Below are 72,089 nucleotides of genomic sequence, written 5' to 3'. Positions count from 1 at the left end.
CTATTTCCCAGTTCTTACATAAGGTTCCATGCATTCTGCCCAACAGTTGGCCATTAGTCTCAGCGTCTGCTTTGATAGTCTGCAGGACAGAGCCTTTCAGAGGCCCTCTGTGGCAGGTTCCTAACTTATTTCCTGTTTTCTTCTTCTTCTGATGTCCATCCTCTTTGCCTTTTGAGATGGGGATTCAGCGTTTCTTAAAACTGGACAATATCTCAACTTTCTTGGGCCCCCAAAAGAAAACTGTTCCAAATCAACAGGAAACAATTTAAGAAAACTATGCTCCATTCCTAAAAGGGGATAAATGGTTTTTCGTCATTTAATGGGCAATTGATGTTTGTTGTCATTTTTAACGTGTTAATTATAGAAATAATAAGTAAAAGGGTAGGTTATTGAATCTTCTTTGAGACCAAAGAACATTAATGAGCCAAAAATGTTACACTGATATAAATCCATACACATTAATACAGATTTAAAATTATATTCGGTTACAACATGCTAAAGTACTGTACCTATGTAATTCTTAGAACTACAATCTTAAATTCTAGTCATTTTGAAAGCTGTTACTGAAAACTATTTAGGATAATTGAAAAATGCATATTAACAGGCAATCAAACTCATGGTCATATTAGAATAGTGGTTTAGTTAATTACAAAAGTATGTTTTCTAGACTGACAAATAAAAATACCTAGAAACAATTCATATTAGATAGAGAGATGTATAGGTGATTTTCAAAAACCTAAGAGATTTACAGAATATGGTATTTAAAGATTTTTATTAACTTAAGGCTTTTTTGACAATGAGACAGGTCTGTTCCTGTAACACCCCCGTACTACTTCAAAGAGCATCAAAAGCTTCATATGTGGCTAGCTAGCCAGTGGACGAGAAAAGGCTCTTGTGTCAATTATAGAAAATATGCTCTCCAAAACTGGACAAATGATACAGGAAAGTCGACTGCTGAGCTTTGCAAGGACAAGACAAGCAAGTCCTTTATAACTCCTGCCTCACAGAAAAATCTGTCAAATGTTCTGAGACAAAAGGCTGAAGACGATGCCCCAATGTTAGAAAAATTTTGGGGGACTGTCCAGGAAGCCAAATATCTCTGTCATTTTTATCCGTTTGGAAGCTGCTTGCCTGCACTTCCTACATATTTATGTAATATGTATTCTTTCTTAAGTCTCTGATTGGGTTGAAGACTAGATAGTTATAGTCTCACAGTTAAATTGTTTAGGATGATAAAAAAATTGATAGATAGCAAAATGCTTTATTTAAGGGTGCTAAAGACACAAATGTAAATTTTACCTAATAATTTTCATAATTGTTTTTATGACATATAGTTACTTATTATAAGAGAAAAAATATTTTATTAGACTAATAGGAGGAGATGTAGGCATAAGATTGTTGTGTAATTCAAATGCTGATTTCTGTAGCCCCCCTAACTGACTGTAAATATTGTTCTGAGAATCTCCTATCTCAATGCTGTGTAAATACTGCTCTCAGATTGTCCCCTGGTATGCCAACAGAGCAGCTTATGGCCAATTGCTAAGCAAGAGAGAGAATAGGGCTGGACTTCCCTAGGAAGGGAGGAGGAGTTAGAAGAGGAAGTAAGGGATTCAGCCATGGAAAAGTTTCGAGAGACATCAGAACAGACGCTTCAGCAAAGAAGCTACAAAGTACTGAGATGTTCAAAAACTTAGAGTTAATTCCTGGGACTGGGGCAAAATCACAGTCCTTTCAGAGCAGATTCCAGCAGCAGTCCCCTACCCACATTAACCTTAGATTGTGACTAAGGTCATGTAGGCCCTAAGAAAGCCCATGGAATGTGTTAACTTCCTCTCCCCCTTGCTACAGCCTAACCTGCACGTACAGGGGGCGGGGTGTGTGTGTGGTCAGGTGTCACTCAGGTAGCCACACCTAACCATTTGCAGTTTTGGCGCCTAAAAACAAACCAATCATTTTAAAGGTCAGCTCCCCTAGAAACCCTTTCACCCAGTCCTGTAACGCCAAGACCTACACTTCCCTGCTTCTATTTTGACCCCTTAAACACCCTCTTCCCCTGGAGTTGGGGTTCGCTTGCCCCTTTGTTTTTGTAAAGGACAGCCATCCAGCTCGAGTTTGTAATAAAGGACCATCGTGTGTTTTACATCGGACTCAAAGTCTGTCGGTCATTTGGGGACTCGAGATCTGGGTATTTCAGTACAAGTATCTCTGTGATGTATGCTGGGAGGAAACCAAATTAACTTAGAGAGTTAAGAACGTTAAGAATATAGTTAAAACTGCTCAGTTCTTGTGCTGTGAAGATTGTTAAAACAGTATACTAGAGTCTCAATTATTTGTGTGATAGCCAGGTTCAGAGAGAAACTGAGAAACAGTTTGTAAAATAATGGTAACAGTGCTTGCTAGTGAATGTCAGAGGAATTCTAAGGAAATCTTCTTAGGGGAATCCTAGCATTTTTAAAGCTTTACAGACACTCACTGACAGCTTTCTGATCATTATGAGTCTATATAGACTTCAATAACAAAGTCACCATCTACCTTTGTGATCTGGTAAAAGGTGACCCTATTCCAAATTTGTTCCTCTCCTGAGTACTCTTCTGCTGCCATAGTAGTCATGACTTGTCATATGTGTGTTATATGCATATTACATCCATAATCCTTAAGTGCCTGAAGTATCATTTAGTAATTATTTATATTATGTTTTAGGGCTTGTCCTGTATGTACCTCCTCTGACTGAAACATTCCTACCTGGAAGGAAGACAGTGACTCACAACAGTTGAGAATACCAAAAAGATGCAAGAATCTCAGTGCTCCTCCTCAAGGTTACATAGACATGTTGTTGGGACATGAGGCCCTCTCTAGTGGAGTTAGAGGAATGTGAGAGTTGAGGGGGGTGTCTACAGAATTGTAGCTTTTGTGCAATGTCAGTCATACTGAGGTGGGTCTTTCAGTGATTCGTCATGGGTATTCTTATAAATAACTCTTCACCAATACTCCTACAAATAAGCCCAATAATAAGTACACCAAGCAGGCTTATAAAGGATCACTTTGGTCTGATGTCAGAGTTCTGTTTAGGGTAAATAGACATTTATTCATAGCTCCCCAGGAAAAATCAAGCAACAGTTTTCACTCTGCTCTATGATTATATCTTCTGATAGATCCCAATGTAGTCTAAGATCCAGGTGGTTATGAAAAGAGGTCTCACCAAAGTAAAGACAGTCATAATTTTATGTCATCAAGAAGAAAAGGAAAAATAAAAGTTTGTTTTATGGTTTTAGTATAATTAACACTCTCAAACTACCTTAGGATAATATATAAGAATACAGGTCCATGTCTTTCAACACATATAACACATATAAACACACTAAGGCTTATAAATAAAACAGGATATTCAACAATAATCAAAATACCTATTTGGAGAAAGAAATGTGATATGCAGAGGCCAAGTATATGGAGTTCTTAAAAAGGCAGAACCATTCTGTATGATTCTACAGTAGTGGCCATATATCAGTGTACATTCAGGAAAACACACACACAAAAAATATTACATCAAGCATGAATCCTAAAATAAACTGTGAGCATCAGTCTTGTCTTTTTAACCTAATACACTAGTCAGGCTGAAGAGAGGCAATAAAAACAAGGGAAACTAGGCTGGACCAGAAGATACAGGAACTCCCTGAGTCCTTAATTTAATTTTTATAAATCTTAAAATTGCTTTTGAGAAAGTCCATTAAACACATAATTCTATGAGCTGAAAGTATGCCACAGACGATAAAGTGCTTGCTGCACAACCATGAGGATGGTGTCAGGTTCCCAATACTCTGGTATAAAGCCAACTGTGACAGCATAGGCTTCTACTCACAGTCCTAGGGGGAGGAAGAGTCAAGTGACTCCCTGGAGTTCACGAGTCAGCCAGTCTGCCTGAATTAGTGTGCTACAAATCTCAGGGAGACATTATCTCCTAAAAATAGGACTGACGACCTGTGAAGGAAGACACCTGATACATGACTACTGGTTTCCATGCACTTGCACATACATGTAATTCCACATTCATGTACACCTATAAACGTGTGTACTCAATATACTACATATCCATACGAATCATAATCCTGGCCCAATTTCTCTTATTAGTATAAATTCTAATATGCAAAAACGAATATTAGATAAATGAATGCAGTATTATTTAAATATTAATGACCAAAGACAAAGTAGGATGATGGATGCAAAATATAATGTATATACAAAATAAATATAATTTATTATACTAATAATTAAAAGGAAAAGTGATCTGGTCTTATTAACAGATTTATAAATATAACAGGTGAGTCTCAGCACCATTTATGACAAACTGTTAGAAACTAGATAAGGACAAAATTTCTAAATGTGATAATGATATTTCCTGAAAACTGACAGTAGATAGAACTAAAACCAGTAATATAAAAATAAAGAGATGTCAAAATTGTCATCATCAAGAAAGATCTTATACTTTATGCTGAGTATGCTACAAAATTAACAAACTATGAGGATGAAAGGCTACAATTTTCTGATTATAAAAGGCTACTTTTTATTTAAGAAATAAGCAATTAAAGGAGATGTTAAAAAATAAGATCATTTTTTAAAACATAAAGTATATAAAAATTAACCTTAGAAAATGTGAAAGATATTTACAGAAGCATTTTACCTTATTAAGGCTACAAAACAGGTCTAAATAAACAGAGAGATTATACATCTACTAGGATTTGACTTAAAAAATGTCATTTTTATTTTTGGAAAATTATTCTTTAAATTTTATTATCACTAACTATCAGATCCTTCTACCAAGTTCCAATCTGGTTGGATTATAAGAAAGACAGGAAAACATGGACTTTAAGATTTTATGGATGTTGGTGTTCTATGTATCTGTCAGTTGTACAGAATCATGGTTGTCACTGTGACATCTTTTACATATATGTAAATATATATATATATATATATATATATATATAGAGAGAGAGAGAGAGAGAGAGAGAGAGAGAGCTCTTATAAAAAGGCAGAACCACCCTATATGACCCTTCAGTAATGGCCACATATCAGTGTACATTTAGGAAAACACACACACAAAAATACTACATCAAGCATGAAGCCCAAAATAAACTGTGAGTTTTAGACTATGCATCAGTCTTGCCTTCTTAACCTAATACACTAGTCAGGCTGAGGAGAAGTAATCAAAACAAGGGAAACTGGGCTGGACCAGAAGATACAAGAACTCCCTGAGTCCTTAACCATACATGTAGATACATATATAAAATTTACTCTGAATCCAAGGATTTTACATCTAGAATAAAAACAAACAGATAACTGAGAAATACGCTGAGACATAAAGATGATTCATGCTTTAATGTGGGTGGAACTGGCAGCATAGGCTAAGTGAATGCCTGTATCAAAGCCAGGGAATGAGATAAAGGGAAAGTATGTGATTTTTCAGTATTTGACTGTATAGAGAACAATATAAATGATTGCAAAAACAGCAACCCTTTATCTGTGATGTTTTAATTTTCAAATTCAATCATCTTAGAATCATCTGGGAAGAGAGTCCAGTAAGGGACTGTTTACATTTGGTAATCCTGGGGGATTGTCTGTGGGGGTAATCTTACTTAAGTTAATTGATGTGGGAGGGCCCACTCTGGAGGCACTACTACCAAGGCAATCTAGCTGAGCATAGGAAAGTAGGCAAGCATTTATGCACTCATTTCTCTGTGCTCTTGTAGGTGTGATGTGATTAGCTGCCATGGTCATCTGCTGTCATGGCTCCACTGCAGTGAGGGACTGTTTCCTGGAATTCTGAGCCAAAAAACACCCTCTCTTCAGTTAGCTGTGTTTTTTTTTTTTATTTCTACAATTTATTCATTTTATATACCGATTGTAGCCTCCTCTCTCATCTCCTCCAATTCCCACTCCTCCTCCCTGTCCCCCCATCACCGTCCACTAGTCCACTGAAAGGAGGCAATCTCCTCCCCTGTCATCTGACCCTAGCTTATCAAGTCTGATCAGGACTGCCTGGATCCTCTTCCACCGTGGCCTGAGAAGGCCACATCCTCAGAGGGAAGTGATCAAAGAGCAGACAATGAAGTTCATGACAGAGGCAGCCCCTGTTCCCCTTGATTGGGTATCCACATGGAGACTCAACTGCCTATGGGCTACGTCTGAGCAGGGGGGTCTAGTTCCTCTCCATTCATGGTCCTTGGTTGGTGCATTCAGGGACCCCTGGGGTCAGTTTTTTGTTGTTGTTGTTAGTTTTTTTGTTTGTTTGTTTGTTTGTTTGTTTGTTTAGCTTTGTTGGTCTCCTTGTGGGGTTTCTGTCTTCTCTGGATCCTTCTATTCCCCTTCCCCTTCTTTCATAAGACTCCCTGTGCTCTGCCCAAAGTTTGGCTGTGAGTCTCAGCATCTGCTTCGATCCCCTATTGAGGGGAGCCTTTCAGAGAACCTGTATGGTAGGCTCCAGTCCTGTTCCCTCTCTTCCACCACTTCTGGTGTTCATCCTGTTTGCAATTCTGAATGATCCTCCCTGTCTTAGCTTCTTTAGGTCTGTATATTTTAGTATGGTTATCCTATATTATATGGCTAATATCCACTTGTAAGTGAGTATATACCATGCATGTCTTTTAGGTTATGGGTTACCTCACTCAGAATAATCTTTTCTAGTTCCATCCATTTGCCTGCAAATTTCATTATTTCCTTGTTTTTAATACCTGAGTAGTACCCCTTTATGTAAATGATCCACAATTTCTGTATCCATTCTTTGGTTGAGGGACATCTAGGTTGTTTCCAGATTCTGGCTGCTACCAATAAATTTGCTATGAACATAGTTAAGTAAATGTCTTTGATGATGGTGGAAATCTTTCAGGTATATGCCCAGGAGTGGTATAGCTGGATCTTGAGGTAGCACTATTCCGAATTTTCTGAGAAAGTGACAGATTAATTTCCAAAGTGGTTGCACAAATTTGCCCTTCTACCATCAACCGAGGAGTGTTCTTTCTCCTCATCCTCTCCAGCATGTGTTGTCACTTGACTTTTTTGTCTTAGCCATTCTGATAGGTGTAAGATGGAATCTCAGAGTCCTTTTGATTTGAATTCCCCTGATGACTAAGAATGTTGAACATTTCTTTAAGTGTTTCTCCACCATTCAATATTCCTTTGTTGAGAATTCTCTGTACCCTATTTTTAATTGGATTATATTGTTGGTGTGCAATTTCTTGAGTTCTTTATATATTTTGGATATTAGCCCTCTGTTGTATATAGGGTTGGTGAAAATCTTTTCTCAGTCTGTAGGCTGTCATTTTGTTCTGTTGACAATGTCCTTTGCTTTACATTATACTTCATCAGTTTTCAACTTTTGAAAAAGATGTTTCTTAATATCCTCCCACCCTACATCCTCATATCTGGATACTATTACCCAACTAATTTCAAAGCACTACTGTCACATTAATTTTTAAGCAGTGACTGAACAATGTAAGGAAATCATGATTATAGCTGGGTATATAGGTCAATTATAGAACTACGCCTGATGTGTATAAAACATTGAATTTGAGTTTCTGCACTGAGAAAAATATGGTTATACTTCATAAAAAATTAAATAAAATGTTATCAAATTTCATGATTATTTTGTAAGATTAGAGAATGCTAAATATTTTAATGAGACATGTCACTGTCAGCAACACAGAGTGGTGATAATCTTCATCTTTATTTTCTTATTTTGAACAAAATCATGCCATTTTCTCCCAGTCTAAATGGGCTGGAATTGTTTTGACTACTTGATTCTTAGAAGGAAACTTGGCAAAGTCTTTTGTCATCAGACTTCTCAGTCTTAATTCACTTCTTAGTTAAACTTCCTAGGGATTGAAAAGTTAGCCCTCATCCCTGCATCAGAGCCACCTCTGCACCCCAGCAAACATTTGTTCCATATTCTCACCAGCACTTGATGGTCATATTTGGAATTTTGCCATTATAATCAGCATGTGTTTGTATGTCATCATGTGTTTGATTTTCAGACCCTCTCATGATATATGATAGTGAAGAGCTTGTATGCTTTTGTGGCTATTTTGCCCATTTTTAGGTCACATTCTTATAAGATGTTTGCTTTTCGTCCATCCATTTCTAGTTCTACAGACAAAATGCAGGATTGTGTTTGCTAGGAAAGTATTCTACCATTGATTAAACCTCCATGCCCAGCCCTTCTGTGGTAGAGCTTAATTATGTAGCTAAGCCAATATTATTTTTGTTTTATTATTGTAAACCAAGATAGCCTAGAATTCTCTAGTGCTGGGATAATAGATAGGCGCCATTAAACTCTGCACACTCTCTGTTTGGTTATTGTTGAAGTGGATGGAGAGTTTTAAAGTAAATATTTCTTCATTTTATTCCTATTTTCAAAATAAGAACAATTAATATTTACTACTATTGAAGACTGATCTAAGTGATATCTATGTCATTCTTTTTTAAATGAATATACTTTCTTTTTATATCTTTTGAATTGGATGCATATTAGTTACTTCTCTACTGATGTGATAAAGCGCCTTGAGAAAGGCAACCTATAAAAGACACAGTTTATTTTGGCTGTGTAGCTCCAAGTAGATAACAATGCATGACCATCACAGGAGAGAAGCATGAGAGCAGGTAGGCATGGTGACTGGAGCATCTGAGAGCTCACATCTGAAACTACAAGCAAAAAAAATAAAAAGAAAACTGAGAAACACATGAGCCTTAGAACTCTCAAAGCCAGTGAGGCTATACTTTCTAACTTCCTAAGCATTGCCATCAATAATGGACTACTTATTCAAATGCCAAAGAGTATAAGGGGCATCTCATTCAAATCACCCATAGAGTGCACCATATTACTTACTTACTGTAGTAGTTACCATATTACTGTTAGTCATGATTTATGCAAATCAAAAATGTCTAAAGCTGTTAGTGTATTAGAATATACAAAGACATACCAAAGACATTATCATAACACTCTTTTAAGATTATGATATCACCATGATCTTACTGAAAGCAAGAATGGTATTGGATGGAAAAAAAATAGCCATAGGCAGAAAACCTAGATGCTATTAATCTTTTAAAATGTTTTAATCAATTCATGTAACCTTTTAATAAGACACTGAAAAGTGACAATGTATACCCAGCTGTCACTCATGTTGACATCCAGTACTGAATTAACTCAGTAACTCAGTATATGTTTACATCATGTTGATCTGTCCCCACTCAGTCAGACTGCCACAACAAACTATAACTCTCCTCTCGAGAATGGCAATGACGTTCACAATCTTATTTGCATACAGTCTCTACGATAGAATAAAATACAACCAGGCTTGATAATAGGATGAAGCAAATGACAGAAAATTCTGGAGTGATGAGTATTGTAGTAATCAAATAAGATTGTTGAGACTCTGTGGTAAAGATTATTAAGAAGAAAATGGAGTAAGAGATGAAGATTGTCCACTGAGATAAAAGGTTCAGATGGAAATAATTCTAGAGGGAGAAAGAACAATAAGGGAATGAATATTTATATAGCTTGTAACAAATTAAAAACAGGATGATGAGGTAACTGCACATTGAGGTCATTAAAAAGACATCTTAGAACAATCTTCTGTTTTAACAGTAAATGAAACAGGTTTGCAGACCTGAAATTACTGTCTCAGAATCATATGGCTGTCTACACCATGGCTAAGCCTGGGCAGAATTCCCCAATTACAAGCCATGCATTCAGTCCCTTGTCTCACACTTCAAAACCTATTTATTGCCACCCATTAAGCCAGAATGTCTAACCCCCTACATAACAGCATACTCAGAGCAATCAAGAGAAACCATATGGAAGAGAAAAGGAAAAAAAGTTGTGGTCCACTGGGAGGTCTGGTTCTTTGGAAGACAGGTAAAGTAGCAAGAAACATTCTCCACAGTATCCTATTGATTCCTGGGATTGTCACATTTGGAATAAGTGTTGGAGGTTGACCAAGACCCTTCTTTTTCTCCATTCATTGTAACCAGTGAGAAACGGGTACCCCCCAGTGCTTGATTTTGAATAGTCTTCACACTAATTCAAACTGATGAAAAAAGAAAATAGAAGGAGTACCTGGTATCTTTGGGCTGGGGAAGAGAGGACATTGTTGCTCAATGGGCACAAAGTTTGAAGTGTACAGGATGAGTGAGTTCGAGATAATTATTGTATACTATGAAACCTATAGTTATTAATACTATATTCCCACCCAATTTGTTAGGAAGATCCATGTTAACTATTTAGACAGCAACAACAAGAAAAAAAATCCAACCAACAAACACCCACACAGAACAGAAATGAAGAAACTTAGAGACAGTGGATATGAGTATTGCCTTGCATACAGTTTCCTGGCTCTATCCCTGTGTCCAAATACATCAAATGGATACATTAAATGTGTATAGAGGCTAGAGAAAGAACTAAGTGGTTAAAAGCACTTGCAGCTCTTTTCGAAGACCTGAGTTTAAGTTCCAGTATGTGCATGGTGACTCACAACCATTTGTAACTCCAGTTCTAGGGTGTTTGACTCCCTCTCCTATTTTTGTTCTTTTTTTTTTATTCTCGTTACCAGGCACATACTTAGTACACAGGCATACATTCAGGCAATACACCCATATAGATAAAATTAAAATTAGAAAACAAAGGAAAAGCATGTATAGTTTTTAAAATATCAGTTACATTTAAACAAATCTACTTTATAAAAATCAGATAACTATTGAATACTTGAACATCATGTTTAGTGAACTTGATCAACTGACAGATATAGATCTCTTCTCTAGGCCAGAATTCAGACTACTACTAGCTCCAAATGAAATAATTTCCAAAATTAATTTTGTAGCAGGCCTTGAAGCAAATATAACCCTGTTTGAAAAACGTGCTATGCATTCAATTTTTGTATTTGTTTATTTTTAATTTTGTTTAAAAACGTATAGATGACCAGGTGCTTATGACATAAAGCAAGCAAAAAGGAACAATTTATGAGTAGAAAAGAAACTAACAGGGTGGGAGAGACCAACCAAAAAAGGTAATGGGAACAAATAGGAGGAAAGCACAATGTACGTTTATATGAAACGTATCATAATGACACCATCATTCCACATAGGGATTTTTTTATTTAATAAAAGACCAATATAAGATCAACCTTGTTAACACTTTTTAATGTACAGCATAATACTGTTAGCTGTCTTCACACTCTTCTGTAATGTCTTCACAATTTGTTCACCTTGTACCATGAAGCACCATATTTATGGCACGATTTTCTGTTTCTCCTCCCAATCCATGAACAATCCTCTTACAGACAGAGCCACACAACTGCTACTCAGAGGCCATAGAATCTAAATATTTAGGTTACCATTATCTCACATCAGTGAAGCAACTAGCCATATGCCTATGACCAAGGTCAAGTTCCTATCTGTTGGACATATAAAATGTACACTGGGTAAAACAATTACAGAAATAATAATAATAATAATAATAATAATAAATAGTGATAATAATAATTATCAGTTACATAGTTTCAAATGTTTTATATATTATATTAGTTTTAATTCTAAATACTTTTTTAAAAAAATCATTTTTATCTGCTATTTATATTTGTAATATGTCCACCAGTCCATTTTAATTACATGTGGCCCAGAAAGCATCTATATTAGGTATGGCTGCCTCACAACATAAATGGCTATAAAAAGGTATTGGACACCTAATAAGGACCTAAGTATTCTGCTTTTGTTGGTTTAAAAAGATAGGAGAAATCTGTGCCATGTTGCAACATGGGTGATACTGAATAAAAATAAGCCACTTGCAAAATGACAAATATGATTCCATTTGTATGAGATGCCAACAGTAGTAAAATTAGGAAATCAGAGAGAATTGCAGGGTTTTTTTTGTTGTTGTTTGCTTGTTTTATTTTGTTTTTCATTTTATTTTGTTTAACCTGGGTCTAAGTTAAACTGTACTCTTTATCTCTATTCTTGGCCTTTGCTTTTTCTTTTTCTGCCTTTTATAGTAGTTCTTTGACTTTTTATCAAATTTAGTCCTCTCCCCTGGAACTACCCCCACTTCTCTGCACACCTACCTTTATGACCTTTAATTTGAACCTCAATAAGACTAATTCTTTTAAATGGGGTTTTTGAGGTAAATGATTAGAATGGGTCTCAGACATATAATTTCACAAAAATGGTATTTATCCATCTTTCTCCACACAAATCATAAGCTGTGGCTCCCTTACAACCACAGGCAATAAGCTTTATACACAAGTAGAGACTGAAAGAAATCAATGAATATCAGGACTGTGTAAATACATTAGGAATGGAGTATATATTGAACCTGGTACCTCTTCATATGTTCAAGACAGTTTTCAACACCTGAGTATTCCAAATCTCACCCCTCAGTGGAGCAAGGTCTTTACACCAGCGTTTGTTAAAGAAGGCTATTTGGTTCTGTCCATTTCACATAAGGACTACAAACTGAACTAAATAAAACACAATAGGTCACAGTGTAAAAAAACACTGTAAAAAAACTGACAAAATCAGTGTGATCAGGAAGAATTGGACAGTAGCAATGGCATTTTCTAACAGTTTTATTTGGGACACCCACACAAGTCTCATCTTTTTCAGCCTATTTTTCCAAAAAGCCACAATTATACTTCAACAACATATGCTATTTTATATTCTCTTACAAAGCACAGAAAAGCGAGAAGGAAAGAAACTCACTCAAAGACATTTCTCACTGGAGCCCCACCCCTTCAAGTGGGAAGGATTTGGGGAACCAAAGTCTTCTATCATTCTTCACTTTGCAATATTCTCAGAAAGAATTTCCTCTAAGTATCCCAGCCCCTTCTCCCCTACCTCTGCTGCCTCCTCTAAGTACACTTTTTTTCCATCTAAGTCTCATCCAGAACAATGCTGGTCCAGTCCGCATGACACAACTTACTTATATTCCTACTATAGTAAATGAAGGAAAAAACAAAAACAAAAACCATGTTGAACCTTTCCTCTAAATGCTTCTGATCTGAGTACTTTGCAGCAACTGTAACAAAATAACACAGGATAATTAACTTAGAAATGAGAGTTTATTTCTTCCAGTGCTGGAGGATGGGAACTCACAGATCAGGGTGTTAGCAGTTTTGGTGTCTGGAAGAAGCTCATTCTCACCATTTTATAAAGTGCTGTGTAACAAGACCTCATGGTGCTAAGGAGGGAGACAGGTAATGGGTCCTCCCATGTTGGCAAAGATGGAGGGACAAAAGGCACTAGTGAGGTTCCTTTGACTTCTTTGAAGAGAACACTAATCCCAAATATCTCTGCCTTTTAATATGATCACACGATCACACTGAGGTTTAAGTTTCAACATACAATTTTCAGAGGAACATATGCATTTAAACTGTGGCTTTCAACAATGTGTGATGTTTCAGTGCTCCAATGTTTCAATGATAGATGAAATAGATATTAATAGATGGATCCTTTTACTGAGAATTTCTATGACTTGCTGGCAATGTAATTGAAGGGTTTAGAATTTTAGACTACTGCCTCAACTCCGCGGAGGATAGAGGGACTAAATTTCCTAATAGCCAGTGACTTAATCAACTATCCCTCTATGATTAATTGCCCCCTAACCATCAAAAGACGGATTTTGGAGAGCTTCTGAGAGTGATATGCCTGGAAAACGCTTCATATCCTTTTTCATACATTCTATTCTATGGGCCCTTGCGTCTGGCTGCTCATCTGTAACCTCTACAGCCTTCATTACAACCCAATAAACAAAAGTCAGTACTGCCCTGAAACCCATGTGAGACATGCCAATAAGACCAAGCCCAAAGAGTGTGGATGACATGGGTACCTCTGATTTACATCTGATTGGTCTAAAGCACAGTTTACTACCTGAACTCTGATTGGTGTTGGGAAAACAAAAACATTCTCCAGGAACTGGGCCCTTCTCCATGAAAATAGTCTCAGAACCAGGCTAAATTGTAGGACGTCAGTTGATTTGATGTTTGATGTGGAGAAAATTTCATGTATCTGCTGTCAGGAGTGAAATACAGAGGATGGAGCGAGAGTAGGAGAAAAGTAGTTGGTCTTTCCCATTAATCGGAAAGCGCGTTAAAACAGGCTGCTTCAGGAGAAAAATGCCACAGCTGAGTACACATGAGTACTTATGCGTACTCATGAGTTTGTTAATAGAACATGTTTTGACTTCTAATATTCTCAGTGTCCACTATATTATTTGAGGAGTCAGAGCTTCTGCCTTTATCAGAGATGTAGTTTTCATAAAATAGGTACCTATGTGTTATGCATAACGGTGACACAATGTCATGCTGATGCCTGTGCAGGACAGCAGGACAGAATCACATTCTCAGGGAGCTCAGTCCACTGAACTCTTCAAATGAAGTGCCCTAAAAATAGAAAAATTCTGCGGCTGACTGAAGCAAAATATTCACTCTCATCCCGTTTGCCTTTCCATCCTCCAGAGTCTATGCCTGCATATGAACTAGTGTTACAGAATATCAATGGAATTAAGTATAAATTTAAAGCTTTCTAATTCTACAATCAATAATAATTAAAGGACAAAATCCAACCCTTTCCCTAAACTTTCTTAAGCACTAGCAAAGTTTAACAATTTTGGTGAAGTTCTAAAGACTCTTTCACTCACCTTCTCTCTAGGGAAGTCATTTCAGGAATTTTTATTATCACTTTAAAGAGATTCTAGCAAGTAGTTAGCATTCAACTGGAATTTCCGGGCTGTGGGCCCCAGGCCTTTAGAGACTTGGGATATAGGCAGTTTCTGAAGTGATTCTATTGACTTTAAAAAACATTACTGAACAAATGCTATCAAAAGGCCCAGAGCCTGGTGGATGGTTCTCTGTCTTTTTATCTGTCCACAGGGTACCTTCTGAGTAGAATCCTCAGTGACAGAATCAAACACCAAAGTGCCAACTTGTTCAGAAATGGGCAGAAATGGGAAGCAAGGATAATACCCTTTTGTTTCTTTTCATATGAAACAAGATTGTGAGTAGGGACTGAAGACAGAAGGGCCAAACTCCACAGTGTCCTGTTCCATTGTGTGGAAGGAAGGCTTTGAGTTGCATTTCTTTGTATCACTGTGATTTTCACTTAAAATTGGGCAAGTTTTTTAATGTCTTAAAACACTGGAGTAACCCTGTAGGGAGAAGCAGCGGATTTTTCTTGTGGGAAAGACAGAAACTGCAGCAAGTTTGTTACCACTTAGGACAAAGGGTGTTGTTTTTTAACACTCATCACTTTCTTGTCTTCATTAAGTATGATTTCTAAAGAAAAAAAAATGTTTAAAAGTTTTTAAATTTTGTTACCTATCTTTTCCACTAAAAGTAAATCCCACCAATACCCAACCATAAATTCTTTATTTGTATGTATTTCCTAGGATTCACTAATGACCAATTCATATGTTGACATAAAAATTAACTGTGTCTGGCACACACTGCCAAGAAGAAGCTGAACCACACTAAATACATGTATTTTTATTGAAATATCCATATTCAAGGCAATTTATGCATTAGTTTCAAATGTTTTGATTCATTGAATTATTTTTGAGATAAGTTATCACTCTTTAGCTCTGTTTATGTGGACCAGGCTGGCCTCAAACTCACAGAGATCTGCCTATGTTGGCTTCCAGAGTGCTAGAACCACCATCCCCAGCTTTATACCTTTCATCTTAATTTAAATGGGAACTTGGGTACTGCTCTCAAGTTTTCACCTCCCATATTATAAATATGTTTTAATGTCTGGTATTCAAAAATATAAAACTAAATTTGGTGTAGGTTTGTGGTAGAGGGAAAGAAATAGAAATGGGCAATAGGGAGAAGAGACTAGCTATGGGAGAGTGCAGAATCCGGCAGAAGTAACAACATGTCCAAAAGTGCCAGCCAGAGGGGCCACAGACGGTGTAGGGAGTACAGGAGTACTAGGAAGGAGAAGCTGCTGTGTTAGGTCTGGTGAGCCTCCACGGGGCTCTGATGGTTGTATCAGTTACTCCCAGAAGCAGTGAGGAAAGGAGAGTAACACGGAACCTTCATCAAAAAAAAAAAAAAAAAAAAAAAAAAAAAAAACAATATGATATACCTATGATTGAGGGCTTTTTTTTTTCCACATAAAATATTTGACACTCATCAGAGCCTTACAAAACACCCATAGTATCTACAAATCATTTTATCATTTCTACTAAAGTGTGTGAAGTGTCCTAAAAAATATGGTTCATTTGGGTATAAGGGAAGGGATGATGCAGTAGAACCCAGCAGCATACACAAACCAGGGAACAAGCAGTACTAAAGAGTGACATCTCAAAAGTGGATAACAGCCTAGAACTCATTGGCACAGGAGACAACTTCCTGAACAGAACACCAACAGCACAGGCTCTAAGAGCAACAATCAATAAATGGAACCTCATGAAACTGAAAAGCTTCTGTAAAGCAAAGGACTCCATCATCAAAACAAAACAACTGCCTACAGTTTGGGAAAGAATCTTCACTAACCCTTTATCTGACAGAGGACTAATATCCAGTATATACAAAGAACTAAAAAAGCTGAAAAGCAGCAAACCAGGTAATCCAATTAAAAAATGGGAACAGAGCTAAACAGAGAATTCTCGACAGAGGAATATCGAATGGCAGAGAAACACTTAAAGAAATGTTCAACCTCATTAGCCATCAGGGAAATGCAAATCAAAACGACCCTGAGATATCACCTTACACCCATCAGAATGGCCAAGATGAAAAACTCAAGCGACAACACATGCTGGAGAGGTTGTGGAGAAAGGGGAACCCTCCTCCACTGCTGGTGGGAATGTAAACTGGTACAACCACTCTGGAAATCTATCTGGCGCTTTCTAAGACAATTAGGAGTAGTGCTTCCTCAAGACCCAGCTATACCACTGCTAGGTATATACCCAAAGTTTGCTCAAGTACACAAAAGGGATACTTGCTCAACCATGTTTATAGCAGCTTTATTTATAATAGCCAGAACCAGGAAACAACCCAGATGTCCAACAACGGAGGAATGGGTACAGAAATTGTGGTATTTTTACACAATGGAATACTACTCAGCAATCAAAAAGGAGAAAATCATGAAATTTGCAGGCAAATGGTGGGATCAGGAAAAGATCATTCTGAGTGAAATATCCCAGGAGGAGAAAGACAAACACAGTATATACTCACTTATATAGACATATAAGATATGATCAACATAATGAAATTTATACATCTAAAAAAGATAATCAAGAGAGTGTACATGGGGTAAGATGATCAATCTTCGTTTAGAAAGACAGATGGGATGTGCATTGAACGTATGACAGGAGTCTACTGAGCGCATCTGAAAGACTCTAACTAGCAGGGTTTTCAAAGCAAAGACTCATGACCAAACCTTTGGCAGAGTACAGGGAATCATAAGAAAGAAGGGGAGTTAGTCTGATGGGGAAAGGATAGGAGCTCCACAAGGACCAAATATATCTGGGCACAGGGTCTTTTCTGAGACTGACATTCAACCAAGGACCATGTATGGATATAACCTAGAACCTCTGCTCAGATGTAGCCTGTGGTAGCTCAGTAACCAATTGGTTTCCCAAAGTGAGGGGAACAAGGACTATTTCTAACAGGAATTCAAAGACTGGCTCTTTGGCCTCCCCATCCCTGAAGGGAGGAGCAGTCCTGTTAGGCCACAGAGGAGGGCTTTGCAGCCAGTCCTGAAGATACCTGATAAAACAGGATCAGATGAATGGGGAGGAGGTCCCCCCTATCAGTGGACTTGGAAAGGGGCACGGTGGAGATGAGGGAGGGAGGGAGGGACTGGGAGGGAATGAGGGAGTGGGACATGGCTGGGATACAGAGTTAATAAAATGTAACTGATAAGAAAAAAATAAAATAAAATAAAATAAAGAGTGACATCTCCAGGACAATTGATGTGTGAGCCAGCTGTAGGGGATAATAAAGCTACATGTTTCAAAGGAGAGCAGTGAATGTAAACATCACTAGCCCATTGACTTTTTTTAGAAAAGTTTTAGTAATAATTCTTAAAGAAAGGGAGAAGTAAAAGAGAATTTAAAAAAGAGGAAGAGGAAGAGAGACAGAAGACTTGACAAATAAATGTATATGTATGTATGTATGTATGTATAAATATTGCCACCTCCCTATTGTCAACAAGCCCTTTTTATTCTCAGCAGATCTCTTCCAAGATCCACTGACTCTCTGAAACCACAATCCATTTGTAATCTGTAGACTGTTTCTTTTTTATTTAAGACTTATTAACTCTACATATGAATGTTTTGCCTGTATGTATATCTTAGCACCATGTACAAAAGAGACCATCCGATCCTCTGGAATTGAAGTTACGGATGTTTGTGAACCATCATGTTGATGCTAAGAATAAAACCTGGTTTTATGCAAGAACAACTGCTCCTAACCCTTGAGTCATCTTTCAAGCAACCTCATCTATGTGTTTCTTATACATACACACTTAAGGTAAACTTTAATTGATAAAATAGGTATAGTGAAAATTTAGAAACAATAACTGATATTAAAATTAGAATATTCATAACAATGTCATATAATCACAGTTGGGTGAAATGCCATCACCCTTCTCTCTTCTCTCTGTCCCTTGAAATATCTGTTGCACTTTACTGTTTCACTTAAAGAATTTTCTTGGCATTTTAGAAATGTCAACACTTTATGATTTAAGCAAAATACTAGTGCACAGCGCTGTGGCCCTGGCGTAGTGGCTCTGATCATTGGGTCCTTTCCTAAGTGACGACTGGGCAAGTAGTGTACACAGCGGGAATTTGCTGAGCAAAGAAATGAGCTGTCTTACCAGCAGGAAAGAGTGCAGTTTAAAACTGAGAAATGCATGCAATTTTAAGTCTTTGAGGAGTTTTCACTTAGTCTTTTGATGCCTCAGTTGACCCAGAGGAACGCAAACCTGAAGGTAATGTGGAGTTTTGATAAAAAAATTATTTGGAAAAACAAAATGTTCATATTGAAGGTATAACCCGACAGATGACTTATTAATAGAAATGGAAAAGATGCCTTAATAGGGTATGGAAATCTTTACCAAGTGATCAAGTTGAATATCATCAATACTCAGAAAACTAACAAACACCTTCAGGCAAAGGTGAGTGCCATAGTGTGCAAAGGGAATCAGAGCTGCTTTTGCCAAGCAAGAAGAGAAAGCAACCAACCTATTAAACCTCTACACCAAGGGACTAAATCAGCATGTCTCTAAGTGAAACTAGATGTGTTCCCTCCAGAGGCTTGTGGCACGGCTTGCATTAAATCAATGGCAAAACCCTGAGAGATTCCTCTAGACTCATCGTTATCTAATGAAGCACAACATTTTCACTGGATCTAATATAAAATGTACATTAATTATAAAACATTTTAGCTAAAAATATTTTGTCTGGACTTAATCACATGAAACTAATATATAGCACAATTCATAAAGCGTATAGCTGGTTCCCTTTGGAAAAGTTTGTATCTCAACCCAGGCATGGTAAAATGGAGTTAGAGACAGGCCAGCATGGGGAGAACTGCATAGCAAGTTCCAAGCCAGTCTGGGATACATGGTAGGATCTTGCTTCAAAAACTCAAAATTTTAAAAACAAAACAAAAATTTTGTATCTTTTATAGTAAAATGGGAATCTTTTATAAGGGGACAAGTGTAAATAAACTATAAGGAGAAATGATGAAATGTAGTGTACAATCTATGACTAGATCCTAGATTTGACAGGTTGTAAAAGATACTCTGCATTACCATAAAAACTAATATGTATAAAACATAGTGGTCATGATTATGAAATCAACAGTAATCTTCTTAGCTCCGATAATGGATCTATGGTTTTATGACTAATGGAAGGATTTTTTTTTCTCTCTCAGCAACCAATGCTGAAGTATCTAGTGTTGCAAATGCAATCGTGTCTACTTACATGACAAAGTTCCTTGTAAGGATTATATGCACAGAGAAAACAATTTGCTCAAAATATTTCTGTCAGCATTTTATCACAGAAACAGAAATGTAGCTAAGACCATGAGTAAACATGAACCTGAGTTTCTTCTTCTCCTCACTTCGTATTTAAACTGCAACATTTGACGAGCTTATATATCTACTGTTATTTCATTACCTTGCTGTTGCCATTTGAGAACTGGAGTGGTTATTCATCAAAATCTTTGGATTTTTGGACTGAAAAGCGTTTTTGTGACCTTTAGTAGGTCATTCAGTTTCATCATCTACAGAAGACCTGCCTTAGTGATAACAGTCAAATGAAACAGCATGCCTCTGAAGGTCTCCGTAATGCTGAAATGACACACCTGCAAGAGACAGTCACTCTGTCAACAAAGCCAAGACAGGCTGGAGACCAAACAATATAGCGTACTCAAATAATCTTCAAAGTAATACTTCTAAAATTGTACTATTTTAAGGTTGGAAGAAATACTAGGTGCTTGGTAAGTCCTTGTTGTGGTTAGTTTTAACTTTCAACTACACCAGGCCTAGAATAATGTAAGAAAAGAGTCTCAGTGAGAGATTACCTATGTTCAGTTGCCTGTGAGTGTCTGTCTGTGAGGTGTCCTTAATTAGGTTAACTGATGTAGGAAGACCCAAGTTACTGTGGATGGAGTCCTTCCATAGGCATGGCGTCCTGTACTTTTAAGAGCAGAGAAATTAAGCTGAGCACAAACAAGCCAGCAAGTGAACATGTGTTCATTCATTTCCCTCTTCTTTGACAGTGGAAGAAATGTGACTAGCTGTACTTCTTGCCCTGATTTCTCCTCAGTGATGAACAATAATATGGGATTGTAAATTGAAGTAAACTCCTTTCTCCCTCAAATTCTTTTTACTGTGCTATTTTATCACAGGAACAAAAATGAACCTAGGACAGTCCCCAGAAAATGTTTTTAAATTTTTTATATTTACTCCAACAAAACAGAGCAAAACAATATTTTACTTGAAATTTTCCAAATTCAAACAGAAAAGTATACTATAACATTTTTAGTTAGTAATACTATGTTATTGTCATTTTATAACGTACGTTCTACTCTTGTTTGAAAATTAAATATCTTGGAGGAGAATTAAGAGAGTAATGGAGTATTACCACCAAAGCATATCATATGAATATACAAAAATGTCAAGATGGGCCCTCTCTGTTTGTGTGTACATGTGCCTGAATATCCATGTGACTGCAAATGCATACACACACCTGGGAATGAATGTGTGTAAGTCAGAGGTCAGTCCTTGCTAGCACTCCTTAAGTGACATCCACCTTGGTTTTTTTATATGAGTTTGCCCATTGGCTGAGTAGGCCTTTTAGTAGTGAGATTAAAAACACATGCCATTGGGCAAGGCTTCTTCTTACGGATTCTGGAGACAGAATTCAAGTCTTCATGCTTGTGTGGTAACCTGGGAGATATAACTAACCTATTATAAATGCTGTCAGCCTATGTGTTATCAAAATGAAAGTTACACATTATAACCAGGAGCAGGAAGAAACTACTTGTTCACTTCTCTCCATGAGAGAGGATATTGCATTTCAGATTCCCTGGTGTGACAGATACTTTAATTTATGACTATCCCCCAGAGAGTATCCATCAAGACCCCATCAGCCTGTATGTGTGTTTCCTCCCATCAGTCAAATGTCAGTAGCCCATTTGGTCAATGAGAATGTAGGTTTCTGATTAAAGGAACTGCTGAGAACGTCAAAGAACTGGAACCGGTTCTTGCTAAAATCCTTCATCTGCACCAGCAATTCAGAAACACGGAAAATTCAGCTTTCTTAAGAAACAAACTCTCAAGCCACAAACATTACACAAGGAAGATTAGTTTCAGTCATAAACTACAGTGCCACTGTCTCCTTGAAGGAAATGAGAGGTGATTGCATTTCAATTTTGTAGCATCTCTTAGAGGTCCAAGTCACTTATGGTGATGCTGTAGAATGTGACACTAACTGCCAGGCCATCAGTAACGCACATTGTTGTTCTGAACTACTGAAGTATCCCAGAGAGGCATGGATGAGTCCATTTGCCTTCCTGAAAGCTTAATTTACTACTGGCAGGTATTGGCCTGGGCTCACAGAGGAATGGAATTTATATCCGCTGGGCACCTATTGTCATTCAGTGCTTGGAGTGTGAGCACTTGACACCTGTGTTTACTATCTTATTTGGTTCCTACTAAATCTAGAAACAGATTCTAACCCTGTAGTTTGGCTGTCCCTCAAAACACCACTGTTGGAAACTTAGTGAGAAGACCTTTAAGAGGTAAAGGGGGCTTTTCCCTCAAGAATGAAATAATATTTTGGTTGTCAAAGTGGGCTCATTTCTGAGAAAATAGATTTCCATTTATTTATTTATTTATTTATTTATTTATTGGTCGTTATATTTATTTATTGGTTTGTTTGCTTGCTTGAGACAGGGTTTGTCTGCACATCCTTGGCTGTCTTGGAATTCACTTTGTAGATCAGGCTGACCTCAGAATGAGAGGTCTACCTTCCTCTGCGTCCTGAGTGCTGGGATTAAAGCTGCATTTACTCCATTGTTCCTTCCCTTTGTTTCCTTTCTGGGTTTCACCATGGAATAACACAGCTTGCAGGACCTTCCCAGATACAAGTGGGCTTCTCAGACTGCCAAACCAGGAGCCAAATAAATCTCTATTCGTTATAAATTACCTAATCTCAAGTATTGTGTTTTAGCATCAGACAAAGAAATAAGATAGGTACCTTCACTTTAGAGATAAAGAAATGAAGGAGAGAGAGATAATGTAATGAGATCAAGGTCAGAAACACATGTCTCAGCAGAGCTAATGAAGAATGAGCCTGCCTCCTGTTTAGGCTTACAAGCCATCTTATATAAAGACAAACTAGGCTCAGTTGTACTTATGATTAAGCCTCTGTTTCTCAAGGATCAGCTATGGCCTACATGTAACCTTAATTACAAATGCCTGTTCCAGTAATAGAGATCATGTCATTTCAAAAAAGTTGTTTATACCATCTTGAGTCTCTACTTTTGTTTCAAAAGAGTATATGACCACCTATGACTACCTTGTTATGACTACCTGTTGTTATGCTACCCTGTTGTGCCCATCTTGCAATCATGCCTTTGTTCAAGAAGGTCCTTTGTTAGGAATAACTTGTTATGATTTTTCTGCTCCTGTAACCCAGTCTATTTTGCCTGTCAAATCACCCATTTGGAAACCCTGTGTAAGAAGGAACCAAACTGAAGCCATTTTGGATAAAACATATTTTTTTAAATAGGGGTCAACGTTTAAGTTCCTGGGACCTCTGTGATTGAATGACATCTTCGTTAGCAAGTTGAGACATGAATACTGGGAAAGTCACCATGTCACAACTGAGCAAACTAACCAATGAGAACAGGATAAGTGTACCACAAAGAAATGTACCTAGGAAAGTCTTCTCTCCCTGGATCCTGATTGGTGGAAAATGTAACTGTAACTTGGCACAGATGATTATAGATTTTGTAAAAAAAATTTGTGCTTATACCAGGCCACAAAAGAAGACAATGTAGCCACTCCTGATGAGATCTAATAGACTAGGATCAGAAGGAAGGAAAAGAAGACCTCTCTTATCAGTAGACTTGGGGAGGGGCATGCATGGAGAAGGGGGAGGGAGGGATTGGAAGGCGAGGAGGGAGGGAGGTACAGGGGGGGAAACAAAGTGAGTAAAGTGTAATTAATAAAGAATTAAAAAAAAAAAGCTCGTAGCATCCGGGCTCAGGGTCGCAGTTCAGCTTCCAAGCTTGTTCTTCAACCCTGATTGATCAGTAGTGGATGATCAAAATAAACTTTTCTTTTCTGCATTTACTTTGTGTTTGAATTGGATCCAAGCAGACCTCTTAGCTCTTGTATGCCTGAGCTATATAAAGCCTTGTCTTTCTCACATCTAATGATGATCTCTTTAACCTGCCTTAGGGGAGGCCAAAAACTTGCTTTAATTAATTGCTTACTTTAATTATTTTGACTATGATGATTCGGGTCAGTTTTCTTTTTCCTCACATATATGGAATTAAAGCTACATCGAAAGATAGACTTTTTTGTTACCACATCCAATAATATCTTTATTATACAGGATCACCAGTGACAGAACAAAGAAAGCAAATTCCATCCTTCCATAGTCTTACACTCAACCATTCTTTTGCTAATGTGTATTTCATAATAGTTTGTTTTGTTTGGGGCTTAGTTTATTTGTTTGTGTTTTGTTTTAAGACATGGTCTCATTCTTTCTTCCAGGTTAGCAGAGAACTCACCCTATAGCCAACACTGACTTTACCTTTATGGTAATTCTCCTGCCTCACTTTGCCAAATGATGACAGGTGTGAGGTACAGTGGCTGGCTTTACTACCATCCTAAACATAGCTTCAGTTAGATACAGATGGCAACTACAGTTTACCTGACTGGAAATGTGACAATGCCGGCGTTCTATATCTTTCTTCAGCCCAGACTTCTTTGGAAAAAAATTAAAAAATTATTTTTTTTACTTTATGTAAATGAATGTTTTTCTACAAGCATATTGCTCCATGTGTATGCCTAGTACCCACATTTCCTGTAGCTAAAGTTATAGTTGGCTGTGAACTACCATGTAGGTGCTGGGAGTTGATCCTGGGCCTTCTGTAAGACACAGTGATTCTCAACCTTCCTAATACTATAATCCTTAAATGCAGTCCCTTATGTTGTGGTGACCCCCAATCATAACATTGTTTTTGTTGCTGAGTCATCTCTCCAGCCTAAGTCTGAACTTGAACAGAGAAGATGCTTACATTAGTCATCTAGTTATCCACCTACTACTCAAGTTATTGGAGAAAAAAAAGATTAAAAATTGTTTCTACTCTACACAGGAAGAGAGAAGTGATATCTAGTCAAAATCTAAGAAGACAAGAGTATCATATACACATTAAAGAATGAGCAGAACTTTCAATTTGTAAAGGTAACATCAGAAACATGTTTAAGGGTGGAACATGACACTAAGAAAAGTCAGATGGAGACAATTTAGGAAAAGGATGATTAGAGAAGATTTGAACATAGCTCTGCCATTTCAGGTTAATAAGAAATGCCAGTAATGTTCACTAGTATCGAGAGTGGTGAGGAGTGAGTTGAAGGAGGTGACAAGCAAAGTTGTAAGACATAAAATCAGCTGTGTTGGCAATGCATATAAATGAGGAGATGCGTGAAATACTCACTGGTTCATTCATTTGCTCATATTGTGTGTGCCTCTGATGCAAAGGATAGAGTTCAATGAAGAACCTGAGGTCGACTGATTTTTTTAAACTTCCTAAACTATTTGCTCTAATAGTTTGTCAGTTGCTAACATTTCTATTAAGTGATCCTATGTTTGGGGAAGGGTAATGCTTTTATTGTTGTCCTTTTAGTCTTAAATCCTCTGGTTTTCTTTTGTTAGAGTGCTATGAAAGGCCTCTAATACATAGGGAATGGAGGAAGCCTTCAATGAATGTGTAAGGAGTAGATGAAATTTTTAGGGAACATGTATATTTGACAAGGACCAACACTTCAGAGCATGGGAACTGGCAAAGCCTTTCCTGAATGAGGCCCAGACATGGCCAAGCCTTCCTCTGATGTGTAAGCAAATGTTGACAGAAAGCACAGAGAGCATCATCAACAGCTTCCTCCTCCTGTATGCCTACAGCTTTCTGCATTTGTCTCTCTTGTCTGTTCAGGAAGGAATGAAAGGATAGTCAAGCAAGCACACATCCAGAAAGTCTGTGGATGTGGGCTGTGCACACTCTGATGAAACCGCACCAACTACAGAACAACATAGAACCTTAAACTGATTATTATGCTCATCAGGAGAAAGAGGAGTTAGTTAGTCTTAGTGTGTGTGGGTCTCTGTAGAAGGCCAGTCTCAGTCTGTTTCTTCTTTCCCTCCTTTCCTTCCTTCCTTTCTTCCTCCCATCTCTCCTTCTTTCTTTCTGTTTCTTTCTTTCTTTCTTTCTTTCTTTCTTTCTTTCTGTTTCTTTCTTTCTTTCTTTCTTTCTTTCTTTCTTTCTGTTTCTTTCTTTCTTTCTTTCTTTCTTTCTTTCTTTCTTTCTTTCTGTTTCTTTCTTTCTTTCTTTCTTTCTTTCTTTCTTTCTTTCCTTTTCATTCTTTCTTTCTTACACCAACATCTCACTCTATAACTGTGGCTAGCCTGGAACCCACTGTGTAGATTTGGCTGGCTTTGAACTTATGCTGATCTTTTTGTATCTGCCTTTGAAGAGCTGAAATTCTAGTCATGAGGCACCATGCCTCCTTAATTTTGTCAATTTTCATTCAATACTTCATTTGCATTTCATTTTCTACTAAAAAAGTGTTGGCTAAAGTCTTACTAAACATTACAAAAATTAGCTTTTTCTTTTCTTTTTCTTTTATTCTCTCATACATTACATCACAGTTTCCCCTCTCCACTCCCCTCTCCCCACCTCTCTCTCTCACAGATCCACTCCTCCACCATTTCTATAAAAAAAAGAGCAGGCCCCCACAAGCATGGCCTAAAAAGTTACAATAAAACTATGAACAGAACCTCATGTCAAGGCTAGACAAGGCAACCCATTAGGAGAAATGAGGTCCCACGAGGTCCCCTCTTGGGGAGGGGTAGTATAAGCACATGAGTGGAGTTACATCAGAGAGGGCATAAGACATCCTTAAAAGTGTAGTTACAGGTGGTTGTGAGATGGCAGTATATGGTGCTGGGAACCAAACTCTGATTCTTTTAACCCCCATTTCTCCAGCTCCTGAGAGAGTTTTTTTACTTGATTTTCAACTTTTTGATTCATTCTTCATGCTTTATTTGTTTGTTTTTGAGGCAGACTCTCCTGTGTTGCCCAAACTGGCCAAGAACAGATAATCTTCATGTCTAGGCCCCACAATTGCTGTGGTATTACAGGCATATATTTCTATGCCTGCCTTTTTCAGATTTTGATTGTTTACAATTATCATAACTGATATTTCCATGTTGTTCTGTGGGTGAAAACATTGGCCTTATGTCTTTAGATCATCTCCCACTTCTTCATGTTTATTTTATTTAAGTGTTTGAACCACCTGTCTAATCCTTCTTTTTTAACTGTGTTTATATAAATGTGTGTTTTGTTGTGATTGTACTGTTCAAAGGAGTTGAGGTGTCAGTTCTTTGCCCCATCAAGGCCTTTGTCATCATCCTTCACCTGAGTCCCATTGAGTTCAATAACTGGATGCTGTAGATGAGGGAGATAGAACACGTGGAGAAATTGAGTAAAGCTTTTCCTTGCCCTCACATGTGCCTTCTCCTAGCCGGCTATTCTCAGAATGTCCTTAGCCTCCCTAGAACTTTTACCAGACAAATTCTTTTGTTTTCTCTCTAGTCTGTGCTTCTGTATTCCCTTTCTGGTATTGTTGGTGGTGGTGTAGAGGAGTTAGTGATGCTAATTATTTTCTGGACCGAGTCTGCAATGCTAAGCTACCACTTATAGCAGGGAATCCTTTTTAGTCAAGCCCAGAGCTACCTCAAATTTAGAAAAGTCTGTTGGATATGGATGCCTCTAAAAGCTGTAAATATAGTTGCAAGAAACATATTTAACAGCATGCAGAATTTCCAATATTCCTTTGGAAGAAAAAGGCAGTTACTCTTGACCTCTTTGATCCTGTCAGCCCCATCACTGGCATCACCAATGAGAAGAGTACTCTAAATGTCAAGCACAGGTTCACTTCATTTTACTATTTTCCCACAAGATTTCTGCTACAGATTTGTCAGAGGTCAGAATGTGAGTTCATTTGAATAATCTCCCAGTTGACATCTATCAATCAGGTGAAATCCCATGCCCACTTTAAGTACACATTCCAGCCATTTCTCTGAGTAAACTTTCTCCTGGGATCCTGTCAGACCAGCATTCTTCACCTGTCTCCCTGCTCTGTGGTTACTCTAGCCCTTCTCAAGCAGTTTCGAGGTCATTTCTTATGTAAATTTAGGGTCATTATTATCATCTTCCTGGTCGGATATTTGCATACCTTTACTTTGTTCTCTTCCTGCTAGATTAGAAGAAACAAAGGATGGGCTGGTAAGTGATCATGTCCACATGTTGCTTTCTTAAAGTAGTAACATGTTACGTAAACATATAAAATAAAAATAATAAAACAGTATTTATCACTAGATGACTCCATTGTGTCTAGAAATGATATTTCAGGGGCTAAAGAGATAGCTCAGTTTGTAAATGCTTCCCTTACATAACTAGGACCTGAATTCAGTCTCTAGAAGATACAAAATATAGCTGAATATGGTGACAGGCACTTGTATTTTCAGCACTGGGAAGTAGACACAGGTGGGTCTCTTAGGCTTACTGGTCAACCAGCCAGGCCTACTGGATGTGTTCCAAGCCAGTAAGAGACCTCACTAAAAACCATTAACAGAATAAACAAAAAATATGAATGGCACCTAAAACACTATGCCAGAAATTGTTTTCTGACCTTCTCCATATACACACAGGTGCACCTAGACATGTACTTGTTTGAGTACCTTTGATAACACGTATGTGTGTGCATGAGCACACGTACACACACGTACACACACACACACACACACACACACACACACACACACACACACTAATGCATGCACAAATGCACACATGCAAATGATGTCGTTTTCAAACCATGCAACTTTCTTAGAGGCATTGCCAGAGGTCTTGTAGTTAAGGAGTTTGTAACTGTATCTTAAAACTAGAAGGATAAAGAAACCATGTCTTACAAGTGGTGAAGTGAATTGGAGAAGCGATTAGACAGCCAACGCCAACTCTTTAACTCTAAAGTCATCATAACATGCAAATTTTTATTCTTATTTTATTTTTGTTGTTGTTATTATTATTATTATTTGAGAAATTTCTTCAAGTAAATTTGTTTTAAAAAATAGTGTATTTGTAGAAAAGTATTATTTGTTATTGCCCCTTCATTTCCAGAGTCAATAATGGCAATTTCATTTTCAAGAGAAATAATCTTTTCGCCTTTAGTTGACTCAGGCATCCACTGAAAATGTTAATCAGGATCCCACTGACTGATCATAAAGAAAGCAGGCTCCTGGGCCCACTGCCTGAAGGTCCAGGTTAATAAGCCATGGTTAAGGTTAATGCCTGTTCTTACATGGTCATCAATCCTCTTTAGAAAAGGCCGGCGCAATGGGATTTGCCACACCTGTCAGTCAGTTTGACTTCAGACACCAACAAGGGGCAAGAACAAAAGCTAACAGCAGAGGGAAGATAAAGGTCAGAGCAGTTTGACAGTTTGATGTACATGAATCAGAATTCTGTATTAGCCCAAACTAAGTTCTTGCTGTTTCACTTTCCATTCTTATGTGCATGTTCAATGGAAGTATACTTCATGGTATATATTATGCTATAAGGAATTTGCTGTTACTAAAAGTTTAGGCTGTTACCTTATGAGGTATGTGTGAACACTAAATACTAAAAATAGTTCACATATTTTCTTCTTTTTAATTTTTAAATATTTTTTACAATTTATTCATTATGTATCCCAATTGAAGCCCCCTTTCTTAACTCCTCCCAGTCCTATTCTTCCCCCCCATCCCTTTAATGTAGTCTACTGAAAGGGAGAGTTCTCCTCCTCTGCTATCTGCCCATAGCTTATCAAATCTCATCAGTACTGCCTGGATCCTCTTCCTCTGTAGGCTGGCAAGGCCGTATCACAAGGGACAAGTGATCAAAGAGCAGGCAACTAAGTTCATGATAGAGGCAGCCCCTGCTCACCTTACTTGGGAACCCATATGGAGACTGAGCAGCTTATTGACTGCATATGAGCAGGGAGTCTAGGTCTCCTCCATGCAGAGTTATTGGGTTGTGCATCAGTCTCTGCAGGACCACCATCCAAATAGTTCTCACAATTTCATCTTATCAACATAACCACTTTAACATCGTCATCATTTATATGAGTATTTCCATCTTCAAATCAACCTACATTGCACTAACTCATTCACTTCATCTTTGGTGGAGCCTGCTATTGTGCTTTCTTATCTGTCTAGCACTATGCTAGACTCTAAGGATGAGATGCTACAATTCAATGTCAGGGGACTTAAATGAATGGAAAGGGAATCTTGCACATCATTCTTTTATTGTGTTATTCAGCAATTTAATTAACACAGAATACTTAGAATAAAGAGATGGAGCTGGTTTCCACCTTCCACCTTCCATATGGTGAGTGCTCTCTGTCACGAACAACTCCACATTTGGCTAAGGCCGAGGATCTGGCTTGCTTCCATGTATGTGGACCTATCTGCATTGCCCACATGGCATGCTGGGGCTGGCTACCCAGAGGCTATTTAAGCTGTGGGCTGGCTTTCCCCAGGGTCAGATGATTGTTCAAGGTTCCTGAATAAACTGCATTGAAAAAAAAAAAAAGACTTTTTAAAACATAAAAAAAAAGAGAGCAGTGTATGAAAAACACAAGAAGCACTGAAAAAAAAAAGCATTGAAAAGAAGATGTGTGGGTATTTTCAGCAGAAAACTAGGCATAGTTCACGTACACTTCCTAGGTTGCTTAATATGATAGAGTTGAGTCTTTCATCGCCTCCCCCCATGTCAATTTATAACTGTCAGTGATTTATAACCAGTAGCAATGCAAATGGTGCTCTTTGATAGGCATGAAACATTTTTTTTTCCTGGGGAAATACATTTAATTCTTGCACACACATTCCATTCCCTGCCTCTCAGCCCTACTCACTAACCCTCTCGTTCCCATAGTTCCTTACAAAAACTTGCTTTACAATATGATCTTAGAAGTCTTTTTTCAGCATTGTATATGGCTCCTATATCCATTTTCTAGTTTCCCCTCTGTTCCAGTTTTAAATATTTTATAGAAGCTGTATTACTGAAATCTATTCTGTCTGCACTCTATATCATACAGACGGTTTTCATTTTATGCTTTAGTTGTTTTTTTTTTAATTATTTGAAAGTTAATTCAGAATCCACCATTTTTATACATGTCTATCCATTGCCTTACTCCATATGAAGTTTTTATTCCTCTGTTTTTCCTGACTGCTTAGTCCCACTAGTCCACCACCTATCACATTAATGTATAACTATTACAGCTATGGTATATTAAATATGCATGGTAAACTCCTGATGTACAAGGCTGGCTCATTTTTGCAGCTACATCACTGGACTAGAGACTGGCATGCAATAATGCTCACAAATGTTTATGGGTTGAATGACTGAATGAATGAACTTCTAGCATTTTTACACCATGGTACTATTTTAACCCTCCATAATTCACTGAGCTCAACTATATATGATCTCTATTGAAAGGTAGGCATCAGTAAGTTAAATAAGACATATTTGTGAATACCATCATGTAGAGGAGCAGGCAATATTTTTACAAAGCCTAATATTAAAAATTAAACATGAAATCCAAAGCTGATGAACAAGTTTTAGTCTTTTTAAATAGATTAAGAAGAGCTTCAAGTACTATTCATGGTAATAACATAATGCTATGTTTAATTGTCCAGCCAAGCCAAGCAATGCTTCTTTTGTCACTGGCATATTTCAGAACAGAACCAGAGAGAATGAAGCAGATCATAGGTATAAGAGATACCAGCCAAATGTCCTGGTCCTAACACATTTTGATCATCCTAATTATTAACATTCAAAATAAATAACTGTAGGTGGACTTTTGGCACATACCACTAGTTTCAGCACTTGACAGGCAGAGGTTCATGGATGCTATAAATTTAGACCCCTGGTCTACATATTGAGATCCTGTCTCAAACACACACACACACACACAAATCTAATTAACTGAAGTGTTACTTTTCCCTTATTTTTAATATAAGTAGTTGAATGGAGATGATGGTTTTAATCAAGTAAAAGAGCAGATTAAATGAATAAATTAGTGCTTCTGAGGGTGTGAATGTGGACCTCTGAGTTTTTAGAAAATCTGATTCTCAACTACTTCTAAATCCATTAAGTAGTTTATAGTGCTGGGAATTATCCTCAATGCAATTATATCTGTTTTAAATTTTTAGTTGATTTTAACAGCTTTAAAAGTGTTTGATTTAGGAGGATGTCAGATATTCCTGATTTTATTATAATTGTCAAGGTTTATAAGAAAGGCAGACAGAAAAAATAAAGCAGAAACAAGAGAAAAGGATGAGAGTAATAATGACAGAAAGGAAAGAAACAAAAAAGCTCTTGAGAAGGAGGTGAATAGAAAAAGCTGGCATACAGGCGGTGGTCATGTCCAGCCTTCACAGGCATTGCTTACTAACTTCCTAGGTGTATATTGTGGCTAATTTCACACATCCAGGATAAGAATATGGGTCACACAATTGGAAAGAGAGGAGTCTAGTTGGCATTTAAAATCTTCAACAGCTTCTTTCTTGAGTCAGTTCCCAAACATCACTGAAAAAGAGAAAGGAGAGAAGAGGAGGGACAAGGGAAGAAACAAAGGAAGGAAGAAGGAAGAGCAAGAGAAGCAAAGATGACAGAATGTAACAGGAATTTAAGAAAAGAGTGAGTGAGTACTGGGTTTGGGATGTACACCTTGTTATTTTTCATACTGATGAAGGAATAGCAGGATTCTGATCAGGGTTTTCTTTCTTGGAATACATAATTAGATCAAACTTCTTCCTAATTTGGCAGATTTTTCAGAAGGCTGTGGTTGCTAATAGACACACTGCTCCCATGAGAAACTGAGTCAATGTCACATTAAAAGCAACCACTAAGTGTCATGTTGATATCCCTCAAGACTACACAGACACTAAGAGAAAAAGTCCCAACAAACCAGGTCCTACTGTATCTTAATTTACATAAAAGTTACCAAAGGATCTTGATAAACTGAAGACTCTGACTCAGAAAGTCTGGGATAGGCCTGAGAGTTTGCAGTTAGAGCTCTCAGGTGGTCCTGATAGTACAGGTGTACAGGCCATAATTTGAGATCCAAGGCTCTCTAGACAAGCATCTAAACCATGTGCTTCCTGTGTGACCAATGCAAAGAGTACAGCAGCTCTATTGTACTATTCCTGTGTTCTAAAAATTCCAACCTTGAGAGGCCCATGGTGGGCAGAAGATATACAAAGGCCTACCAGCTGCCATGCAGCTTGAGTGAGAAGGCACCACTATGATGTGCAAGAGTATGGTGGAGAGTGAGCCTAGAAAGAGAAGCAGTGTGGTTTGCGCACTACCAAGAAAGATGGAACTGTAGATTTGAGGGTGGTGAGAAACAGCCAGATGTGAGTAGCCTGTGCTTCCACCTGAGGCCATGATGATGTTCCTGATCATGCTGCCACAGAAGGTCATGTCTGGTTCTGTGTCCCTGCAGCAGCAAGGTCTGAATCAATGTCTGTGGCTTCCCTGATCCGGGCTGCTGCATTGGTCCATGTCTGAGAGCAGCACAGAGCTGGCTCTGCCCTTACCAGCTGCTCTGGTGATAGGTGGTTGGGTGGTAAGGGTATGAATATAGGAGAGCTGGCCCCATCCCTTGATGGCTCCTGCAGGAAGGAAGGAGAGCTGCCACCCACCATGGACAAAGCGGGAGAGCTGGCAGGCTAACCAACTCAGCCACCACCAGGCCCAGATCCAGGGCTTTGATTTGGCCCACTACATCTATGTTCTTCTGGAGCATGTGAGGGCGCCAGTTCTGAAGAACCAAAGCTGCAGGATTTCTATAACACAGGGCAACAGCAGGTTATCTGAGAGGAGTGCCAGTGAGTGTCCAGTGTTGACAGTGTAGCCAAAGTCAAAGGCCTAGTACCAGACCGATAACTCATTGCAATGAACATTTGCGAGAAAAGCTGTTTGGGCAAAAGATTATACTGTATGGCACACAGTGACGTACCGCAGTTTCTATAGTGAGACAGGTTTTGTTGTTGTCATTTTCTGTTTTCTTTGGGGGAGAGGCTGCAAATATGGGGGGACACAAATGGAGGGATGGGATAATGAGTGGAAATGGGGTGCATGATATGAAATTTATAAAAATCAATAAAAAGTTTAAAAGATAAAACTTTATAATTATAGACTCTGATCAGACAGTAGATTGCAACAGTGATTATCTTCTCTCCAAACTCTCAATCATGTGTCATTGGCATCTTTAAACCAGAAGTAAATGAAGTTCTCTTACTTACACATTATCATCAATACAAATCATTATACAAAGAACTCATCTTTGCTATTATATCCTCTGACAGCTAGACTATTTATTCAACAAGTTCAGTTCAAAATTTTACTTTTCATTCCTTCAAAAAAATTCACACTCTGAGGATCTTAATCCTTTTTAGAGCAGTAAATTGAAGAGGTATCGACAAAAATCCTTCCTTTTGAAGAAGCTTGTTTGAGCTAGCATCCTTCTAGCCTCAGCCCATGGCTGCTCTTCCTGCTGTCATTTTCAGTCCATTTCAGAATATTTTCTTCCTTTACTCTATTTCATATTTCCCAACTGGAAGACAGATAGCTTACTAAAAAGAAAGTACAAACGCTATAACCAAACCAAGCCCTGGAAAGAGGCACAACCCAATTGTCTTAATTATCATTCTATTGTTGTGAAAACACACCATGACCAAGGCAACTTATAAAGGAAGGGGGATTGTTTATAGTTTCTAAGGGTTAGTCAAGGACAAGCATGGTGGGAGCATGCTTCAGAACAGTGGCAGGCAGGCTGGCATGGTGCTGAGCAGTCACTCCACCCAGCTGAGAAATCACATCTCATCCAGAAGTCGCAGGCTGAGACAGAGACAAAGACAAAGCCTGGAATAGGCCTTTGAAACCTTACTGCCCATCCCCAGTGACACACCTCTTCCAACAAGGCCATGCCTCCTATTTTTTTTTTTCTGAAATAGTTCTACTAACTATGACCTATGACCCTAAGGGGACCATTCTCATTCAGACCACCATACCCCGAAGTAGGAAACCAACACCAATTTCTTTCCTTGTCCACTAGGTGACATCAGCACCTCTAGACTCCATGACTTTAGAACAGCTATGGAGAGTCACTCGAAGGCCAAGAATTTCCATGTGCTGCGTGCTCACAAGTGATTGGTGGGAAGTCAACAAGTGCTTCTTTTCCACTTTAACAAGAGACTCCTAATGCTGTGGTCTTAACCTCAAAGCAGAGGGCTGTGGAAGAAAGAGCACAGGATTTCAAGTTAGATATATCTGGCATTAAGTACCAAATCCATCACTTACTGGCTCTGACAGTGTCCTTGGGCAAACGACTTCAACATTTTGTCTTCCACTGTCTATTCTGTATACCAGTAATGGTACAAACTCTTCTAATATAAAACACCTTTCAAGACTAAAGTGTCTAATGGTTGGGAAATATGAAACAAACAATAGACATTTCATTGGTGCTAGTTATTTCCTGCACTTTTCTGCTTTAGAAAAACAGAATGAATTTTCATGCTGAAAATCTCAAACACTGTGAACAGCATTTTTTTAAAAAAGTGATAGTTCCCTGAAGAATCAAACCTTCCTTCTTCAATCTTATAGTGAGATCAACATAATGCCCCACACATTACACAAAATTTTCTTTAAAAGCTCATTATTTTCATCATGGGTGCTCCATTTGTTCCTAAAAAAGTTCATTTTCATTTTTACTATTTCTTTTTATTACTGACTTTTTAATTAGCAAAATCTTTATCTATTGTTCATACTGTAATAATACCTTAATAGTGTACTTTGAAAAGGTCTTGGATGTAGAACTTTTATTTTCTTTGGCCTCATAACAATCATAACATGATACCAAATTAAATATCATTGTTTCTATTGCACACATGAGGAAATACGATCTACTTAAGTTATGAAAGATCACATAAAAACAGAAAGACACCAACTAAGGAAGTTAGTTCTTTAAGACAGATTTAGTTATCCAGTATTCAGAGGTAGACTAATTTTTGGAAAAGTCAGAAAACCTATGCAAAGACCCATTCAGTGTACCTGGACCCTGAATCCAGAGATGCCTCATCCTAAAGATTGCTTCCTTTCTGACAATATGTGCTTTTGCCTAAAGGTGGTTTAACTAGGGCCACACTCCATGTTAGTGGCACCGTTACATGGTACATAGTTTAGAGCCTTACACTTAAACAGTTCTGTTAAAGGAAACATTTCTTCCATTATAATTTTAATTTTAGAGATTCAAATAGAAGTTTGGTTAGCAAACACATGGTAAGACTGAACGACAAACTGTAGTTAGAAGTCACAGTTGGGGGAGAAGACTTCACTTGTTACATGTCATGGAGAACCTGTATATGTTAACGTTTTAACTACAACTCAGAACATTGAGAAGATGTTCATACTCCCCACACAGACATCTTTCCAGAGATGCTGCTACCCTTGAACCCAACATCTCCTAAAACTGTGATCAGGTGTTTAAATGGCTTTAACTTGTAGACATAACTTACTTTTCTTGGAAAAACTCATTTTATTTCCTAAAGAAGCAAAATAAATGAACAAGTAAATGAATAAAATCAAGGGAAGATAAAGGATTGTAATAACAGTAGTGTCTCACCTGCCTAAAAACAGGCAGCTTGCAAATTATTCCTGATCAATTGGACTTCCAGGGAGAAAGAGAATAAAGAGACAATCAAGTCAACCCCCTGCCCCTGTCTAGCCAGTGGGACACATCTTTCATGTCTCAAACTCAGTGTGTGTTGTTTATAAATAGTGTTGGACCCCATGAGGCCAAATAAATCCTGTGCTATTTCTGTAGCATGTGATGAGAACCAAGACAAGTTCAAGCTGAAAGCCTGTATTTGTACTTTCCAAAAATTCTTGAGCATCATTCTCAAGCCTCCTAGCTAGTGACCTTAAGATATTAATAGGGTAAGCTGGACAAATGGCAGTCCCCAGCTACAAGTAAGCAGTGTAAGAATGCCTGGTGAGCTTAATGAACATCTGAGGGAAAGCTGCCCAGCCCTATATACAACTTCAGTGTTTTACAGCAGAATGGAGAAGTAAAACTCCTTTGTTTGAAGCAGAGGTGAGGAGCAGAGTCCTTCCTGATAAGCTATCCATTTATTATTATGCCTTGAAATATCTACTTAGTACTGAGCTCTGTTTTCATTGGAGTCTATTAAGAGCAACAACAACAACCAAAAGGACTGTGCTAGGTGTAGCAATTCAGGGGACTTAATATGGAGGGCCTGATTTTTTAATGTATTGTGATGGATAAAAAGCCAAACAAGATGTCACTGTCCATTTAGATCCTCCAAAAAGCGTATCAAAATGTGACTGAGGTGTTCAAGAGATGTAATGTTGAGAAATATGTGAAGAATATAGCAAGAGTAGGGAGTTAAAGCCTTTTGTGGATCTGATGGGTAAAGGACTTATGCAGAGAAAAGTACTGGTCTTAATTCTGACTTACATGAAGAATCCTGAATTAAACAGGTAGAGCCTGGGTCTAGTTTCCTCTGCCATACTGAGAGCAGCCTCAGGGAAACATGGGTCTTTCTCAAGCCAAATGTTTCTATGGAGTTGTGAAACAGCTGGCATCACCAGTCACTGGTTACCCCCATAATTAGAGAACACCTACACAGCACTCACCCCCAGCTTCCACCGTAAGGAACCAGGAGATTAGAAACAGCAAGAATCCACTACCATCCTCAGACCAAGTCAGGCAATGGAGGAAATGAGGTTGTAGTGATATAGGTGTCTTTGCCATGGCAGGTTTGGAGCAGCGAAGGGAGAGTGAACATTCCAGAAGAGGAGAGCAAAAACTATAAAAAGAATCAAACAAATCAAATGTGAACAGAGTAATTTTTGAGGAGTTCAGAAAGAGATATGGAGATGAGCCAGTGAATAGATTTGCCATGCAAGCATGAGGTTGGGTGTTCATATCCCCAGAATCTGTGTTGAAGATGACCAGGCTTGGCAGCTGCGGTAATCTCAACACTCAGAAGGCATAGACACAGGCTCCATGGAGTAAGCTGGTCAGATGGAGCAACACAGCTTGGTGATCATCCAGCAAGAGACTCAATAAACTAACTCTAAAATGATCAAGGAGGAAAGTACTAGACATTAACTTCAGGCTTCCATACAAGTTCACTCTCCCATCCCCGTGTAATTTAAGAAATAAACATTGTAATGCTCATATAGAAAATGAATTCAGTGGAAATAACAACGCAGTCAACATGAAAGAAAAGGTCAGTGCAGTTAAGTGTTGTTAAGACACAGAATGAAACCCAGAAAGAGGAAGAGATTGAAAGGCAAAAGAGAACAATTGTGAGATATAGACCTTCCTTGAGGAATCTAACACATATATAACTGGTCCAAAAGGAAAACAGAGGAACATGAATTAGAAGACACAGATTATTGTATATTCGAGAGGAGCTTTCAGAAAAAAAAGGAAACTCTAAGCTTCCTTGGTCCTAGGATCTTAGCTTACCCCAAGCAAAGAGAGCAGGAAGACAACTATGTGATAACATACCTTGATCCAATTTATTTAAACAAGGGTGACAGAAATATCTTAAGTCACAGAAAGAAGACATATTATAAGCAGTAGAAGAAAATCAGCAAACTTCTCATGGGGTATAATGGAAGCCACTAATCTGATTCCTCACTGTGGAAGCTATGGCTGACTGCCATGTAGATGTCTTCTACTGAAAAGAGTAACCAGTGACTGGTGGCCCCAGATGCTCTGGGCTGCCTCATATCTTTATACTCCTGTTTTAACTACTGGATAAAGGCTGTTTCTGAAATAGTATGTAACACTAGACAACACAATAGTTTTGCCCAATACAATCCTTAATATGTGCTGAGAGTTACGGGTTATTCATTTACATTACTCTTAACATTAGAAACAATGCACCCTTTGTTCCTAAAAAGGGATCTTTGTAGCATATCAACATGTCAACTAGAATTTTCCAACCTAGGGCCCTACATTTAAACCAGTTTATGAAACCAAAATCCTTTTCCAGTAAAAACCTTTTTGAAATGAGGAACACTGATTTCCAGCTTTGCAATGCCAAATGGCAAAGTTTACAGCTCATGTTATCAAATTTAAGAGAAAATACCCTGTATGCAAGTGAACACATTCAGTGATGACTACATCAATTCGCTGTAAACTCTTACTTGTATGTCATTGCCAGGACATTGATGTTGCATGGATACTGCAGAGAAACAGTGGAAACGGAAGTGTGTGTATTGGGGATTGAGAGGAGGAATTGTTTCACACTTTTCTGAATTCTGGTAAGTCTTAGATCTGAAATTGGCAAATGAGCTGAATACCCAGAAGAGTTTGGTGGTATAGTCTGAGTCAGAGTCTGTACTTCTGGGAACCAGGAGAACCCATGATGTAGCTTCTCATCTAACTTTGGGTGTATGAAGACAGGAAAAGATGAAAGATTCTACTTAATTATATAAAGAAAATTTATCATTTACATAGCTTTTGTGTTAGTTTCATTTCTGTTGCTGTGTTAAAAATCCTTGACAAACTGACACAAGGGAGAAAAATGTTATTTGGCTCATAATTCCAGGTTGTTGTCCATCCTTATGGGACGTGAAGGCAGAAAGTTCAAGCAGCTAGTTGCATCACAGCTACGATCAATAGAGTGTGAAGTAAATCCACACATGCTCACTTGCTTGAGTTCAACTTGACTTCTGCACTCTTACACAGTTCAGGGCCACACGCCTAGGGAATTGTGCTGCCCACAATTGGCTGAGTCTTCCCACATCACTTAATGAACAATGCCCCACAGATATAGAAAAAAACAAACAATCCCTCATTGAGACTCTCTTCCCAAGTGAAAGGTAGCCATTATGCATTATTTTATTTAGGGCTTTAGTGGATTGAAAACAGCCTTCCTTCATCAGGGAAAGCTATCTTTTTGCTTCTATCTACTCTTTTCAAATGTTCACAGATCAAAAATACAATTATAGATGTACCCAAAAAATAATCTTTACCCGAATATCTGGGTATCCAGTGGCAAAGTCAAAATGACACATGAAATTAGCCTTCGCAACATCTAGGAGAGTGAAAATAGCATCTGACTACAATAAACTTTCATTTCCAAATTACCATCAATGTTACATTTATATAAAGGTAAATATATATATATATATATATATATATATATATATGGTTCTATGTAGCCTGTATATCTTCATTTTGTTGTTGTTGTTGTTATTGGCATCTTTGGCACCATTTTAAATCACCACTCCTGATCCTTCTTCTTGGTAATTTAGTCCTTGATTCTTAACTTCTGGAAAGGGCTTCTGGACCTCTACTGACTAACAAATAAAATAGTACCCAGATGCCTATTAAATTCCACCAAGTCTCAAAAAAAGTCTCTTGGAAGTTCCCATGTCACCTTGGGGTGCCCTGAACGTAGTCTTCAAGGAGGAAGCTTTCCAGTTAAATCCAGCTTGGGTCCTCTGGGTCCTATTTCCAAAGTGCTTGGTGTTCTCAACAGTAGAGACTTACTTTCCCCCTCTGGGAGGCAACCAAAGGCAGTAGCCTATGTTTTAGAAGTCCCATGGACTAACTTTAACACCAAATACAAAGAGGGACTCTTATGCCTTGTGCTGGAGGTTTATCAGTGTATTTAAGAGCTGGTTATCTCTGAGAATATCCTTACAGCTACCACTTTGTTCCTAGTCAACTGTTCCCGGGACACAAATCTGACCCTGATTATCCAGCATGAAATCCTCAGGACTATCTATTCCTGGGGGACAAAAGCTGCTTTTCTCAGTGGTACAGACAAAAGTACTTAAGTTTTGATCCATTATTTTCTTTCCTTAAACTTCTAGGCACACCCAGAAGCAGCCACAAAATTCCACAACAATTTTTTATATGTTTTTCTCTGATTCCCTTCACCTAATTCAAATATAGTATCAGATAACCTCTCTTCTGGAAATCACTTTGAATTTCTGTGGCAATCTTGATACACAGAATATCTAATATGTAAATTTTATTTAAAATAATATAGCAGAACTCTGAACAGTTGTTCAGAAAATGAGTTTTGTGTGTGTGTGTGTGTTTGTGTGCATGACTGCATGTGTACATATAAGTCAAGGTCTGAAGACATCTCTGTCTCTGATGTCTTTCAAACAAAAATCATCCTCATTTAGAATGGTCCCAAGCCTACTAATTGCAGCTCACGTGTTTTCATATTGGGATAGTTGACCATGATGCATGTATATGTACTCATGTACACACACACACACATATATACCCATATATATGCAGTATCTACTTATCTATCTGTATATGTGATACTATGTATATGTTCTATATGAATTGCCATTGACATATACATACAAAAACATATATGATTGTGTATTTTGACATCTACCAGTTTAATAACACATTTCAATTATTATTATTAACTTTTATACAGCTCACTATATAGTGTGAGTAGTCCCATATGATACCGGTAGTTTGCTTCTTATGTCATCTGTGAAGTCTCACTCTGCCTTCCCAGGGTCAAGAAAAAGCCATAGATACATTAGAAGCGTTGGTTTCCCTTGGATACCCTGTGGTTCTCAATTTAATGTTAATTTGAATGAACTGAAATGGAGCATGAGATCAGGATAGGATGACTGAGATCCTATCTGTACTCCCAGCTGGGCCACAAATGGAGCCTGGTAATTCATCCTTGCCTGCTCCCCAGGCCAGTTTTCAAGGTCTTTTTCTATTACCCTTTTTGGACACCCTTGCATCTGATTTTTTTGAGGCCATGGCCTTGCTTCTTGATGAGTTCAGCAACAATCATTTGACAAGTGCAATCTTGAGGCTCCCTGCTGTATGACTCACATGAAGTCAGAAGAAGAGCATTCTTCTGGCTTCTCCCCCTCAGAGGTTTTCTGTATTTCCCTCTAATGGACTCTTTTAAGTGACAAGCTTCCAGCTGTTGTCACGGTTTGTCTGTTAATGTGGTCTGAGGTGCTGGAGCGGACGGTGAGCTCAAAGGTTGCACCCTCCCAGTCTACAGCCACAAGAATTGAACCCTGAGTTCCACTGTCAGTGCGTCAGTGCTCTTGTTGAGAACACTGTTAATAAGCACACCACTGGAGGTCTTCTGAGGATTTAGCAGATGGATATTGAAACCACAGGGTGAGATTCGAGTCCCTTTTTTTCTTGTCTTCCTCGTAAGACAGGTGGTTAGGCTCTCTTACTGGGTGTAACAGAGAAAAGTGAATCCAAGCTAAATAGTTCTATTTGCTTTTAATTTTTGCTTCCATCGAGGCTCAAATACTTTTCTCAGTTGAAAGGCTTTGAGTCTGTTACTTCTATGATCACACTGAGTGACTCACAGCTAATTTAGCCAAAGGCTCCATGCTCTGGCAACTGTCACCTATGACAGTCTTCAGAAAAGCATGTTTCCAGGCTCTATCACTAGTACAATTTCTTTTTCTCCACACATTGTGGTCAGGGTGATGCATCAAAATTCAAATCCAATCGGGTCGCTTTCTATTTAAAACTTTCCATGTATTCCTATTGTTCTTCAAATTCAAAATAAGAAATTCTCAGTAGGGATTAAAAGGTTCTGTCTACTGTCAATCCCATCTTCGCAGCTTCACCTCGTCTTGCACTCCCCTGGACTCTCTTGCACAGCAACACACTGGCCCTTTTACTCTTCCTAATTAACATTGCTGCCTTTCTCTCCCTGCTCTCTTTTGTTTCTTGCATTCAGCAAAGAGATACATGAATGGCTAGACCTCGCTTCCAATGTCATTTCCTTCTTCTCAACCCATGTAGGTCAATCCTATTGTCAGGTTCCTTCTTAGACTCATCACACTTTATAATTGGAAAGATATTTCAATAGCTTCAGAATGGTTAAGAAGTCCCCACTGCAACACAGCAAATATGAAAGTATATCTCAGGGCCATATTCTGACCACTGAAAAATGGTCATTGGTACATAGTGGGTGCTCCATAAAATCCTTGGATGAATAAAATGAATAATCTATAGAGAGGTGCTTCACCTTAATTACAGCCATGCCTGAACTTTGGTGTATATGCTGTGTCCAGTTCCAATGCTGCACAGTAAAAATAACTACCTTCTAAGGACATGTGTAGGTGCTTGGCTGAGCAGCTTTCCTGGGAAGGAATAAAAATGCACCCATAGCATTCAAGCTGTCTTTCTGAGATAAGAGAACACTGATTAAGAGTCTTTCCTAAAGTTCGGCAACTTCCAATTTGAATATTTACCATGACTTTAATTATTATGTTCGCCATGAATATGTTAATGTAAGGAATAAGGTAATACATATTCTAATAGAAGTCAAAGGTGATTTGAGAGCCACATAGATGAGTAATCTCTACTGAGGCGTTCTGAACACAGACAGGGCTTACTGGGCTTTGAAGCTGAAGAAAGTTACTAGGCTGCCGAGAGCCGTGTTCACTTGACCAGTTGCTTGGATAGCTCTTACCACCTCTGCAGTTCAACTTAAAAACTTCCTCCCTTTAGGAAGCTTTCTCTGCATGGGCCCCAGCCAAGGCTCATGCACTTAGTGTTCCTTCCCTACTACCAATAACATGCCCAGCTACCTTGAAAACCTCTAAGCGCCATGGAAGACAGCACCCATACTGCTCTCCTCACCATTGTCTGCACAGAGCTTGGATCAAGACGATTTTTCAGTAAATACCCAATGATTGGTTGAGTGAATGATGAAAAACCTGAGGCCAGAAGTGGAAATGACTAAAAGTACTCTTTAAAAAGAAGAAGAGAAGAAGAGTCTTTAAAAAAAATCTTTAAAAGAAAGGAAATAAAAATGGGAACAGCAACACAGGAGGAGTGAACCTCCATAAGGATACAAAAGGGAAAAAACCCTGAGTATACAGAGAGTACATAAGAGGAGAGCATTTGGTGTGGTTAAGGGTGCATTGCATACAGGGAATATGCAGTGAAAGGGAGGCTTAAAAGATGTGGGAGCCATTTTCAATGGCCTAGAATCATAATGGGGACTTTGGACTTTTTTGCCATCAAGAGGAAATGCAAGGCAGCTAAGTAGGGAGCTTGTAGCTATGGATTTGTACTTTATAAAAATCACTACAATTTCCAGACAATAAAGAGGTACTTGGAAGAGAAGAAAAAAAACAAAAAACCTTGAGGCACAGTGAGATTACATAATGTGTTTAACACCATACCATACAGTTAAAGTGCATGATGACTTGGAAGACACAGTAATATCCTAATGAATTTTTTCATTATTATAAATTAATTTATTCTATTTATTTCTCTGTCATAGGCCCCTCCCTCCTCTCCTACTTGTCCCACCCTCCTTACCATATCCCTTCCCATATTCCTCAGAAAAGGGAAGCTGCTCTATCCAGACACTCCAGCTCATCTATTTATATGAGGACTGAGTTCTTCTTCCTCCCCTGTGGCCTGGTAAGAAAGTCCCATCAGTGGGAAGTGAACAAAAAGCAGTCAACATAGTCTATGTCTGAGATATCCCTTATTTCCCTAAGGGCCCACATGAAGCCTAAGATGCTCATCGGATACGTATAAGTAGAGGACCTAGGTCCAGATCATACATTGTCATTGGTTGGTGCTTCAGACTCCATAGGCTCCTCTGGGCCCTGGTTTATTGGTTCTGACAGTCTTCTTGTGGAGCTTTTGTCACCTCAAGTCCCATTAGCCTTCCCCCTCTTTTCCAGTAGACTCCCCATGTTTCAGCCAATGTTTGGATGTGTCTCAGTATCTGTTTTAAGCCATTGCAGGCTGGAACCTCCAAGAGGACAACTCTGGTAGAATTCTGTCTGCAAGCATAGCAGAGTATCATTAATAGTGATAAGGGTTCTTAATAGCTGGAAGACGGAAACAGTCTAGATGTTCCTCAACCAAAGAATAGATAAAGAGACTGTGGTACATTAACAAAATGGAATACAACTCAGCTATTAAAAACAAGAAAAATCATGAAGTTTGAAAGCAAATGGGTGGACTAGAAAAGATCATTCCAAGTGAGGTAACACAGACCCAGAAAGACACACATTGTATGTATTCACTTATCAGTGGATTTTAGTCATATAGTACAGGATAGACATACTACAGTGCACAGACCCCAAGATGATAATAACGGGGAGTACCCTAGGAAGGAACCATAAAATCTCACTCACAAGAGGAAATAGAATAGACAAAGGCAGTGGTTGAAGAGTGGGAACAAGGTAGAAGATGGAGAGAAATAAGAAGGAAATAAGGGGAGACCTGGGGAGAGTAGGGGCAGGAGGGCAGAAGGCTCGCAGAGGAAAGAGAAATGGTGTGTTGGAGCATGTCTGTGACAAGCTGCATACCTAACTCAGAATAGGCCTCTGGGAGAATAGGGGAGGAGGGGAGAGCTCTAGCTAAGACACCTAGTAGCTGGGGCTATGGAGACTGAAGAGGATGCCCTCTATCCAGACAAGACTCCTAGCAGACAGAGGAGATCACCCACCCACCCACAAAAAACCTCAACCCCAAAATTACCCTACTTACAAGGCCTACAGGGACAAAGAGAAGAGATTGAGGGAATGTCCAATCAATGCTGGACCCAACCTTAACACCTACCCTAATGAATTTAATGTGACACAATTGTAGATAAGCTGAGATTGTATTCAGAATTCATGGTTTTTCATTACCTTACTTCCTATTTCATAAATTTTAAACTCACATAAATATGCCTTCCTCGTGTACAGGACTAAGAGATTCTTTTTCTTTTTTTGGATTAATGATCTTTCTTTATTATTATTATTAGTAGTAGTAGTAGTAGCAGTGCTATTATTATCATTTACAATTTATTCACTTTGTATTCTGACTGTAGCCCCCTCCCTCATCTCCTCCAGGTCCCACCCTCCCTACCTCCCTCTTCAGCCCCTATGTCCCTCCCCTAGTCATCAGTCTCTGCAGGTCCCAGGGCTTAGACTTTTTGGCTCTTTTGTCTCCTTGTGGAGGTCCTGTTGCCTCCAGGTCTTCCTATTTCCCCCCTTAACCATACAACAAGGACATTTGCTCAGCTATATCCATAGCAGCTTTATTCGTAATAGCCAAAATCTGGAAACAACCTAGATGTCCCTTAACAAAGGAATGGATAAAGAAATTGAGGTATATTTATACAATGGCATACTTCTGAGCAAATGAAAACAAGGAAATCAGAAAATTTGCAAGCAAATGGATGGACCTTTTCTCTTTCTAATTCAGACTGCTCTTTACAGAAGCCACCTGCCACCTCGCCAGTGTCTCTGTATCCTTTTCTGGTTGGAGTTACACTTGTTCATTGCTAGGGACAGATCTTTGTAAATCTCAGTGTGGTCACTTCAAATTAACCAGCTCTGCAGTGTGTCACAAATTACGTAACCTCTCTGATCCTCAGAATTTCACATCTAATGTGAAGATCACAATGTCTTTTTGTTATGCAATTGAGAAGATTAAATTGAAATCTATTTTCAGTTCTTAGAATAGCACCTCAAATATAGAAGACAGTCAATTAGTATTAACTATTGTTCCTGAGGTTTCCCTGGATCTATATCTATTGCAATGTGGCCAGGGCAGTAAAAAATTTTTAACAATAATTAGAATACTTGATGTTTTCAGTTACTTACGATGCCGTTCAGCTCCAGGGTTGTATCTTTATTTGAATTTCTCAGTTAATTTCTAAAAAAATAATAACTGCACAGTGTAAATACTTTAGTTATTTGCATTTTATGGATTAAAAAAAAGCAAAGGTTATACTGCTTAGCTCTTCCAAGAAACGGAGAAAGGCCTTAGATTCCAAGGCGAAATCCTAAGATGTTCTTTCGGGGAGAAATGTTAGCACTATTTTTACTACATGTCTGACTTTTACAGACCCTAATGATTCTATATGTTATATAATTTATCTTTGTAATAATATGACTCTAAAAATAATGAAATAGAGCTCTTAGATTAAATCAATTGAATGCATATCTATAGAAACCTGGTATGGGACTGGAGAGATGGTTCAGTGATTAAAAGCACGTGTTTCTGAAAGAGGGCCCAGGTTCGATTTTCAGCACTAGCATGGCTGCTCACAATCATTTGTAACTCCAGTTCTAGGTTATCCAACACCCTCTTCTGACCTTCTTGTACACCAAGCATGTAAGTGGTGTGCTATATTTATGAAGCTATGTGAGCAAAACTCTCATAGATGCAAATTAAAATAAGTACATATTAAAACCAAAACAAAAAGAAAAAAGGATTTTTTAAAGAAAGTCAAAGATAGTGTTTTGATTTCTTCTAGAAATAAAGCCTTAATTAGGGCTCTGTTTAATTAAAATAATATGTATTTGTATCATAGAAAATATAATATGTATAATATGTATCATAGAAAATAACCCAGAAGGGAAGTAGGAATCTAAGGGGTCCATTTCGGTGCTCACTGGGTTGTGACCTCTAAGCCTCTTCCCTGTTTTGCATTGGTTGAGCTTGGCTATCCCTTTTATTCACAATGCCTCCACCTCTTGGGAGGGCCTATTTGCATCTGCTTTCTGAGTCTAGTCCTCTCCATAAGCTCAGCTATGCTCCTCTCTTTGGGGTTGGAAAGAATTCTCAGTATTTAACACTGGGAGCTCTATCTTTAAAAGAGGAATTCTGGAAATACATTCAAGCAGGGTTCTCAGCTCAAGTCCATTACATTGAATTAGTGGCATGGATTCCACAACTAAATTAATTATCCCATTATCAGCGTTAGGCTCCCCAAGTGAAATTCATTTGCATATTCCTGTAGAGCATCGGTATTTAAGTTTAAAGGCTCTTAAAACCCAGTCACATAGTGGCTATAGGGACTGGAATCAATATAGGCTACTCATAGGAAAGCACTGACTGCAGTAACTGGGAGGCCGACCGTAATGATGCTTTATTTATGTCCACAATCTCATAAGACTCAGTGAGTCTTGCACCTACTAAGTGCAAGATGCTAAATGGTGTAGCTGCCTGTGCTAAACATAGGAAACAAGGCAGTGAAAGTAATGCTATGCATTGAAGTACTGATCATTATGTGCACTTCCTCACCACAGGAAGATTCCATATCATGACACCTGGATACAAATTAGATAATTCAATTATTCAGAGCCAAGTGGATATATCTGCTTTCTGGTTGCTTAGTAATTGACCTATAGTTGGCAACCTACAAACACAGCTCAGGGCTATTTTGACAAAGAAAGAATGAAGAGAGAAATTTTTTAAGCTATGAAAAAGATCTTTCTACCCATGTTTAACACTGTGCAGGAAACACTAAAATAATCAAATTCATAGATGCAACTTGATCATTGCATCATTCTGTATAAATGAGCTGATTGACACAACAGTGTAAAAGAGACAAAACAATAACAACAACAAAGCTTCTACAAAAGCATTGGCATAGTTTGACTCTGGTGAAAAGTTTAAGGCGTTTGCCTGCCCATGTGTAAATGAGCTCTGGAAAGGTGATGATTGGCCAGCAATAGACAAGCATCACACACACAAGTTCAGGATACAGTGGAGCTGCCCTCTGGCTTTGTTAGGACAAGAAATGGAAACTGGAAGCTTAAGTCTGCTGACAACTTCATATGTGCCCCTTGCTCAGGTGATGGAAAGGACCTTGACAGCTCCGAGGACATTCTACACAATCTCAAAACCTTCCATGACTCTGGAGTGCTCTACGAACATTATTTCGCGGAGCAGTTATATGGGTGTCTTGATATTCTGTTAGAGTGAGTTTGAAGTTTACATTTCTTGTAAGATCCTATGGGTGGCTTGTATGGCTTAAAAACTAAGCATGACCAGTCTTACCACCCTTCAACCACCTCAGCTACATCTGACTAAGTGGAGCCATTTGTCGTAACATGCACTGAGTCCTAGGTTGCCATGTTCTACCTTTTCCAACCCTCTTCTGTAACACTTGTACCTTTTCTCCATCCATGTGTCCTCAGATGTAACATTCAAAACGGTTTCTGTTCTGTCACCTTTCTCAACCCTTTTCATGAGCACAAGTGCAGTTCCTTCTTCCCTGCTCTTGCTGGAACACTTGCAAGAACATTTGCTGGAAGCCTAGTGCGCCTGCCCTAACCTGAGATACTGAGAGCCACTACCCCAAGCCCAACGTTTCCAGCAGGTCACTTTGATGTTCTGTTTCAGATCTGTGTTTGAGGGTCTCCCCCTGTTTCAGTTTCTCTCCCACATCTGCTCAGCAAAGTGTGCAATGAAGCCCTCAGGAGACATTTACTGAATTCCATCTCATGATTCAAATACAATGGGCTACCTGGCCACTTTTTTTAACATGTAACAAAAATCAAACCGAGATAAATTCACTCCAACCACATGTCATCATTTCTATTACATTCTTGTCCTCTCATAATTGCTAAAACCATGAGAGAATTTTCGTTTCCTTTTTTCTTTCTTTTTGTCCTTAAGCTTGTGCATTCTGAGTCAATTACACTGCTGTGCTTGGCCGGCTTTATTACAGTGGCTCTTCTATACCTCCATCTTGCATAATCCTGCAGTACTGGAGAGGTTTAATTTAATACTCTCAAGTACACTTTCCTAGAGGTTTGTTTTATAGTATTTATTTTGGATCCCACGAATGACATCAGAACCAAGAGCCTGCGGTGTCGAATACAGTTCTGTCTCCCGACCAGTCACCCATTCTCTGTTACCGGAACAGAGATTTGAACCTTCCATTTTCAAATCTTAGCTGAAGGGGTCACTTCATTCCACTTCCATCTTATGCAGCAGACACGTGGCCTGACCCTAGCCAATCAAAATGTCTAAGTTCTTTTGGCCACTCTAATTGGTTCTTTATAGATGACAGGAGACCCCTTGAGAAAGAATGAAATGCAATATGATACACTTATGGAATTGTTTACACCACTGTTCTCTCTTTCGATATATAATCATTTGTTTCAGGTTTCTATCCCCTGTTACCAAAATATGTCTAACGGACAGTTGGCAGGAATAATATATGCTTGAAATTCAGATAATCGGGATGTTGAAGCAGGAGACTCCTAAATTTGAGACCAGCCTTAACAACTACATATTGATAGAACAAGTGTATACCTCAAAGGGAAAAAGGTACAAAAGAAAGAAGGAAGGGAGGGAGAGATATAGTGAAAGAAAAAGAAAAATAGTTCTTCTCTGTCCTCTTGCGCCTTCTTTTCAGCTAAGACTCTTCCTACTTCAAATATAGATAAGCCACCTCATATTGAGTGTCATGAAAATGGAGTGCAAACATAGCTATACAGTGTGTTTATCAATTCAGGAATCTGTAAAACTCAACCTAGTATCTTCCTTTTCTTGCTCATCTTTGCCCTTGCCATGTCTTGCCCAAAGCTCAAGCCATTCAGTAAGCTTAATGTCATTTAATCCCTAGTGGAGTAAAGGCCAGGAACACATGGAAACCTTATGACTTATATACCAGCCTCTCTAGTAGGAACAGGATGGCCTCTCCAGAGTCCTCACCCATCTTTGTAATGAGGATAATTTGTCATCCTTGGGCCCTGATTTTCTTCCCTGGGATAATATAGTGTATAGACCCATCTAACAGCTCTTTCAGCTCAAGCATACACCAGACTTCATTTGCTGGACTGCTGCCTCTCTTCTTAGTGGATTTCTAAGACCCCTGCGCTTATGTTCAAAGCAACATTGGGCTGAGGGTGAAGTAATGGGGTGCCTATGACATAACATTTAAGGAGACATTTTAACACTGTGCTACCATGAGATCCAGCACCTTTTTAATTCTCCTCCCTAGACATAGAACTTCATTGCCTTGATCTATTGCCTGAAAAGTTCTGCTCACAGAAGGATTTTCCTGCAGATGATGGTGCTGAATGACACACTCTCTATGTTAGCTTCTCTGTTGCTGTGATAAAATACCACAGCCAAAGGCAACTTAGAGGAGGAAAAGGTTTATTTCCAGTGTACAGCTTCAGAGAGACAGAGTCTATCACAGCAGGAAGACATTGAATCAGGAGCATGGGGCTGACCTGGTAGTCAGGAAATACAAAGTTTACCCTTAATCAACATGTAGGAAGCAGGGATGGGGTTGGCAAGAATAGGAATCAAGACCAGGTTATAAATATTTAAAGAATAGTGCAGTGAGGTACACTCTCCAGCAGGGCTCCACTTGCTGTAAGTGTCATAACCTCACCAAAGAGTGCCACTAACTGGAGACCACCTTTTAAAATACTTGAGCCTATGGAGAATATTCTTCATTCAAACCATCGCCCTCACCAAAGTGGTTTTACCGGCTTCAACAACCTTGAGTTCTGACTTACTCTCAAACATCCAGATCTGGACTGGGGAGATGGCATACTTAGCAAAACAAACAAACAAACAAACAAACAAAACAAAACCTACTAAACAAAAACCCACTTGCTGTGCAAGCATAAAGACATGAGTCCAGATCCCCAGCACTGACATGTAACCACAATATGGTAGCCTGGAGGAAGAAGAGAGATGGGAGGACCTCTAGAGTTCACTTGCAAACCAACCTAGCTGGAAACAGTAAGCTTTGGTCTCACTAAGAAGCTGGCTGATTTTTGGTTGTGAGCCTAGCCTTTAATGGCTGAGCTGTCTCTCCAGCCCTATACTCACTCATATAGACATATAATATAGGATAAACCTACTAAAATCCGTACACCTAAAGAAACTAATGAAGAGGGAGGACTCTGGCTAAAATGCTCAACCCCTATCCAGAAAGGCAAAGAGGATGGTCATCAGAAGAAGGAGAAAAGAGGGAACAAGTCAGGAGCCTGCCACAGAGGGCCCCTGAAAGGCTCTGCCCTGCAGACTATCAATGCAGATGCTGAGACTTATAGGCAACCTTTGGGCAGAGTGCAGGGAATCTTAGGAAAGAAGTGGGAAACAGTAAGATCTGGAGAGGACAAGAACTCCACAAGGAGAGCAACAGAACCAAAAAATCTGAGCACAGGGGTCTTTCCTGAAACTGATACTCCAACCAAGGACTCTGCATGGAGATAACCTAAGACCCCTGCACAGATGTAGCCCATGGCAGTTCAGTGTCCAAGTGGGTTCTATAGTAATAGGAACAGGGACTGTCTCTGACATGAACTTATTGGCCTGTCTGAGGGGGGAGCAACATTACCAGGCCACAGAAGAAGACAATGCAGCCACTTCTTTTTTTTTAATTTTTCATCAATTACACTTTATTCATTCTGCATCCCCCCATAAGCTCCTCCCTCCTTCCCTCCCAATCCCACCCTCCCTCCTCCCTTCGCATGCATGCCACTCCCCAAGTCCACTGATAGGGGAGGTTCTCCTCTCCTTTCTGATCTTAGTCTATCAGTTCACATCAAAAGTGAATGCAGCCACTTCTGATGAGACCTAATTGACTAGGATCAGAAGGAAGGAAAAGAAGTCCTCCCCTATCAGTGGACTTGGGGAGGGGCATTCGTGCAGAGGGGGGTAGAAGGGAGGGATTGGGACAGGAGGAGGGAGGGAAACACAGGGGGGATATAAAGTGAATAAAGTGTAATTAAAAGAATTAAAAAAAAAGAAAAAAAAGAAAAAAGAAGAAGATGGCTTAAAGTAATCATAATGGTAAAGCAGGACCTGGTATTTTCCTCTGATCTCTGCATAGATATACATATTCATCAGTGGACACTAACAAGTTTGCAAACATGTATACTCCACACAGACTCAGACATACGTACACACACACACACAGACACACACACAAATACACAGAATAATCACTCATTAAAACTAGACCCTGTAAGCATGATAGCTAATGCTTAGAACAAATAAACAAGAACATTCGAAATCTCTCTTTTAGAGAGGAGTAAATTAAGACCACCGGAGTCAAAGTAGTAATTTTTAAGATCACATGACTTAAATGTGTCAGATGAGTTCCTGTTGAGGTTGGTGGTCTCCCTGTCTTTAAAGTTAGATGCCTGGTGCTTGCAGTCAGTAGCATTTTTATTGATTATGTGCCTTTTCTGCTCCAGGGATATCAGTGTTTCTCATCATCAACTAACTTGTAAGAGGATGAATTTTTAACTTCTGGCCACCCAGGGACCCAGGTTTAACAGCCTACTTCAGCACAGTATAGCAGAACGCTCTCTTTGAAGAGCCCATTCTAGTCCATTTCTACAGCTAGGGTTGCAGTACTGTTTACAGCACAGTTCTTATTATCAGAGTGCTCACAGCAGCAACTTATTGACAACACGCAGCATTAAGGCTATTTCTGCCCACATTCCATGCGCTCATCTCCCAGCATGTCAGTAGCAAATGCCTCTCTGACAGCCCCATTTCTAACACTCTCAAAAAAAAAAGGATTCACATTTATTGCTCTTTACAGAAGTTTTATGAGTGAGCCTTAGAACAAGTTCTCCACATTGTTTCTCCCTCAGAAATCACATTTTCTGTTTCTTAAAATTATGAAAATTAAAAGCAGCCTCATTAAGGAATAGTCCAGAAGACTGCTCTCAGGAAAAAAAGCAGTGTCCATTGTGAGAAAAAGCAATGCTGTTTCCTTCTTCTAAGCACCCAGGAGCGAGGAAAAGTCAGCAGAGGAGAAAGCGAATAGCTTTTAGAAGAAGTAAGTGTAGAAAACACAGACTCGCTCATAGAGAGAGACAGAAGATGGTGGTAGAGTCAGCTGCCTTAGGAAGAGATGTAAAACTATCTGAAGCATACTATCTGCAGAACTATCTGAAGGCATACGGACCAAGCTAGGATGAATTTTGCTTAATGTAGAAACATATACTCTTCTCATTTTACACCCCACATTAGATGCAATAATGAACCCCTGATTAAAAAACGTAACAAAAAGAATATTCATAGAGGGCTACTCATGCACACTCACCCAAAAATGGTTGAGATTAGATCTGTTTCAGATGTTGGAGCTTTTCAGATTTTACAATATTAGCACAAAGTTTACTTCTTAAACATCCTTAACCATAATACCAGGAATCAAAAACATGAAATGGTTTGTATATAATGTCAGTGCCCACAAAGTTGTAACCTGGAAGAGTTTCAGAGTTTTATGTTAGGGATGCTCAACCCGTAAAATATAGGATGTCTTCAGCAGTTAATGTGTCAAGTTAGGTTTGATTTGTATGGTCTGAAGAAACACACTCAATTCTTACAATTGATTTTAGGCTAATTGTTTTATCAGTTTTGCATATCATATCATTTACTTCACTATCTTCCAGGTCTCCACCAAGACTACATTACCTGACTACTGTTCCATCCTCCCGGGTGTGGTGAATTCCAGACTTCTCTGGATCCCTAGTACTGGTAAGTAATGCTTATCTGCTATGATAATTTTCCAAACTGGTTTACAACTATCCTATGCATTAATTCCATTAATTTTTTCACATTCAAACAAAACTATGGCTAACTTTGTCAGTCAACAAAATGTCTATTCTACACACAGCTACTTTTGGAGGACAATTGCGAAAAAGTCAGTAATAGTGAACATATACTTATTATCTAAGCTGGAAATCCCATCTTCAGTGTGAGAGACTACTACAAATAGGTGAATTCATAGTTTTTACCAACTAAGGGGTAGACATGGTTTTTTACTTGTTAACACTGGGATTTTGGGGGGCTGTTTATTTATTTGTATGTTTATCAGTGTTTTGCCTGCATGTATATCTGTCCATCACATGCATACCTGGTGACTGTGGATGGTAGAAGAGGTCGTAATATGAGCTGCCATTTGAGTGCTGGGACTCAAACCAGGTCCTCTGGAAGAGCAACCAATGCTGTTAACCACTGAGCTATTTTTTTCCGCCCCTGGGATGGTCTTGTCAAATGTAGTACATAGCATCCACAGTCTGGCTGTGCTAGGGCAGTGGGAGAGGTGGTCAAGAGACCAGAGAAAATGCTGAAGAAGGTGTGTGAAACAAAAGAGCCATTGACATTCACTGGAAGAAGAAGAAAAAAGAAGTAGAGGGAGAAAAATGGGGAAGGGAGGGAAGAGAAGGCAATGAAGATGGGTCAGTGAAAAATGGATAGAAAGAGTAATTGTAAGGGATTTTTAAAATTTTAAATTTATTTTATTTTTAATTACACTTTATTTACTTTGTATCCCCCTTTTAGTTCCTCCCTCCTCCCTTCCCAACCCCTCCCTTCCTCCCCCTTCTCCATGCATGCCCCTCCCCAAGTCCACTGGCAGGGGAGGGTTTCTTTTTCTTCCTTCTGATCCTAGTCTGTTAGGTCTCATCAGGAGTGGCTGCATTGTCTTCTTCTGTGGCCTGGTAAGGCTGCTTCCCCCTCAGAGGGAAGTGATCAAAGGGCAGGCCAATCAGTTCATGTCAGAAGCAGTCCCTGTTCCTATTACTATGGAACCCACTTGGACACTGAACTTCCATGGGCTACATCTGTGCAGGGATTTAGTGGTAGTACATTGTGGAAATCCACTAGAAAGACCAATGCTGATAGGATAGAACGAGATCATATGTTTTCTGCACAGTGATTCTACCAACCTGCTTACTACAGAAAAAGGTTTATTCTGTAGGTGACATAAGCAGTAACATTATTGACTTTCTGGCATGCATTGTCCTTGTAGGGTCAACAATCTAAAAAGCATCTGACATAGAATATATGTAGGCATTAACTCTGTTCAGCCAATTGTACTACCTTGCCCAGGTCTCAGTGCACTTGTGATTTACCCAGAACTCTGGTTTTGTTCAACATGACCTGCTCCCATTGTTCATCTGGATTAGCTAAGGCCTTTAGAACAGAAAGATGCTTTTATGGTAACATGTCACTTGATGTCCTGTTTTTCTCATGGAGCATATACCAAGAAAGCACAATAGAAGTGGCTCTGTGCCAGTTCTAAGCTCAGAATCTAAGAATTGTTAAAGTTTCTGTACTTGCTACTCTTGGAACCTGGCCTCCCATGAATAAGCCAGGCTGCTGGTCCATGAACCATCTTAGTCATCATAGATCCTGTAGATACTAAATGCCCTGGGAAGGATCCTGAACATGTGCAAAGCCCATCTAAGACCAGTAGAAACTGAGCTCAGCCCACAATGCCAACTGATGTAACTGAGCTGAATGAATACTGGTTGCAAAGTACTGATTTTTGTGCTGGTTTTATGCCAAAAACAAGTTCACCATAAATCTAATGTAAGTGTCTGTTTTTGGAATAAGTAAGTAAATATCCTTTAAACTGTGTTTATCGTTTCAGAAGTGTGTCCATTAATATGTGTTTGTAATAAACCTACCCCTATGCTTTCTGTTCCATATTCTCTCATTCTCTTACCACCATTTATCCTTGCAACCTTATGTACTCTTTTTTAAACCCAGAGTCCACTTAGTGCTCCTGTCTGTTAATGGCTGTAGAATCATCCCTCGGAACATGACCTCTCTCTACCAGGAGCTGTACCCTAAGAAAAAAGACTCTCCCTATACCTATATGCCAGAAGCTCTTTAGCTGGGGTTGAGGTTTTGTGATAGTCTCTCTAATCCATACTGGAACTTTGGCTGGTTTGATCTTGTTCAGGTCCTGTTACTATTATTCTAAGAGCTGGACATGGTATTAAACTGATCCTTAAATACTGACCTTTATACTCATAGATCAGTGCAGCTCTCAACTCATTGGAGAAGCTTTTTGTGCAGTAGATAGCAGTAAACAGGCTCACAAGTGGTCAAAATGCCTACAAGGAGACTGTGGAGAGCTCAGCTCCAAATGGAGCACTTATATCACAAACCAGGACAGACGAACACACACACAGAGAAGGGGGAGAGGAGAGGGAAAGACAGGGAGGGAGGGAAGGGAAAGAGAGAGAGAAGGTTTTCAGATTATACAGAAGGAAAATAGAACAGAAAGACTGTAAGAGCTAGAGATCATGGAGAATTAGTGTGTTTTCTATCACACTGGAGTGATGTACATATATCATACATATATGTGTGTAATATATATATATATATATATACACACACACAGAGAGAGACACATACATAAACAAGTAATTGGAAAGAGGTTGTTCACAACAGCCTTGCTTGTTATAGCACAGAATGTGAAAGTTCAATAGTCAACAAAAGAAAAACAGATTCAAAAATTATATAATTTCCCTACAAGAAAGAACGCTAGAGGAGTGAAAATCAATTAGAGAGAGCAGCAACAGCTCACCCAAGCAATGATGACTAAAAATAAAGTATGCTAAAGGAAACACATATTTTTATACTATTTATACTGAATTGAAAAACAACCAACCTCCTACTTATTGGAAATTATTTCTTAAGTGGAAAATTACAATTTTTGTAATAATCAGGGCAGGCTAACTCAAATTAAGATAAGTCCTAATTCATGTCCCAGTCCAGTGAAATCGGAGAAGAGAGTGCTTCACGGAGTCATTCAGAGACCCAATGTTGTTCTATGGAATTTCTTCTCCTCGTACCCTTGACTCTGGGCGGCCAGCACTCTGTTAGGTATCTCATTTCATTCATAATTTATAAACCAGAATCCAGTGTATGCAAAAGACATTGGCAAATATTCTATGGATACACGCCAAAGAAGAAAAGCACAGATTTCTGGAGTGTTATTTCTTTGTAATTTTTACTACGCATGTAGGTTCATGGAGGAGTACAATATGTTTAGAGAAAATAAATGGAAAACTGCTGGAGAAATGGCTTGGTGATTGAGACCATTTGCTGCTCTTTCAGAAAACAAGGATTTGGTTCCCAGCAACCAGAGGGAGATCACAACCAGACTTGGAGATCCCAAGTCTAAGGGATCCAGTGTCTTCTACTGGTCTCCAAGTACTCCCACATACACATGGTACACATAACTCATGCAGGATTTTATACCTACATGTAAAAATTATAAACAAATAAATAAATCTTAAATAGGGAAATGAAAAACTTCACCTGTATTGTTATGTTTTTTAAATTATATTTATTTTTTTAATTAATTACAGTTTATTCATTTTGTATCCCAGCTGTAGGCCCCTCCATCTTCTCCTCTTAATACTTCCCTTATTTCCACCCATACCCCTTTCCCAGTCTACTGATAGGGGAGGACCTCCTCCCCTTCCCTCTGACTCTAGCCTATCAGATCTCATCAGGATTGGCTTCATTGTCTTCCTCTGTGGCCTTGTAAGGCTGCTCCCCCCTCAGGAGGAAGTGACCAAAGAGACAGTCACTGAGTTCATGTCAGAGACAGTCCCTGTTCCCGTTACTAAGAAACCCACATGGAGCCTGAGATGCCGTGGGCTACATCTGTGCAAGGGTTCCAGGTTATCTCCATGCATGGATCTTGGTGGGAGTATCAGTCTCAGAAAAGACTCCTGGGCCCAGATTTTTTGGTTCTGTTGCTCTCCTTGTGAAGCTCCAGTCCCCCCTAGGTCTTTCTATCTCCCCTTTTTTTCATAAGATTCCCTGCACTCTGCCCAAAGTTTGGCTATGAGTCTCAGCATCTGCTTTGATACATACTGTTATGCTTGACTTGATAAGTTTTATTGGATACCTGTATCAGTTTTTATTTTTTTAAATATATGATGTTTATGAATTGTACAATCATGTAAAATGTTTTCTATTAATTATATGTGTAATCAAGGTAATGAATTTAGAACCACTATTTTTTATAGATTATTCAAGAGAAAGCAATCAGAATTCCAGTCTATCTGGAACGGAGTAGAGATTCTACAGTTCAGGCCAGTCCTTGTTTATGCTGATGTGTTTCTTGAATCAAGAAAAGTCAAAACAAGAATTGGCAGATCCACTGCACAGAGCAGGAGATTCTGAACACTCAGTTGTCTCATCTACTCTGGCTAACCAGACATTTCTACTGTTGTCTGTAGGATAACATAAACATAACTTCTTACTAAATAATCACAAAATCCCAGTAGTCTGCAGGTATAGCCTAGTAGCAAACCATTTATCTGTCATGCGAGAGGCCCTGGGTTTATTATCAAGCAAAGAAAAACAAACAAACAAACAAACAAAAACACATCAGCATACAGTTTCAGACTAGGAAAGATCGTTAGAGGTCTGCACTCAGCTTTCTATTGAGGGCAAGAATTTCCTGACCAGGGTTTCTGAAGTTGACCAATCACTCCTTGCCAGAATATATCCAGCAAGAGTGTGTAAGGTTTTCTTTATAGGCCTTACTATTCACTGTGTATTCTTTTTCATTCATTCTTTCTGCCAAATCAGGATTAGAGCCCAACTTAAGCCACTATGTTGCCAGATTGGATCTTTTTTGGTTGGAGGTCTTGGCCTTTCTACTTCTTTCCTTTCTCTTCTCTCTAGTGTTCTCTGTTTTCTTTTCTTCTTTTAGTCATCTCTTGCTATATAGTTCAGGATGACTTTGAAGTTACTAGGTAACCCAGGCTGGCCTGTTCCTCCTCCTTCCAAATGCTGGGATTATAGGTTTACTAACTATACCACCAGGAAATGTGTTTTCAATACCATAGTCTGTTAGCTGAGGCAATGGCATGTTTAATGAAAAGCTGTCTTGAAGTACATTTAACTTTATTGGATCTACTGATACTGGCATACCTGCTTTATTCTTGAAATTTGTCTGAAACAATCCTGTATTATTGTAGAAAATACCCAAGGTTATACACATTTTTAAAAATATTAGTCTTCACATGTCAATGCTTAGTAAAAGAGGTGCTATTTCCTACTCTTTGCTTCTGGCTATTCTTGCTTGTGTTTATAGTTTTGTTACCTTTTAACTTTTTAATAAAATTTTAGATTATTGCATAATTTCCCCATTTCTCCCTTTAACCCCCTTATATTTCTCCTAAATTGTTATGTATATAATATATATGTTTCTAACTATAACCTTCTCAGTGTATAATGTTACTTGTATGCATGTTTTCAGGGTTGACCATTCATGATCAGATAACCAATCGGTGTGCTCTTCCTTGGGGAAGACAATTTCTCCTTCTCTCAGTGTATTATATTATTTCATCAGTGAGACAGTGTCATTTGGTTTCTATCCAGTACTGTATACTACATTCCTCATAGGTGTATTAATCTAGCTATATATGAAACTAGCCATCTAAGATGTCATATAACATAGGGAAATATAGAGATAAATGTTAATAAAAATGTTAAAATTTGATGAGATGTGATACTCATCATCTTATTGAGAAGCTTCACTAATAGAAGTTATTAATGAATATTTGATAATAAAATGATACTGAATTAATTAATATAAAGAGAAATCAGTTTGATGATTAACTTGTGCACACATTAGAAGGCCTACATAATACAGGTCTGGCAATACTAAAAGCTCAAACCACCAAGAGTATGAGGTAACCCTCTTTTTCTAGCTGTTCAATAGTCAGTGATTGTCAATGATGTAGATGCTTTTACAAAAACAGACTGGTCAGACTAAAAACTAGCAGTTGCAAACTCCCAGGCAAGAATTTCCAGTGTTTCAAAATGATAAAGTTTCCTCTTCAGTCATAGACATAGACCCAATTGAATGCTAGGCAGAAATGTCCATAAAAAATGAGTTAAGTCTGGGCAAGTTGACTTGCTAACACTTATTATTATTATTATTATTATTATTATTATTATTATTATTATTATTTACACTTTATTCATTTTGTATCCCCCCCATATGCCCCTCCTTCCTCTCCTCCCGATCCCACCCTTCCTCCTCTTTCTGCATGCATGCCCCTCCCCAAGTCCACTGATAAGGGAGGTCCTCCTCTCCTTCTTTCTGATCTTAGACTATCAGTTCTCATCAGGAGTGGCTGCATTGTCATCTTCTGTGGCCTGCCTGGTAAGGCTGCTCCCCCCTCAGGGGGAGGGCTAACACTTTATTTTATGAATCAAAAAATGCTTCCAAATGGTGGGCCATCTTACAGAGAGAGGCTGGTCAGCTGTGCCAGTGACATGACTGCCTGAAAGTGAGATTGGAATCATGTTCACTCTGTTCCCATGCTCACCAGTCAGAGGAGACGATCTTGCCCAGCAGCAGTGATGGCCTAAGCAACTACTCAAAAGAAGAATTCCTGACACTGAACAGGGGCACAGTAGCTGTTCCCCACTGACATAGATCCCCAGTTCTGGGTTAGTCAGATAACTTACTCCCCTAAAACAATGGGAATATGCCATTGTTGAGTCTGGCTTATGACCTTGAAAAAGGTTGTTACACAAGTGCTCTGTAACTGTGCCTTCCCCCAACATCAAGGGACAGCAGCGTGTTGCCTCCTGATAGCTGTGTCAGTGCTGATAGGAATACAAAGAGTGTCTAGGGTGATAAATCCTTAAGTAGGTCTGGCCTTTGGTAGCAAGGTGCAGAGAGCACCAAGGAACATGAAATAGAGTTGCTTACAATTCTGCTGACCAGTCTGGGCAGAATCTGTGCTGGCAGATTGTACACCCTCTGTCACAGCCTGAGAGGCTCAAATGGATTGTTCCGGAAAAATCTCCAAGTAGCTGTAAATTTATGGTCACAAGTATTCCATTGTCACTGCACAATTCTGGCTGAAGTTTTAGAATTATGCATTTTGATTTAATTAGAAAAAAATGGCAAAGTCTAAGATTGCACATTAATCTTTTATAGTTTAATTATATAGTCTTTTCTGGCTTTGTTCTAGGACTCCAAAGTGATGTAATTTTCATCTAAGAATTTATGTAACTCTATAAACATATTATATGTTGTCAACTATTAGAGGTTTCTTATATGTAAATTATCTAAGAAAGTCTGTCTTTTTAAGTATCAAAACTTCCTCAATTGAGTGAAGATTTTGAAGGACAATGATTTCTTGATTTCTTTTTCATTCTTAGGAAAACAGGTGGCTGCAGGATGGATTTGAGTTACAGAAATATTTAGAGAAGGATTTCCTGACTTGTAGTACTGCAGGCTATGTGTTTGTTGTTGTTGTTACAATCAGGCATTAGATGTTTGGAAGATACAATGTATACATCATGAAATACTTGGATTTTAAGTGTATAAATCAAGGAGATATGATGAATGCTATACTTGTGTAACCCAATCAAGACTTGGGTCATTTTCAAAGAGACAAAAAATTCTCTGTGTTCTTCACTTACTCCCAGATGGTAATGATTTTCATTCCATTGATAAAGGTAAATTTAATATAAATAAGATTAATGTCTAATGAAAATCCCATGGCTTAGGAGGTCATAAGCTCTGTGTGTGGGGGTGTGTGTTATTTTTATTTTCCTAAGTAGAGATGGTATAAATGAGACTTCTAAGTGTTTATGTTTATTCCCTAAGATTAGTGTTGCTCTTATCTCTGATCACAGAAGCTTCCATTTGCTCTGAGTGATAGTTAATGCTGAGACTTGTAGCCTGATCAAAATGCTGAGAAAAGGTGACTGTTGAGTGTTCAGTCCTAAAAAACATCTACTTCAGATGTCTGTTTATTTACCTTCTGAGTGAGATTCAAGCATCCTCCTTGAGCCTCCTTGTTACTTAGCATCATCGGATCTGTGGACCTTAGTATGGTTATTCTGTACTTTATGGCTAATGCTCACTTATAAGTGTATGCACCATGTGTGTCTTTCTGGGTCTGGGTTACCTGAGTCAGGATGATCTTTTCTAGTTCTACCCATTTGCCTGCAAGTTTCATGAGGTCCTAAGGGAGGATGCTTGAATCTCACTCAGAAGGAGAAATAAAATGGAGACCTATTTTATTTGGATGGGAGACAGATAGGGATGGGGAACAGGGATGATGATCAGAAGTGTGGAGGGGTGAAGGCTGGGAGAGAGAAAGAGCAGTGAGGAGATTCTCTGGGACAAGAGGAGGCTTCTGGGAGACCATGGGGGTGATGCTAGCTGAGATTTCTACCAGTGGAGGATATGGAGCCTGAAGAGGGTGCCTTCTGTAGCCAGGTTGGACTTCCAGGGGAAGGAGGGAGACACCAACCCACCCATAAAACCCTTGACCCAAAATTTGTCGATAAGTATAGGGATTAAAATAGAGCAGATATTATTGGGCATGGTGGCACATGTCTTTGATCCCAGCACTCGGGGAGGCAGAGGTAGGCAGATTGTTATGAGTACCAGGCCAGCTTGTGTTGGAAACAGAGTCAGAGACCCACACCCAAATATTAGGCCAAGTTTGGCAAGTCTTGTGGAAGAGTGCCAGAAAGGAGAGAGGAGTCAAGAACACCACAAGAAGACCCACAGAGTAAATTAACTTGGGCCCATGGGCGCTCACAGAGAGTGAACCAACAACTAAAGAGTATGCATGGGCTGAACTTAGGCCCCCTACACATATGTATCAGATGTACAGTTTGTTCTTCATGTAGGTTCCCTGACTATCAGAGGAGAGGCTGTCTCTGACTCTGTTGCCTGCCCTTGTGCCCCTTTCACAAAACTGGTCTGACTTGTTTGACCTCAGTGAGAAAGGATACACTTAGACCTGCTGCAACTTGATGTGCCAGGGCAAAATAGTACCCATAATGGGGTGCCTCTACTTCTCTGAGGATTTGGGCATGCAGGAGGAGATGTGAGGGTGAGACTAGAAGGAGAGGAGGAAGAGGAGTTGATACCAGGCTGTAAAGTAAATAAAAATTAAATTAAAAAAAACCCTCAAGGTTTAGGGTACATCAGAGAAGAGGAGTTAGAGGGAATACAAAAAGGCATGGGATAGAGAGAAGCGCTATGAAATGCTGTCTTCTGAAAATGGCATGGTCATTGCACTCATGAAACCACTGTGTTTATGGTTACCTGCAGAAGACCTGCACAAGGTAGGACAACCCTAACTAAATTTAGTGAAACAGAGAGAGAGAGAGAGAGAGAGAGAGAGACAGAGAGAGAGACAGAGAGAGAGACAGAGAGACAGAGAGACAGAGAGACAGAGAGACAGAGAGAGAAAGAGAGAGAGAGAAAAGGAAATGAGAGAGAGAGACAGAGAGAGAAAGAGACAGAGAGAAAAGAAAGCATGACTGCCAGAAAACCAGTTAGGTTGCCCATAGACCTTCTCAGCTCTTACTCTTCCCCCAGATCTTTTTTTTTAACTGTTAAGCTTAATTTTATTTTTCTTTTCATTGTCTTATTTTCTTTTTTTAATTTTTTTTAAATATGAGTTACATTTTATTAACTTTGTATCCTAGTTGTATCCCACTCCCTCATTCCCTTCCAATCACATCCTCCCTCCCTCATCTCTTCCCTGCCCCTTTCCAAGCCCGCTGATAGGTGTTGACCTTCTCCCCTTTCATCTGACCCTGGTTTATTAGGTATCTTCAGGACTGGCTGCAAAGTCCTCCTCTGTGGCCTAGCAGGGCTGCTCCTCCCTTGGTGGGGTGGGGGTGGGGGGAGGTCAAAGAGCCAGCCATTGAGTTCACGTCAGAAATAGTCCCTGTTCCCCTTACTAGGGTACCCACTTGGATACTGAGCTAGCATGGGCTACATCCAAGCAGGGGTCCTAGGTTATATCCATACATGGTCTTTGCTTGGAGAAACAGTCTCATAAAAGACACCAGTGCCCAGTATATTTGGTCCTTGTGGAGCTCCTGTCCTCTCCAGGTCATATTAACTCCCCCTTCTTTCATATGTTTCCCTGCACTCTGCCAAAGGTTTGGTTATGAGTCTCAGTATCTGCTTGGATACACTGCTAGGAAGAGTCTTTCAGAGGTCCTCTGTGGTAGGCTTCTGTCCTGTTACTTGTTTTCGCCTACATCAATGTCTATCCCACTTGTCTTTCTAAGTGAGGATTGATCATCTTACCCCTCAATCTTATCTTTAGCACTGAAACAGAGGACCAGCTGCAACCTCCCTTCCCCCATACCCACCAATCCTGAGTATCTCACAAACCATCCCCTCCTAACCTCCTTATAGAAGTGTCTACATTAATAAAAACTTAGAGAGATCTCACACTAGCAATCTAACAGTATACCTGAAAGATCTAGAATATGCAAGAGGAGTAGACTTCAAGAAATAATCAAATGAAGGGCTGAAATCAATAAGAAACAGAGAGAAAATACAAGTATCAATGAAACAAAGATTTGGTTCTATGAGAAAATCAACAAGATACACAAACATTTAGACAAACTAACTAAAAGATGAAGAAAGCATATATGAATTAGCAAAATAAGTAATGAAAGGGAGTACATAACAACAGACGCTGAGGAAATCCAGAGACTCAAAAGAGCATACGTTAAAAAACTGATAATTTCAGGTCTCACAGTGGACTCGGGGAGGGGCATAGGGGAAGAAGAGGGTGGGAGGGTAGGATTTGGAGGAGAAGAGGGAGGGTACCACAGTCAGGATACAAATTGAATAAATTGTAATAAATGATAACAAGGAAAAAAGAAGATAGATGGATAGATAGATAGATTGATAGATCATTTAAAAAATGATAATTTCCTCTCTAGGTACTGCTTTACCAAAGTTAACTCAAGATTAGAGAAACAATTTACACAGACCTATAATCCTTAGTGAAGTAGGAGCAGTTATTAAAGGTTTTTCAACCAAAAAAGCCCAAGGCCAGATAGTTTTAGTACAGAATTTTACTATAGAGGGATCAGGTTGGGGAGGGAGATGGAACAAAGGAAGAGGAGGGAGTAACTAGAACTTGGGGACATTTGGAAAGCAGCATGGGAACTTAGCACAGTGGAAACTTCCTGGAATCCTAGTGAGAATTCCTGGTAATGAGTGATATGAAGTCCAAACTGACCATTTTTGTAGCCAGACATGGCTACCAGTGAAGGGACTGGAGGGCATCTTGCTGAGTTGTTGGCTAAGGGGGTCTCACTGAGATCCCCAAAACAACCTAGGCTGATGCTTGAATTGAGGGTTGATCCTCACAAATGGACAGTGGGGCCTCATTGTCAACCACAACATCCACTCAGCTCAGTGAACATAAAAAAGTCTAGCTGGTAGATACATGGAGCCATCACCCCTGTTTTAGTCTCACTGATACAGGAAAGTTCTCTGGAGGTTACTGAAAGAGAAACATGGACGCCAATCCAGCCACAAAATTTTCAACCTACAATCTGTTCAACCTTCAAAATATGCTAGAGAAATTGTGGCCCAAAACTTCTGGGAGTAGGCAACCAGTGTCTGATTTGACTTAAGGCTCACTCCGTGAGAAGGAACCCATACCCGACTCCGCTCGAGTAACCAAGAACCAGAGACCAAATAGCCGAGAGGCTTACTGTAAAACCAAGCACTGATGATTAAAAACAAAATAATAGCAGAGAAAAAAAAACAAACAAAAAGCAATAAAGTGATGCCTAATGATATTTGCCTATACTCATAGATCAGTGTTTTATTAACCAGTCATCATCAGAGAGCTTTTCTCCAGCAGCAGAAAGAAATAGGTCCAGAGACTCACAGCCAGACATTATGCAAAGAGAGTCTCAATCAGAGGTCTCTATCACACATCCTTCCCATCAGAGCGCTTGGGATCCCAGGGAAAAGGAGGCAGAAAAATTGTAAGAGACAGGGAAGATGAAAGACACCAGGAGAACACAGCCCTCTTAATCAACTAAACAGGGTGCATATTAGAGTACAGAGACTGAAGCAGCAAGCACAGGGCTTACATGTGTCTCCACCAGGTCCTCTGCATTTATAATAAAGCTATTATCTTGGGGAAGTTGTTTTTGTTTGTTTGTTTATTTTGTTTTGTTAACGGGACGCCTGACTATAAGGACAAGTGTGACTCCGACAATTCTTTTCCTCCTGTTGGGTTGCCATGTGCAACTCCAACATGAAAGTCTTTTTCTTCATCTTCTTATATTTTATTTCATCTTGTTTGCTTGTTACCTCTTAGAAGCCCATTCTTTTTTAATGAGAGACAGAAAACGAGCGGATCCAGAAGGGAATGGAGGTGGGGAGGAACTTGGAGGGGTGGGGGGAGAGGAAACTATAATCAGGGTATATTGTAAAAGGAAATAATCAATTTTCAATAATTTTTAAAAATGAAATGGAATAGTACCCTGGAAATAGAAGGACCAGTGTCGGTAATAAGAAGGGTTCAGTGGAAGTAGGAGGTAGATTGAAAAAGAGCATTGGGCTATGAAAAAGTCCCAAATATATTATTATATGAATGTATGAAACTGTCAAAGAATAAAACATAAATAAGTAAATAAATAAATAAATAAATAGGGTTAGTGACACTTCTTTTCACATGGCTTCTGGTCAACCCAGCATGTTTGAGATTTGTCTATTTTGTTGTACTTCTGGAATTCTTTTTGTACTCCTCTTTAGAATTCTATAGAATAAGCATAGTGCATCCTTCCATTTTTCTGTTGGTAAACATCTAGATCATTTCCTTTTCTATGCATTTAAAAAAGCCATACTGAATCATAAAATTCTGAACAAACAGCTCAGAAAACTTAAGCCCTGCATCAAATCATGTGCAGAAATGAATCTGCACTAGGTTATAATACTAGACAGAGAAGCTAAAATAAAAGTTTCTAAGGAAATGAAATGAGAGACCATCTTTAGAACCTTTGGTAGGTAAAGCATATTCAGTACATTTTTCATAAATTATACTAAACATAAAAAATTAGTCATTTCCATCTCACATAAGTTAGAATTCATCTAAATATGCCATTAATAAAGTGAAAGGCACTGAAATGATAAGTACTTGCAGAGAACCTGGCTTCAATTCCTGACACCTACATGGTGGCTCACAACTGTGTGTAACCATAAATCCAGGGAACCTGATTCCTTCTTCTGGCCTCTTTTGGGCATCAGGGACATACATAGTATGTAAACATACATGCAGGCAAAACATTTATCATTATAAAATTAAAAAAATTAAAGTAAAAAAGTAAAGTCATTCCCAAACTGTTCGCAGTGCCAACATATTGTAAACATTTCAAAATACTGACAGATATATTTGACATAGAAATTATGTAAAACTTAAGTGACCCAAAAGTCAACAATAAAAAAACACATTCCAATAAAAAACTGACAACAAATTTGAAATTATTTCATGTGGGAATATTTGTGAGTATCCAATCAACATATGAAAATGTTCAACATTTTAAATCTTAATAATATATAATAGCACTTTATATTAACATGAATGAGCAACATTAACCTGAAGGGCAAAATAGCTCTTGGGAGGGCTGGTCTGAGTTCAAGGTCAGCCAGGACTACATAGTGAGGCCCTGTCCCAAATCAATCAAACAAAGATAATGGCAGTATTGGTGAAACATACACAGAAAAACTACAACTTTTTACATTTGTTGCACACAGAAATGTGAAATGTTAGAACTACTTTAGAAAAAGTTTCTGTGGCAATAGACCAGCTAAAATGGATGCAAGCTGAGAAGCCCAGTAGGACTCAACCCTACACAAAGAACTGTAGGCAACAAAGGGTTGCTGAGAATGAGAGGAGTAGGTTTCTGCAGAGAAGAGCCCAATACCAAATGGTCAACCCTGTAAACATACAAAAACAAGTAACATAAAAAAGACTGAGCAGGTTGCATTTACATATTTAGGAATATATATGTGTGTGTATATACATATACATATATAGATACATATATGCATACATACATGAATAAATATAAGAAATATATTCATGTATATAGCAACAATTAATGAGAAAAAGGCCATGAACTTGAGGCCAAGCAAAGTTAGAAGGGAGTGAAGGGAAGGGGGAAGTGATGTAATATCACAAACTAATTTTAAAAACATGTACAGGCATTGGCATAAAATTTAATAATTATGTATAAATATGATCACACACACACAAGTGAACATGAATACATAAAAAGTTTGTTAAAGCTCCAACCAAACTAGAATAACCTAGATACCTTTAAAAGATGAATGGTTAATACACTATGGTACATCCATAGCGAAGAAAGAAATTTATGTACATGTATGTCCTTCTTATATTATAGAACTGGATATGCTCTATCTTATTATATGATATTGAGGTCCTTTAGTAGTTTCCACAATTTTAAAAGTCACTAAAAATCAAAGATAAAACAATTGGTCTAAATGGTTTACTGACAATGCTATTAGTACATGAAAGGAAACATTTTAATTATCTTCAAGACACAGTAATTTACGAAAAATAATTACTGGGATCTATCCTAAAGACATAATGACCTCAAAAACTTTTAAATAAATTTTAATAATCATATGTCTGATGACAAGGCTATAATATACATTGTTATTCTGAGTTTGTAGTATGCAAATTATGTATGAAAGGGGATAAATAATTGTGTCAATGTCACCAGAAAATCTGGAGCTTGTATGATAAAAGACAAGAAGAGCTGTAAGATTAAGGATGCTGAGGAAAACTCTATGGTCCTAAAGATGAATTGTGAGAATCTACCTGATCTCATAACCATGTTTCTTTAATTTCTGCTTCTGTTCAGTAAAAATTAGGAAAGCAATAAAGAATCCAGTATCAATAATCACCTTTAGCTTAGTTTGTGATCTTCTGCTTTAAAAAAGAACCTGAGCCTCTGTGAAATATTAATAAATGAAGTGATAAAATGATATTTTGTCATGCTAGAAATGAAATGAACTGTAATGTCCAGTAAGTCTGAATTGAAAAAGCATTGTTTAGAAGTCAGTGCAAGAGACTCCTACTGATCAAGGACCAGAGAGTTTAGGGATCATAAAATAATCAGAATAAATTAAGACACATTAAAGGTTGTTTCCTCTAGGAGATCATAGGGTTATGGCTTTGTGCTTTTTTTGCTTTGCTGTGACCAAATCTCTGAGCAAACTAACAAAAAGAGGAACAACTTATTATGGCTTTAGAGAGCTCCAGCCCATGATTGTAAAGCCCCAAGTGCTTTGTATATACCATCATGGTGGCAAAAGTGTGTAGCAGAAGAAATTCTTCCCCAAATGGTAGATAAAAAGAGGGAGAAAGAGAGGAAAAGAGGAAAGAAGGAAGAGAGAAAAAAGAAAGGGACAAAGAGAAGGAGAGAGGGAGAGGGAAAGAAGGAAGAGTTAGGAAAGAAAAGACATGGATGGAGGGAAAAAGAGAGAGGAGAGAGAAAACAGTAAAGGACTCTCCTTCAGTGACCAACTTCCTATAGCTAATCTTCCAAAGTTTCCAGACTCCCAAACTTATAATACCAGCTGAGGGCCAAGCATTCAACACCTGAGCCCACTGAGCTTACATTTTATTTAAATGGAACAGCTACTAACAGGAAAAATAAGATCTCTTCACCATCCTTTGGAACATATTATAGAATTCTCACATTTATTTTCTGAACTAAAGTAATAATACCGAAGAAGATGAAACATTTATTTTTCTTTTCTACAAGTACTTACTTCAGAGAAGGCAATGACTGAAAAGAGGAAGTTTCTCAAAGGATATATTTTAGGATATTAATGGATGAATAGTAGGATTAGAAGAGCCTATTTAGCCACTCACAGTGGCAGTCTCCAGCAGGAGATGTGTTGTCCTTGACAGTGGCTATCATAAGCCGCTGACTTCTCTGACAACTCTGACTTGTTCACAGAAGTGTCAAATGCCGCCTCTGAGGAATTGTTGACAAGAATCAAGTACATTTGGAAAATAATACTCTAAATACAATTTCTAATTTTGAAGCTAATGCACAACACTGAATGTGTTAAATATAAAAATCCAAACTACAAGGAAGCTTCAAGATTGAAAAACTGGCTTCTGTAAGAAAGTCTCCCTAGCCAGCCCACAGAGGAAGAGGATCCAGAACCTGATAGGCTAGGGTAAGATAGTGGGGGAGGAGGACTTCCCCTATCAGTGGACCAGGGAAGAGGAATAGGGGAAGAAAAGGGAGAGAGGATGGGACAGAAAGGAGATGAGGGAGGGGGCTTCAACTGGAATACAAAGTGAATAAATTGTAAATAATAATAAAAAATAAATAAAAAAGGAAAAAGCCCTGAGAACACACACCAGTGGAAGGAGATTCTGTTCAATAAATGGCACTGGACAAATTGGATCTCTACATTCAGAAGAAAGAAACTAGACTGTTAGAAAAACCAACTCAAACAAGTTAAAGATGTAAGTAGAAGATGAACTTTTGGAGCAACTTGATGAAAGCAGAGTGATGCTTTGAGACATGAATAAGCAGTTTCAGAAATTATTCTCAAAGCACCAGAAACAAAATCCAAATTAAGGCCAGTGGGATCATACCAAGTTGTGAGTCTTCTGAACAGCAAAGAAAACAGCAGAGTGAAGAGACAGCATGCGATAAAAATGAAGAATAGAAGGATTCAAAACCTCACAATGATGTAACTTTTGGAAGAGGTAGATAGGCTTTTCCCGGCTTCAACATTAAGTAAAGCATACATGTACCAAAGCATCAGATTCTTCGTTGTTCAAGGTGATTTGTCTTACATATCTTTAAACAAATTTGACTTTAAGCAAATAACTTGTGGAAATTAAATGAAGAAAATTTAAAATAATGAGCTACAAAGAATGAAAAAAGAAGAGAAAGGGAAAGACAGTCGCAGAAAGAGAATAAGATATTGTGTAGGAATTTGTAAATTTAAACTATTCAAGAGAAATACAATCTAGTTCCATTTATGCATTGAGTGAATTATTTTTATTTTTATCTTCATTCAAACAAAAAAATTTTAAAGGAAAGGGATAAGGAAATCTGAACTGCTTAACTTTTTAACTTTAATTTTCATTCTAGGGATGATGATGATGTAAGGGTTATGTTCTTAGAAAGAGGGTCTTGGAGGAAAATATAAGATCTTTGAGATTACTTCTAAACTGATTGGGAATGGCTACTTGGGGACATACGTGCAGCAGGCTTGGCATATGTTCACAACTGAGTGAAGGTTAAGGGAGGTAATTAAGCTCCTCTCTCAAATTTGTACATGTTAAAATCTGTCCATAGTAAAAGCTTGCAGAGTACCATCCAGGATGAGAGGCATGCCTTTAGTGGATGTAAGGACTCTGAATCAGGAGTCTCTGGACTCAAAGCAAGAGAGAGAACTGTCAAAGGATAAATGTCAACAGAAACAGAATGGAGTAGAAACAGGTAACTACACCCCTCAGTCACACAGTCTGGAATGAGCCAGGCGGACACTAAAGAATATAAATAATGTGATTAAATGTAGGCAGATGTTTTAAAGGGCAAAAATGAATCTATATTATATTTAGTGGTACCTAAGTGTCATAAAATGATAAAGAAAAGGGAGAGACTGGATTATTCAAAATGCTGGGATTCTGAATAATCTCTGTTGGGGAAGGAGAAGCTTGTGAGAGATGAATACACAGAGCCATTTTCTAGGAACAGTCATCACTCAGCCATGAATGTAGTTTATAATACATCTAGCTGTGTGCATGTTTTGGGGTCCA

The sequence above is a fragment of the Meriones unguiculatus genome, chromosome 8 (assembly GCF_030254825.1).
Source record: "Meriones unguiculatus strain TT.TT164.6M chromosome 8, Bangor_MerUng_6.1, whole genome shotgun sequence".
In the NCBI taxonomy this organism is placed as follows: domain Eukaryota; kingdom Metazoa; phylum Chordata; class Mammalia; order Rodentia; family Muridae; genus Meriones; species Meriones unguiculatus.
This window is presented reverse-complemented; position numbering follows the sequence as displayed.